The sequence below is a fragment of the Lynx rufus genome, unplaced genomic scaffold (genome assembly GCF_022079265.1).
Source record: "Lynx rufus isolate CCGP_SWC_20201006 ecotype Redwood Valley unplaced genomic scaffold, mLynRuf1.p SCAF_14, whole genome shotgun sequence".
Lineage (NCBI taxonomy): Eukaryota > Metazoa > Chordata > Mammalia > Carnivora > Felidae > Lynx > Lynx rufus.
In genome coordinates this window covers 22,677,293-22,749,381 of record NW_025814828.1, presented here as the reverse complement: position 1 = coordinate 22,749,381, position 72,089 = coordinate 22,677,293, and the positions used below count along the sequence as shown (strand labels likewise).

The following is a 72,089-nucleotide window of genomic DNA, read 5'->3' as shown; positions in this document are numbered from 1 at the left end:
TTAGAGGGTTGGAACCTCCAGTGCCCACACCCCACCCCCAACCTCCAGGGAGGGAAGAGGGGCTGGAAGTTGAATCAGTCACTGTGGCCAATGAATTAACCAATCATGGCTATGTGATGAAGCTTCCATTAACACCCAAAAGGACAGGTTTCAGAGATCTTCAGGGTAGGTGAATATCTGGAGGTGCTAGGATAGTGGTGCACAGGAGAGGGTATGAAGGCTCTGCCCTCTTTCCCCATAGGTTGCCCTTTGTGTGTTTTTCCATCTCGCTGTTGCTGAGTTGTATCCTTTTGTAATAAACTAGTGATATAGCAAATAGAATGTTTCTCTGAGCTCAGTGAGCTGCTCCAACAAATTAGTCAAGCCTGAAGAGAGGGTTTTAGAAACTTCTGATTCTCTACAGGTAGATAGTATCAGAATTTAGTTGAATTGTAGGACACCCAACTGTTGTCTGGAGATTTACTTGGTATTGTGTTAGAAATATGCCCTTCCACAAATTGGAAATGGAGTCTCAGAGCTATTTAAATAATATTATCGTATTATTGTTTCATTTGCTTATTTTTCAAACATAGCTAATCCTTCCTAAGTAGTACACGGGCTTAGTATACTATTTTTCCATATTATTCTTATATAAGTAAGCATATCAAGATAAGTTCTTAGTCTCTCTTGAATTATTATTATTATCATCATCATCATCATTATCATCATCATCATCATCATCATCATCCTTGGTTGGGCTTTCTGTTTAGTGGGTTCTTCCTTACTTTGTTTACCTACATAGTTTTTTGAAAAAGAAAGCATGAGAGACAAGTATTATGGGTTACTGTATGTCTAAAATATCTTTGTTCTCTTCATCTTTGATGGATGGTTTGGCTGAAAGTAGTTTCAAATAACTGTCCCTCAGACTTCTTTCATTTTCTTTTCATTTCCTCTGTTGCTGTTGAGAAGTTCATTGCTGTTCTATAGCAAAATTTCCCTTTCTTTTCACTCAAAAGCCCTTCGAATATTTTCTATAAGCCATATTCATTTCTCTTATCCAATTATTTTGATTATTAACTCCAAAGCAATGTTAATTAATAGTACTGACAATGGACACCTTTATTCTTCTACATAATTCTTGGTGGAATGATTTTAGATGTCCTCATTAATCACATTAATTATAAAATCACCTTTGTTCTCACACAAAATCTTTCCTCTTTCAGTATTGATGCATTAGAATTGGTGGTCCTCTTTAAGGTGGCTAGTTTCTACATCCATGCTTTGACTTTTGTCTGCTGTCGTTTCTCTGTAAGATTGCTCTCTTGATTCACTCTGCTCAGCATTTAGGTCCTTACCCTTTTCCTCTACAAACCAGTAAGGTTTTGAAACATTTGAGTTTCTCATACTTATTTAAAAAAATAAAAGTTATTTGTTCTCATGATCAATTCTTCATATCTCTTTTGAACAATTTAGGTAAACTTCTAGTCCCTGCTTTCAAAATCCACTTATTTTCAGGGTGCCTCGGTGGCTCAGTCGGTTGGTTAGGTGTCCGACTTTGGCTCAGGTCATGATCTCATGGTTCGTGAATTTGTGCCCCACATCGGGCTCTCTGCTGTCAGCACAGAGCCCGCTTCAGATCCTCTGTCCTCCTTCCTCTCTGCCCCTTACCCACTCATGCTTGCTCACCCTCTCTCAAAAATAAACATTAAAAAAAAATCCATTTGTTTTCAATCAACTGCATTCTAGTTTCATTTACACTATTGCCTCTACTCTTATCAAGGATATCAACAGCCATAAATCCACTTGTTGATAAAACCAGTGGATTTTCCAGACTTTATTTTATTTGATAAAACACAAGTATTCATAAATGTTGATCACATACTTGTCCTTTAAAAAACACTTTCTTCAGTTTTTATCACAACGTATTTTCTTTTCTTTTTACAATTCTGGTGGTTCTTTTTTGTTTTTTGTTTTTTTGTTTTTCCCCTCTTGTTGATAAATCTTTTCTACCCATGAATGTTGGAATCTTTGGGTTTTAGTCTGAGGCTATCTCCTTTGCTGGGTGAACAACCTTTTCTCTGGACAGTTCCACTACTTCCAGGACTTGAGTGGCTATCTGGCTTATAGCTAATGTATAAACTAACATTTCCAAATGTTTACCTCCAACCTAGGGCATTTCCTTCATCTTCAGGTGCAAGAAGCCAACAGCTTTATAGACATTTCCATTTGGATTTTATATTAGGAACCCCACACCAATCATATCCAGGTGATAGGCTTATCTTTACCACCAGAACTATTCCTCCTGAAGTATCTCTACCTTAGTGAATAATGCAGTTACCCTAACAATGAAATTATTATACCTTTTCCTTAGCTATTTTTTCTACTTTATGCCCAGTCTCTAATAAATCACCTAGTCTTTTGACTATACATTTTAAATGTGTTTATAAATCTGTCCTAAGAAACTAACTTTCTTCACATTGGCTGACTTGTCATGACCAAGTTCAGACTGAGATTTTAGTCTCTTGAAAACTTTACTCACTTCTTTCTTAAGTTGGTCTCCTATTTTCTTAAGCACCATAGACATATGTACATAATTATAGTGTATTGCATTGTATGTCAAATATTGAGTTACTCTTTGTACTTTCCACTAGATTATAAACTTTGTGAATGAGTTGTTTTTGCTAGTCATTGAAAAACTAGCAACTAACAAAATGGCAGGTTTAGTGTGCTCAATAAATATAGCTCAAATTAATTAATTAAAGAAAACATTTGAGATGTTTTATTATGTGTTGTTATTGCCAGTGATTGTCTCATAGTTCAGAAGAGACAAAATATATTAATTATATTTCTGTAAGAAAAACTTTACCTGGCAAAATCCTAGACATGGAGAGGGTAAAGTTTTAATATTACTAGGAAACCTATTGGCCAATATATCTTTAAATGTTATTTTTGTGTAATCATGACTCCATTCAAAATGTTCATTATTTTACAGTTAAGACAAATTTTTTAGAATGTTTTTTTTTTATATTTATTTTTGTCTGAAAGAGAGAGCACGTGCAAGAGCAGGGGTAAGGGTAGAGTGAGAGGGAGACAGAATCCCAAGTAGGCTCCAGGCTCCAAGCTGTCAGCACAGAGCCCAATGTGAGGCTAGAGCTCATGAACTGTGAGAACACGACCTGAGCCAAAGTCGGACATTTAACTGACTGAGCCACCCATATACCCCAGTTAAAACAAATTTAATAATAGCATAGTCTTCTTGACCAGAACTTTTACTGAAAGTTAAAGAAGAGCATACTCATGCTCATTTTTGTCAAATTGAGATATTGAGTTTCATTATACACAAAATTCGATGTAAACAAATCAAAAGCATTCCAAACTTTCCATCTTTAGAAAGAGACAGTTACAGATTGCCTTTATTGAAGTTTGTGTTCTCCTTATATTTATTTGTTTAGTTATTCATGTTTTAGGACATGCAGATATGTGGTAGATTACACTGATGTCCTGATCCTTCACTTGTTCCTGTATCCATGAACTGTGCCATATTATCTGTAGCCTCCCCCTTCTTATCTTGGTTTGGCCCCTGTGGTGTTAGCATATGTGATGTAAACAGAGACTTGAAATAGGCTTGCACGTTAGGTTATGCACTCTCTTGTGCCTCTGTCCTTACCACAAAAACATTCCTGACCTAGTCTAGTGGAGAATGAAAGACATTTGGGCACAGCCAAGTCACCCAGGTCACCCCAGACAAAGCCATCCTAGATCATTTGGCCCTCAGATCACCTCAGCACATGTGAGTGAGCCCAGTTAAGATAGACAAAAATGCTGAGCTGACTTCCAACAGAGCATATGAGTAATAAATGCTTACTGCTGTATGCCACTGAAGTTTCATAGTTGTTATTCAGTAAAAGATAACTGGTATGTTGCGTTCCTTTCTGTATATGGAGTTCATTGAAGGTAGTTTCTGAAGAAACATTGAAAAGTTACTGTCATGTAGGTGGCAAACTTGAAATCATTTTCTTTAAATAATTGAACAAAGTATTAAAAATATTCTGACTTTGTCAATAATACATAAAGAAACAGAAATTCAAGGAGTATTTTATAGTACAAAACTTCTGTTTGAATGTATTGAACATCCCTCCTTCACTACTTCAGCCCTAAGGGATGAGTCACATGGCAGAGACAATGTTACTTGTAAAACATTTCCTCTTCTCGCATCCAGATGAGTTCATTCACCTGTCTCCCTTGCAATTTGGCTAGAATTGTGTACTTGAGTTTTTACTAATAATGACATGAGAGAAATGATGTATTGTTTATGCTTCAAGGCAATAGGGATGGGTATGGGTTCTTCGTGTTCATTGGCTCTCCCTCACGTAGAGCTAGAAGTGAATAAATTTTAGTAGTAAGATTTTGCCAAAAAGAAATCCAGATCCGCAGTGTACTTTTGAGGGAAAGTCTCTGAGCAGAAACACTAGAATTGAATTCGACTGTGGCATGAGCAAGAAATAAACTTTGATGTATTTGTGTACTATAGCAGCTAACAATAGTTATCCTAAATAATACAAGGTTACAGTCTCAAAATCCTTTAAATACTGTGCAGATGAATGTTCTAGGTATAATATTGTATTTGTTATCTATTGCTGCATAGCATATTTACCCCAAAACTTAGTAACTGCAAGAAACAGTATCAGTTGTTTAACAGTTTCTGTGGATCAAGAATTCAAGAGTGGCATAAGTAGGTCATTTTGGCTTAGGATCTCTTCTGAGGTTGCATTCATGAGGTTGGTTATGGCTGCAGTCATTTGAAGCTAGAAGATCTACTTCCATACTCACTCATGTGATTGTTGGCAAACTTCATTTCCTTGCCATGTGTGTGTCTCTATAGGCTTCTATGAGTATCTTCACACCAAAGCAACTACCTTCCCCTATAGCAAATGATTCAGGAGAGAGAATGCCACAGTCTTTTATAATCTAATATCTGAAGTGATAAACCATGACTTCTGCTGTATTCTGTTGATTACATGAGGCAACTATGATACAATGTGGACATGAATACCAAGAGAAGGGAGGGATCACTGGGGAACATCTGAGAATCAGGCTGCCACAAATAGAGAATGAAGAAGCCTGAAATAAACTGGAGAGTGGATTCCCTGCTAGACTGTTTCTAGGTATGCTTTTTATTGTTTTTAATTTTTAAATTTTTATTTTAAAAAATTTATTTATTTATTTTGAGAGAGAGTGTGCACGAGTGAGCATACACGAGTTGGGGGAGGGGCAGAGAAAGAGGAGACTCCTTGCTGTCAGCACAGAGCCTAATGTGGGGCTTTAACTCACGAACCATGAGATCATGACCTGAGCCAAAATCAAGAGGTACACACTCAAAAACACTCTATGCTGGTCTAATCACAACTGGAAAGAAGTAGTCATTCACAAACACTGTATGGATCAGGGGAAAAGATGGGTAACAAGATGTTTAGGTGAAAGAGAAAATGATATGCTGTTGGAATACATGTTATTTTCAGGTTGTATCTAGAGAAAAAAAGAGAAAATGTCCTTTTGTGTATCTAATTTGAAATGGTAAGGTCTTCTTTTATTTCAGTTAGTGTTTAGGGGCAGGTGGTATAATTGTCTGTTTCAAGCTAGAGTACTTAGTAGCTATCATTATATGTACATTAAGATGATGTAAAAATGTAATTTGCATAAAATGTGATCATAATAATCTTTAAGTCATTTTGCCCACTATAAAGAGGACTCCAAAGAAAGCCATCTGGCTAAAATTTTAATTCTCAGTACTTGTTGTTCCAAAAAAAAAAAAAACTCATAAAAATTGTGGTCATACTTTGATTCTCATGAATAGATGTCTCCTTTTTTAATGTGCTTTTTTCCCGATACATTCAATATTTGCAAAAAAAATGCAGGAGTTGGAGGAACATAACTATAAAAATAATTCCCATGTAGGTGGCTTATAAATTGAGGGAAAAAAGAAGTGTGTTGAATACTAAGGAATATAAAAGGAAAACTCTGTATGGAATACAGTTTCTGGAACTTGGGAAAAATAGAGGTATACTTCTAACATAGATTAAGCTAACGGTATCAAGTAATGGCATATGTAATTGATAGGGGCAGAAGGAAGAATTCAGAATCTAAGAAGGGCAAGAAAATTGGATAATAGATTTTGTTCCATTTGAAATGTCACAATTTTTTCAGTTTACAGATAGATTCCCCCATCCTTGTTACTATAGATGTATGTGTGTTTATGTTTATGATGTGTAATCACACATTTAACACAAAAGCATATATTTGCTTATCTTTCTGTTGTGACAGGTAATTGTCATGTTTTATAGAGCAATTACCAAACCTCTGTATTGGAAAAATTTAGATGGCAGATGAAGAAAATGAATTATAGCATATGTGTGTGTGTATACATATTATATATATATATATATATATAATTTATCTATTATATATATTGTGTATTTAATATATATATTATTTTTTGAGAGAGAGAGTGTGCACGTGTGCATGAAGAACAGAGAGAGAGGGAGAGAGAGGATCCCAAGCAGGCTCTGTGCTTCCAGTGCAGAGGCTGATGTGGGACTCAAACTCACCAACTGCAAGATCACTACCTGAACTGAAATCAAGAGTCAGACACTTAAATGACTGAACCACCCAGGTTCCCCTATAGCCTGTATTGATATTTCCCTAAGGGAGTTCTGTTAAAATGGAAATACTGTTGGAGAGGTCCATATTAAGAAAAAAATCTAAATCACAAGTGTGGCAGAATCATGGTGTTCATTTGTTATTATGAATAACTACTTGAAATTTCTGTAATGGTACCTTGTCTATCAATAATGACAGAAGAGCTATTCAGTAAAAGAGAAATATTAAGATATTTGATATATTCCTGTTTATGTGCAAATCTAAGTAGTTCATTTTAGAAATCAGTATGTGGTATTGATTTCATGCTCTATAACCATAGAATATTGATTCCACTTTCAGTTTTTCATAGCAACTTGTGGGTCATCAGTAGGATGGTAATCGGGCACAGCACTGATCTTGGATTTGACCTAGACCTGCTGCTCCTATTCTTATTTGTGCAATATCTGGTGATCTGATGTTTAAATCATAAATTGTGAAATGATGATAATAATGCCAGCTTCAAAGGACATTTATGAGAATTAAATCAACAACTAATTTGCAAGTAATTCGGAATCTGAAAGACACTACACAAATATTGGTTAACTCTCATCTCCATCCTATACTAGAATTCAGTTTCTCCTTTTTTTATACATTATTCTCCTTTTCTACCATATCATACCATTGTCACTGCTCCTGCTCTCATAGTGCTGGTTTTTAAACACTTCCTGCACTTGCAGCCTACTTAGAGCCTGCTATTTTTGATATGCTGGGCACTAAAAATCAAAATAGAACAACAACAACAAAACTACCTGAGCACGTTATTGAAATTTTTGCATTAAGTAAATAAAACTGTAATTTCAAGGCTCTGGTGTAAAATAGCAGGCAGTAATTATGCAGTAAAGGGGTAGCCTTCTTTGGAATGATCTGGAACATCTGCTGGTTATTTACTTCCTGGTTCCTAGCTGAGTTCCAGAAAGATGAAATCTAAGAAGTGTGAAACTAGAATAAATGAAATGTAATAGTGTTGTGGGTATTTGTACATAATGTATGAATATGTAAATATATTTATAGATGTATAAAGTAACACAGCTCTTCCCTAGATAATAATATGTCCGTGTGGAGTTTGCTTACTATTTCTCGAATCTATTCCCTTATCTTGAGTCATTCTCCTATCTGAATGATTTTGAGAAAAATAAAACACAATTTTATTTCTAAAATACTTTCCATGCACTGCCACACTGAAGTCACAGCGTAGTGTTAGTGTCATTAATCATAAGCCAAAATACATGTTTAATATTCAACCAGGTAAATAGTGTAATATAGGTGTTTTTAAAAATTTCTTCCATTGTTTCCTTTAACTATTGTGCATACCAGTATTGGACAATGTAATACACAGTTTTCATCAATGAAACTGATTTTCATCAGTGTTTCCCGCACTAGTCTATACATGCCTCTAGAGCACAGATCATATCCTTGTTCTCCTTGTATTACAAATAAACAGCATAAGACTGATATTTAGTAGTTCTCAATAAATCTTCTTTGAATGGATGGATAAAATATGAGAGCAAAGAGGAGGGATGACTAATACAGCCAAAGGTAGTTGGAGAAAATTCATTCGCATAACGATATTTAATCTTCTCTCTCTCTCTCTCTCTCTCTCTCTCTCTCTCTCTCTCTCTCTCCTTCTCCCACCCTCCCCCCTTTCCTCCCTCTCTCTCTCTCTCTCTCTCTCTCTCCTTCTCCCACCCTCCCCCCTTTCCTCCCTGTCTCTCTCTCTTTTTTTCTCTCTCTCTCTCTCCCACCCTACCCCTCTTTCTCATTTTGATTCTCTGTTTTTTGGATTTGCTTTTATTTTTCTTCAAATTCATTTAGGTATAATTCACACATCAGTGATGCCACCTATTGTAAGTGTTCAATGAGTTTCAGTAATTCTGTGCACTTGTTAATCTCTTGCTGCAATCCAGAACACATCACCAAAAGCTTTCCATATTTCCATTTGGAGTCAGTCCCCACTCTCACTCCCAGCTCCAGGCGACTGCTCATCCACTTTCTGTATCTGTAGTTGGGTTTTTCTAAAACTTTCATACAAATTGAAAATACAAAATACGGTCCTTAGGTACTGGCTTCTGTCACTTAGCATACTGTCTCAAGCTTCATCCATGCTGTAGCATGTATTGGGACTTTGTTCTTTTTTTGCTCAAATGTATTCCATTTCATGCGTATACTATGTTTTGTTCATCCACTCATATTGGTTTTGCAGACCTACTTTTTGGGAGAGTTTAATCTTTCTTTGCACTGTGCCAGCTTTCGCCTAATTGCTGGACCTGGCTGCCCTCCAGCCACAGGGGACAGAACCTTTTTATAAGCTTCCCAGGAGGCTCTCTAGTTTTTACTCTTGGCTGTTAATTGTCAGTTAATCACTTTAAGCCTTTAACAAGACAAAGAAATTAAAAAAAAAAAAAAAACTTTTCTCCAAGTGTCAATTATATTTAGCAGTATCTTTTTCCACTGTCTTTATTGAAACTTTATTTCATTTTTCTCAAATGCCTAGTATATGGTATATCATCACACTTACTAGTTCATTTCCTTTTACTAGAATACCACCCCAGTTAACCACAGTAAAATTTTTACTATTGGGTTACCTGGGTGGCTCAGTTGAGCATCTGACTTCAGCTGAGGTCATGATCTCCCGGTTTGTGAGTTCGAGCCCTGTGTGGGGCTCTGTGGTGACAGCTCAGAGCCTGGAGCCTGCTTTGGATTCTGTGTCTCCTTCTTTCTCTGCCCCTCCCCACTCGAACTCTGTCTCACTCTGTCTCTCAAAAATAAATAAATGTATGGGGCGCCTGGGTGGCGCAGTCGGTTAAGCGTCCGACTTCAGCCAGGTCACGATCTCGCGGTCCGTGAGTTCGAGCCCCGCGTCGGGCTCTGGGCTGATGGCTCAGAGCCTGGAGCCTGCTTCCGATTCTGTGTCTCCCTCTCTCTCTGCCCCTGCCCCGTTCATGCTCTGTCTCTCTCTGTCCCAAAAATAAATAAACGTTGAAAAAAAAAAATTAAAAAAAAAAATAATAAATAAATAAATAAATGTAAAAAAAATTTTTTTTTAAATTTTTACTGTTACCTGTGCCAGGGAATATGTGTGCTCTAACTACCATTAGTGATGGCATCCTCATTGCTCACCGAACAGTTGAAAATCCTTAATAGCTGCTTCTCTGACCACTTCTGGCCCAACTATCAAAAGTGGGGTTCCCTAAGAAGATAAAGATGAGTGTGCACAGATTTTATTAGGAAGAGCTCTTGGTATCAACATCAGAAGGAAAGGGAGGAGGCAAGATTTGGCAGAAAGGGGAGCTCAGGCTGTGTCAGTGTCAGTGAAAGCTTCACACAACTGAATGGAGAGCTCTGAGGCCGAGATGTCCCTACACAGTTGTCCAGCGTTGGGGCGAGGGAGGCATGCCTGTATACCTTAGCACCACCGCATGGATAAGTAACAGTGGCTTTGAGCAAGCTAACTCCTTCAGCGGAGCCACTTTTTGAGGAGAGCTGATAGATTACAGCTGTCTTTCAGCACCAGTCAGCACCTGGGGGGGAGTAAACCCTACTGTCATGAAGGGGAGTCCAAGTGGCATAATACAGCATCCACTATATAGAGCCAAAAGGAGGTTGTAACTAATGATAGGAGGGCTGTGAGGTAAACTGAGGCACCAAGGATGAATCCAGGGTTTTGGGCCTGAGCAACTAGAAGGATGGAGTTGTTGTTAACTGAGATGGCAAAGGCTGTAAGTGAAGATCTTGGAGGGAGATGTCAGGAATTTCGTTTGGGCTGTGTTGTGTGTGAGACGTTGATTAAACGTCCAAGTAGATATGTGAAGTTGACAGTTGGATATATAAGTCTGTCAAAGACTCAGGTGATTTTATTAATAACTGCCAGTATTTTTCAACTGCACTTTCCAATTCTTATGTTGTTATTTTGTTTTTGTTTTCTTGTGACCTTTGAAAATATTTTCAGTCAACTTTCTTAGCTGAAGTACTTGGTTGTTTATTCTATTTACTGAAACCTTAGAGATCTAAGAGTAACTTTTTTTTTATATATATAGTTCCACTCTTGAATGGCAATGTGAGTATATTTTAATTCCTGTGGAATGCTTAACTCTTCTTACACATTACTATCTTTTTTCTTGCATACATATTTGTGGCTCTTCCTGGACTTTTTCTCTTTACTTCAGTTGTAGTTTATTCTAATAAAATCCATGCTTTAATTATTGTTCATTGACTCATCCTTGACCATAATCAACTGCAAAAAGCTATCTACACCCAGTGTTTGAAGATACTCAAGATACATTGATTGGCTCTGGCTCTTTCTCAATCACTGAGGCCAATTAATTAATATAGGGCATAAGCTGATACTTAACAAGCTTAACAGGATTCTTGGTTAATATTGTTGTCCAAATTATGCACATTTCCTTGGGATAGTTAATATCAAATCTGCTGCTAACATATTTTTATCTTAATTATCCCTGTTATTATAAGAGGTCATATAAAACACTTCCAGTTTTAGAATATATTCTCTTTTTATTATTAGTTTCAAACACTCCTTTTGTGAGGCAGTTAGGAATAAGACCAGCAAAGGTTTCAGTTACTTAGATGTCTTAATATCAGCCTAGAATTTTTGATTTGTGTATTAAAGATGAACAGAAGTTTATGACATGAATAGGGGTAAGGAATCCAAGTAACAAAGAAGAGTAAGTCCAAAATAATAATATCAACCAAGGTTATGTTCAAGGAAATGTGGTAGTCGCAGTGAGTATATGGGCAGAAACAGTAGCCGCTTTTTGTACTTAATTCCATATTTATCAAATATTGGAATATATTTGGCTTTAGATTCACAGAAGTTCTTTATTTTTATCTTGTGACACTAGCAAGGTAATAAGGATTCTTATATGCTGACCACGCTTTCACGCGTATTTCTACTGTTGAGTCTAGCAACAATAACAAAATCACACAAGTTGGTAGACACATCTAGGACTTTGAAAGATTACAGGCAATAATTACGGTGAATCTCTTCCTACAGGTTAAATCCTGTGGTCCTCTCTTAGAAATGTACATTCAGTGACCCTTCAGTAACAAGACCATGAATTAAATTAGGAAGAGAAACTAAGTCTCTAAAATGGTGTTACTTTTTCGAAGTCAACCATAGTGACTAAATTGGATTAGAATCCTAGTGCCTTGAGCACCAGTCCAGAGCTATTCCCAATCTACCTCATGATCACAAAATTCAAGGTTTCAATTTGACATTTATTTTCTATTGTGGATATTGATTTCCTAGGGAAAAAAATGAAATGTGCTGTTGTGGTCCTGTGTGCTTTATTGACCATGTAAACTCTAATTGACTAAGAAGGCTTATGTACTATCCTTTAGTTTGTATATTACTGCAGATTTATTTCAATAAGCTTCTTCAGTGATGGCTGATTGCAACTACATATATTAATAAACAATACTACTAATATACTAACAGTTATTACAGATTTACTGTTTTATATGCCTGCCTTAGCTCAAATAAAACCGTCAGTGTATTTTATAGTACTTCGTGAGGAGTTTTATAATTAAGCTCATGTGTAAATGGAGAGAGGCATGACAATGGAATGTAGTCCTGAAATCCTTCAACTTTTCCAGACTGCAGTGATAAGCACAGAAGCCAAAGAATGCTACTAGAAATATTTATGACCAAGTTACAAATGATACCTTTTGTTTAATATTTTTCTAAAAATGTAATATTTTGGTTAAGTTAATGCTGGAAGCCGAGCTCTCCCAGCCTGAGTGGCAGGGCCCGGGCTGTGGACGGATTGGTGACTGCAGGGCGGCCCACGGACAGCGAAGCTTCTTGTACTCCCGCTTATAGGTAATTCGGCCTTAAAAGTACCTGGGGTAGTGTCTGCTGGGGAATGGCCCTCGGGAGGCCCCCTGGGAAGAGAAGCATTAGGGAAGAAAATAAGGTTCCACCAGAAATTGTGCGGCCTTACCATCCCCTTGCCATCCCCCATGGAGACTCCTTGCCATCCCCCATGGAGACTCCTCTACTTACAGGAAGGATAGCCTCATGCCTTTGCCAGCAAAGAGGGCCTGTAAAGGAGAGACATACGGATTTGAAAGCCCCACTCTGGCTACTAAGGAGTGTATCTCTGGGCACGGGTGACTTCAACCCCTAGGCCCACCTGGCCCCCCGGAGGCATTCCAGATGATGACTGAACCTAGTCGGTTAAGCTGCAGAATGGTTCATTGGTTCCTAGGTGCATGGTCTCTCTGAGAATGTATTAGGCATGGATTTCTAAGGCCCTCTTTCTTGGCCCCCTTCCTGGCACCTTGGACCCAGGTGAACACTTTTGTTCTTCAAAACCACGAATGGTTCAGGGAAACAACTAAGAGGTCATGTTAGAGAAAACAATCATGTTATTCCTTATTGGGTGATTATACAAAGGAACAATTTTTAGAATTGGGTAATGCCAGAAAACATAGACGACGTATGCTACCAGGAAATCACTAGCAAATATAATGCCACGTTTGCTACAATAAATCGGCCAGTTCAACACACTGCTGTTGACTGTGTCCATTTTTATTTTAGTTTTTTTATTTTAGTTTTGTTTTAGTTTCACTTTTTCGCTGACGCCGTTCATCCTTTGGGAACCTCTGGACCTGCTGGAGCTGGACTCTGGCAAGTTATAAAATTTTTTCATCCTACCCAAGTTACTAAAGACTCAAAAGGTATTACGTATCTCTTCAATATTTCTTATCTTCATATTCATTTAATACTAGCTTAGTTAATTTTTCCTGTGTACTGATTATTCTGAGCAACATGGGTATGATTTAGTTTGCTGTGATATGCTAAATTAACCATTCCTGGCTACAAACAAAATTAATTTCGTGTAAACACATTTTTGAGAGGGAGCTAATACTAGCCACTAAATGGAGACAAAGATGAATCCCCTTATGATTTTCCTAGTCTCTGCTGACAATATCCCCTGCAGTAATACACAAACCTCATGGAAAAATGATTTTGTTACTCTGTGGAATCTTCATTGTTGCCCCTTGCTTTATGTCCCCCAAAGCTGTATTAAATGCATAAGTAGGAATAGGATATAAAAGCAATGAAATAATGCATATATTGGTTTTAGATATTTTAAGCTACAACCTGAATATGACAATCATGATAAATTCCCTTCCTGTTATAAACTATGTATCAGACTTTGAATTATAAAACAAAATAGGGCATACAAAAGAAACCTTTTTTTTTTAAGTTTTTTTTTTTTTTTTTTTTTTTTTTTTTTTTTTAAATAAACCTTAACTCAATCAGTCTACATTGCCGGGATTCCTACTGAATTGTATGCTTCAGGTCTGTCTATTTCATTGAATATCATTAAATGACACAGTATAATTGACATTTTTAGGGCACTCCAGTCAACAGCAGAATACACATTTTTCCCCCTAATTCCGCAAGGAGCATATATCCAGATAGGCCATATCCTGGGCCATAAAACTAACCTCAAAAAATGTAAATGGATTAAAACCATATAATGTACGCTCCTTATTTGAAAAAAAATAAATAAATAAAAGTATGCTCTTTGACCATAATGGAGAGAAACTCAAAATGAATGATAGAAACAGAAAAATCTCAAACACTTACAAATAAGATGACATACTTTAAAAAAATTTTTTTAATGTTTTTTATTTTTGAGAGAGAGAGAGAGACAGATCACGATCAGGGAAAAGGCAGAGAGAGAGGGAGACATAGAATCAGAAGCAGGCTCCAGACTCTGAGCTGTTGGAACAGAGCCCGACACGGGGCTCAAACCCACAGACGGTGAGATCGTGACCTGAGCCGAAGTCGGACGCTTAATTGACTGAACCATGCAGGCACCCTAAGATGACATACTTCTAAATATTTTATGGGTCAAGGAAGAAGTCTCCAGAGAAGTTAAAAAAGTACATCAAACTAAATGAAAATGAAAATGCAAGATATCAAAATTTCTGGTATATAGCTAAAGTAATGCTGAGCATAAAACCCATAGCACTAAATATTTGCGTTACAAAAGAGGAAAAGTCTTAAACCACTAATCCACACACCCACTTCAAGTAACTAGAAAAGAACAAAATAAATCCAAAACAAGCAGAAGGAAAGTGATAAGAGTAGAAATCAATTAAATGGAAAAAAAAAAAAAAAACCAAAACAGTAGAGAAAAGCAATGAAACCAATTGCTGGTTTAATGAGAAAATCAATAAATTTTTTAACCATAAAATGGAGAGGACAAGATTTATGAACATTAGGAATGAGACAGTAGATACATCATTACAGATGGGTAGGGGGATACTGTGTACAACTAACAAACTCTGGGCAGGATCAGTATGCAGGAAACTTCTAAACTCTGATTAAATATATTACAGAAGATCTAAGGAAATGAAAAGATATGCCATGTTCATAGATTGGAAGACTGACCGTTATTAAGATGTCAGTTTTCCCTAAATTGGTATATAGATTTAACACAATTAAATTAGAGTTACTTAAACACATACACCCGTAAGTACTAACAGACACTAAGTTATCAGTGTTTTCCTTCCTGCCATTTCTAATGGATCTTTTCTCACTTTCTTTTTTTTTAATTAACTTCTCCATGATGATTATTAAATTATCTTCTATAGCCATGGCAAGCAAAGGTGGTTTCTCAAATGCACTGTTTTGTTTTCTCAGAGTTTTTAAATTTTCATGCACCAAAATTTAGCTCATGCTAATATCCCTCTGGCAGGATTTCGTACAGTGAGGAAATGGGCAGAAGACGTGAATAGACACTTCAGTTCTCATTTAAACACTTCTCATAGGTGCTCCCCTAGCATGTTTGACTTAACTGCTGTTAGATTTATCACATTATATTGACTTACTCGACTGTTGTGGTACAAAACTCTTTGGCTATTTTTTGTGATTCTTGATTCAGGTTTCATTCATTCCTTCATCCAATAACTGTCTTCTCTTTGCCCACATATGTGCTGTGCAATACCAAGATTTACAATACCCTTCTTAAGTTACTCATTCTGCTGTGATTTACATGTTGGTTTGATCATGATAGGAAGTTCATTTGTATTTTGGTCTTATTTGCTTAAAAATACAGCAAATTCTTCTACTAATTTTTTCATATAATTAAGGCCAATGGAATATGAACGTAATTGGCAAATATATATAACTTAATCCTTTGTTCAACAAATATGCATTGAATAAGCCACTATGTACCATATTTTTTGAAACGCATTGAAGAACATTTATCTGGTTTGTGTTTTCATGGAGCTTAATAAATGATATTGACCAGATTTATAGAATTTTTTTCTGTCTTTGATATACACAATCAACATTATAAGAAAAATGCTTTAATGATATTCATACATTGGACAAACACAGTTTTAATAGTACAGCTGCCCTTAAAAGATATGTTGTGCCTCAAATGACCATTTGAGCAAGAAATTTTAATGAAAAATATGCTTAACTTATTTTGTACAGTTTTCACCCTTGTGAATATTGAAAAATAGGGATTCATGTTTATCAATGAATATAATTTTGAGCCTCATATCTTTTGCAGTTCTAGAATGTGTTAATTGCTAAAGTTTTGATATTTTAAGGTTCATGATAGCATTTTAAACAAGTGATAGCAGAAAAGATTGACAAAATCATAAAATGGTTTTATCTGTAGCTAAAATTATTCTGATTGGAAGACTTATCAAAATATACTGATCTCTTAGTATTACCATTTCAACTACACAAGGCTATTTGCATTGAACATGGGGGAGCAGAATCAGCTTCAAGTCAACCTCTTAAATTTACTGAATAGAAATACTTTTAGGAGTATTACCCTAATACTATCTAACAAGTATTTTTTTGTTTGTTTGTTTTTAGGATATTAGAAATGTGTTTCTTTTTTTTTTTCTCCTGGTTTATTCCATAGTATACATCTTTGCTATAATTATGTTGATTTTGTTTTACATTTTATGTATCTGTTATTTACTGAGAACTGTATGTTCTAGGGGATAGCCAGAACCACTATTTATATACCAGCTGGGATGTACTTTTAAATTCCCCTTGAAGGTCTTACTCAGTTCTGCATCTCTATAGCTTTATTCACGAGTGGCCAATATCTCTTTTGGGTGTTTGGTCCAAGAATAGATTCTCAAGTTATTGCTTTTAGCTGTAGTTAGATAAAACTACTCAGCAATATTTTAAAGGAAGACAGTGACAGTGTAATATATAAGTGAATTAAATTATATACATTTTTGTTAAATAAGCAAGGTGTGATTTATTTATTATATTGTGCATTCTTTCTAATATTTGGATTTCTAATGCCTTAATAAGAATAGAGAATGAAAATATAAATCCAAAACCTCAGTTAGGTCTAAAGTTTCCCTACTGTATTTCTGCAAATGCACAACCAAATCTCTGAATCTTTTGTACTAACATTAGGGGCTCATTTCTATCTATCACTGAGGGTTTTTATTTCTCAAAATTAATCTGGATAATTTTCTCCAAAAAGCGCTATGATACATTTATGATGGGTTTGCTAAAAAAAAAAAAAAAAAAAGGTAGCCTGCATATTTGTCTACTTTGCCAAAACATCTGAAAAGGCCACACTGGGGTACATAGGTTTAGAAGACTTTGCTACACACTTTAGCAACCTCTGAACTGTCAGATTATGAAGTTTCCAATAACTGAGTGTTTAATATAACTAACTGGGTATTATATGGAGGTGTTGAATCACTATATTGTACATCTGAAGCTAATATTACACTGTATGTCAACAAACTTGAATTAAAATAAAATCCTTTAAAAAATCAAATAAGTGACTCTTGTTACAGATAACTGATTTTCTATCATTATCAAAACACATACATAGTTTCCACCCCCTTCGAAAAGTTACCAAATAAAATTGTGATTTTCTAGACTTGAATAATCTGAGATTGCTTGTGTTGTAGCAACATGATTACATGTATATGGTAGACCCTGAGGATGGTGTGTTATATTTATTTTATTTCCAATACCAAGGAATATAAATATTTTAAGTGGAATGTGCAGTTAATCTTTTTATAATAATCTGTCATAGGAAACTCTTTTCCAATCTCTAAATAAGTACACTTATGTAGATGGATATAACACACATACTAACAGAAACATATGTTATATGCATAGGATAAAAAGCATATGAAATTATAAACATTAAGGTTTTCCACTGTGCTTCACTATAAGGATCCTTATCTCCTTTCCTAAAAGGTATTACCATTTTCTGTAGATACCTGTAACGGAGGACACTCTATAGCAGCATGTGGAATTCTCCCTAAATCTTTTTTTTTTTTTTTTAGGTTTTATTCTGTTTCATTAAATGGATGCACATAAGCTTTTAATCATTCTTCAGGTGTTGGACATGCAGGTTGATTTTCGCTGTTGAAATCGATATAAAAATTTAAACGATATTATAATTCTTGTCATCATTTTTCAGTAAGAGGATGGGGTAATTCCCCTGCAAAAACTTGCAGGGTCAAGGAGGTTCTGGAGTTTAAATTTTCTTGAACATTAAAAATTGGCCTCCAAAAAGGTTAAAGTTATTAAGGTACTCAACAAGTAGTTTTAAAATGGTTGGTTTTTCCACACCATGTGCCAAATCATTTTACTTTTTATAATCTTATAGTTGAAAAAAATGTTGCTTGCATTTCTTTAAGTTAAATGTCTTTTATATTTTTAGTCATTTGTATTTTTCTTTTCTTAACTGCCTGATTGTAAATTTTCCACTTTTTTCTTACTTGATATATTGTGTTTTTTTTATACATACATGCACATATTCACAAACATGGTGCTTACATTTGAAAGTACTTGGAATTTTATGACAAGTTTAAATATTCCGGGCTCTTTAGTTTCTCTAAATTTTCATGAAATTATTCTAGTGTTTTTTCTCATTAGGCATGATGCTTTCCTTGATTTTCAATATAGATACAATTATTTTTGAAAATGAAGACTTGGACATATTTATCTACCTGTTCCAAGTTTTATCCTTAAACAGCATAACTAAGTCCTGGAGATCTAATGCCCAGCATAGTGATTATAGACAACAATACTGTATTACAAACTTCAAAGTTGTTAAGAGACTAGATCCTAATTGTTCCCACTACAAAAGAGAAATGGTAATTATGTGACATGATAGAGGTATTAGCTAACTCTACAGTGTTAATCACATTGCAATACATAAATGTATCAAATCAACACATTGTATATCTTAAAGTTATACAATGTTATATGCCAATCATATTTTAATAAAAAAAAGTCAGGACTGAATATTATTCTGTGTATATTTTTAATGCAACATGCTAATCATACATTTTTTTCCCTCTGATCTAATTAAATTATATATATATATATATATATATATATATAAAATATAGGATGTGATATATTGTAATGTATATTACTTTATATATATATATATATATATATATATATATATATATATTTACTAGACTTGCCTATTTTGAACCACCCTTGTATTTCTGTCATTATTCATTCATACCATCAATATTTATTATGTGCCTAAAGTGTGGCAGGTATTTTCTGGGATGCTAGAGACTCAAAAATAAACAAAACATGTAAAATCTTTGCCCTAAAGTTATATAGTTATTTTAAAATACCAGTGTGTTCTCTTTTTTAACACCGGATTTCTTACCTGAGTATTGATTTTAATAAATCATATTCATTTGAATTTTGTTATCAGTATTATTCTGACATCAAAAAATATTTTTAAGCTTCACCTGAATTACTGCTCTGGAAAATTTTAAATTGCATTGGAATTCGATTCTTGGTTTGAAATTACTTACTATGAGACCATCTGGGCCTCTCAGTTTTTAGTGAGGTTTTTTTCTCAAATAGTTTAGAATTAATCTGCTTGAAATTACTGGCTTGTTTAGATTTTCCATTTCTTCTGGGACTAATTTTGGTAATTTATGTTATTTCTGTAATACAATACATTTAATCCTGGTTTTCAGAGAGTTTTACACAAATTATTCTAAAGAATTTTGATACATATGTTTTAAGTTCCTTTCTGGTTTTTTTCTTTCCTCATTTTTAATTTTGCTAGCATAGCAAAATTTTTCATGTATTAATCTAGTATCATTTTATCACTTAAAATGTATAAACTAACTAGTTTTGAAGTTTTAATAATACTACTGATTTAAGCCTTTAAATTTTTACTTTGTTATTTCCGTCTCCATATGTGGGGATGTTTTTCCCAAAATTTTTAACATTGAAAATGCAACAATTAAAAAAAATTTCTTATTTGGGAATATATGAGTTTAAGACTCTGGAATTTTTTTTTTTTTTTTTTTTTTTTTACTAAGGTTAGGTTTAGCATTATCTGTTTTTAAAACATATGTCCTCTTGGGCGCCTGGGTGGCTTGGTCGGTTAAGCATCTGACTTCGGCTCAGGTCACGATGTCACGGTCTGTGAGTTCCAGCCCCGCGTCGGGCTCTGTGCTGACAGCTCAGAGTCTGGAGCCTGTTTCAGATTCTGTGTCTCCTTCTCTCTCTGCTCCTCCCCTGTTCATGCTCTGTCTCTCTCTGTCTCAAAAAGAAATAAACGTTAAAAAATTTTTTAAAAAAAATATAAAACATATGTCCTTTATCATTATTATGTCTATATTGTGTAGTTTTGCTTTGTAGTTCACCTTTAAGAGTTGTACAATAGTGTTTTACCTGTAATTTTTAAGTATTTTGAGATAATTTTAGATTTTCTTTCCTCAATTTTAAATATTACTCCATTGTAGGGGCACCTGGGTGACTGAGTAGGTTAAGTGTCCGACTTTGGCTCAGGTCATGATCTCACAGTCCGTAAGTTCGAGCCCCATGTCGGGCTCTGTGCTGACAGCTCAGAGCCCGGAGCCTGCTTCCGATTCTGTGTCTCCCTCTCTGCTCTTCCCTCACTCGCGTTTTCTGTCTCTCTCTCTCTCTCTCTCTCTCTCTCTCTCTCTTTCTCTCTCCTCTCTCAAAGAATAAATAAACCTTAAGAAAAATTTAAATATTACACCACTGTGGTTGGAAAATATGGCCTTTTTTACTTCCTTAAATATATTGTAATTTCCTTTGTGATCTAACATATGCTCCATTTTAGCAGTTGCCTTATCCTGTGGTGCCCGGTTCGTATCCCTCAGACTCTACTGTTTTCATTGTGCACCTTTGATCTTCCAGCTGCAAGTGTCCATATCTCTCTGACACAGAGTTTTTCTGAAATCGTAGAAGCCTATCCTGTTCCCGTGAGTAGTCCAGAAGCTCTGAATTTACACATGCCCCACAACTATCAACCGAGGACTGCTGGGGTATGGCATATAAATAAATACCCTAGCTGCCTCCTTCCCTGGGGTGGATAAATTTGGTCATATTTTATACCATTTCTCAGAGTTTTTCCTGTATGATTAATCTGTGACAGGTAGTTTAATTATGCACCCTTTATGGGATGCTTTCCTTTCACTGTATAACTTTTCCTTACTTGTGTTTCTTATTTCCTCTAATAAACACATTTTACTGGAATTCTTGTCTTAAGACTTACATCTGGGAGAATTCAAAATAAGACAGAACTAATTGTATTACTACATTTTTTTTCCTGTTAGATTATATGGTAAACTACTCAAGAAGATTATGTGACTTATTCATTACCTATTCATGGTAGTTTAAAATCTGTTTCTCCTTCATGGTTTCCCTTAATTTTGTTCTTGCACTCTGCATTTCATATTTTAAACATTTTGTTATTGAGTAACTAAATATTAATCCCAAAATTTTATCAGTGTCAGCAGTGCTCTTTATAACATGCCCTTTCTTTTCTTCTTTAAGAATTCTAGCATTAATACCATGACACAGGTTGGTTCATACTTTTGCCCTTGAATCATTTCATTTATTTTTTATCTATTAAAAATTTTTTTAACGTTTTTATTTATTTTTGAGAGACAGAGAGAGACAGAACGTGAGCGGGGAGAGGTAGAGAGAGAGGGAGACACAGAATCCGAAGCAGGCTCCGGGCTCCGAGCCATCAGCACGGAGCCCGATGCAGGGCTCAAACTCACGAACTGTAAGATCATGACCTGAGCCAAAGTCGGACGCTTAACCAACTGAGCCACCCAGGCACCCCCTACCTTTAGATCATTTTAGATATACCCATTAGATACAGCATATATTTGCTAGTGTTGTTTTTATCCATTCAACCTGTTCCTTTCAGTATGTGAACTTTTACTGCATTTCTGCTTACAGATATACAAATATTTGACCTTAGTTCTCTTATTTTTTTTTATTAAACACTTCCTTTGTTTTCTCTCTTCTGCTGTGTGAATTGTGTGTGGGTTTCTTTCTTCTAGTGTTTAGCTTTATAACCTTACATGACATATGATGAATTTTGAAGGATGGAAAAACCTTTCCTCTACACATTGACAAGGGGTGAAAGTCCTTCCATAAAGAGAGATTAATGTGTGCACTTGCACAGGAGGCGAAAGTTGTTCTAGGGAGAATGAGAGTATGTACCACCTTAATGAAACACTAGTCCTTTCTCTGCTACTGTCTTTTAGGGGAGAGAAGAATTACTTGAAGGAAAACACTGTAATGGGGCGCTTGTATTTTTGGCATTTAAATTCTTCATGCTTGAAATACCTTAAAATATCAAATTCTCCACTTTTCAACCCTTTAAAATAGTGCATTAAATTTGTTCAAATTCAAGTGCTTCTAGTTTTGAAAAATTGGTTTTTTGATGATTCTTGTTTTCACTTTGGGTTGAGAGGCTGTGGGTATTAATAATCATTGGCATGATGTCTGTCAAGTTACTTGTCAGTGCTTTTCCAGATAAGTATAATTTTAAAAAAATGATACTAGTGATATCTAATACATACTATTTACTATTAAACACTGGTCCCTGTTATTTATATGTAGTAACTCACTTAACCCTTAAGAGTTAAATGAGGATAATACTACATGCAACTATGAGTTGCATATTAATACCACTGTAAATTTATATCTGAAAAAATTGAGTAGCAGAGGCTGTGTATCCTGCCCAGAGTTTCACATCCCTTAAATAGCAGACCCAGGAGTTGATTTCATAATTCATTGTACTTGGCTACTGAACTTTTAACCACTTTTTAAGCATGACACTACATACACTCAGATAAGAGTCATCTTTTAAGACTACATATCTGGGAGTATAAAATATTTTATTGTACTCTTTCTGTTTCTTATATCCAAAACCTGGATAAGATAAATGAAACAAATGGCAGAAGACTATGAAAGGTGGAGAAGAGACTGTCTCAGCTAGGGCTCTTGGTATTCTAGAAGAGAGTCAGAGCTGAGTCCTCTGGAGATTTTTTAACCTTCTGTGTATGCCACCTTGAGTGTCAGAGAAGTTCTCAACTCAGAAATGCCAGCAGGTACTGAGAAAAAAGCAAAGAACAATGAAAAAGTGGAGTAAGTCTGTTTTTTCTGGGGAGAAGACTGGAGCGCAGTGGTTCTCAACTGGGAGTGATTTGGTTCCCAACGGAACGTTTGGCAACATCTCTAGACATTTGGGGTGATGACTTTTGGGGTGGGAGAGCTCTACCGGCATCTCGTGTGTAGAGGCCAGGAATGTTGTTCAGGATTCTACAATGCACAGGGCAGCTCCCCAAGGCAAAGAATTACCCAGCCCAAGTATCAAAAGTGTCAAGGTAGAGAAATCCTGCTCTGAGCGGTCCAAGCAGGCACCAGCAAACTATGGCCCTGTTCACCAAACCCAGCTCACCACCTGTTTTTGTAAATAATGATTCACTGGAACTTTGCTTGTGTATAATACATATGATGTGTGTATATGTGTGTGTTTGTGAGAGTGACAGAGGGAGAGAGGGACTTATTATGGACAGTTTTAATAGGGATCGTTTTTGTTCAAAATAACAAGTAAAAGGATTAGCATTTAAGCAGAATCTTCTTGCAATGTACAGAAGACTGAAAAGGGGGCCAAGCCTTTACTCTGTTTTTTTGCTGAACTGATTTCACTGAGATCTGGTGGCAATGTTGTTTTCCTGATCAGCATACTCTGGGGGAAAGAGACTCTGCTGTAGGCCTTGTGCTATTCCGTTACACTTCTCTGCTCAGCTGTTTCTCTTTGCTTTTGCAGATGTACTAATAAAGTATGTAAGAAATAGCAATAGACAATCTCTGTAAATGAATATTACTAAGGAAAATATTTGGCAGGAAAAATGAAATTATATTTTGAAGTTAGTATTTTCAGTAGAATTTATTACTTCATTATGCTTTCACTGTAATTTCTACAGAGTACTACTTTAGTGATACTTAACATATGTATGAACTGATGACACATTGCAAATTCCTCATGAAGATTTTCTCATAGCATTATAATTATTCTGTCTTCAAGATATATATTAATTACACAGGTGAAAATAGTAACTTGATGGTAGAGAAACCTGACAGATACCTCTTTAACCAAGTGATCAAGGTTAATATCATCAGTAATAAGATATATCAACATCATGAACCCCTTGATATGATGTAATGAGAAGAACTCACTTTTGCTTCTGTAGCATTCTGGCAAAAAAAAATGTCTTAAGTGGAATTCATCCTGAAGAAACATCACACAAATCCAAAGTGAGGGACATTCAACAAAGTAATTGGCCAGTTCTCTTCAAAAGTGTCAAGGCCATGACACTTCTCAGTTTGGAAGACATGACAACTAAATGCAAAGTGCCATTCTAGATTGGATCCTGGAGTCGTGAAAGGACATTAATGTGACAATTGGTGATACTTGATGAAATTTTGTAGATTACTTAGTAGTATTTTACCAGTGATAATTCCCAGGTTCCGGCAATAGCATTATGGTTTTATAAGATGATAATATTTGGAGAAGCTGTAAAAAGATAAAGGAGCTCTGTGTATTATATTTACAACTTCTTTTGGTGATGTATGTTTTGTGTTTTATTCCATCAAGTCTAACACAAATTAGTGGCTCCATAAAATCTTGAATTAATAAATATACATCCATTAGTTTCATCTTAAATTTTATTTATCTGTACTTTCTTTTAACCATTTGTTTCCTGATACTGGATCATGCTTTCACCTACATGGAAGCCAATTATTGTTTTCTTACACAGAAACCTGCAAAATCCCACTACCCAATTGTGTCTACATGTTTTTTCAAAGACTCTATTGATACTCCACATTTTTCGCTAGAAGACATGGCACAGATAACACCAGAACTATCAGGGCCTGATTTGAAATGCTAGCCTATAATTTTTAGTTATTCATTGAACTCATGAACCTGCACTAGTAATTGGAATATACATTTATATACTTTTAAAATATTAAAACCTTAGCTCTTTAATTTGTTTTATCTTTGTTTTCTTTCATTTGTATTGAAGCGTTTTGACTACAGCACTCAGATAAGTCATGAATTTATTTTTAAAGGTGTCATAGTGTTTGAACTTTCCATATTTCCCCTCATTTAAAAGGTACTTACAGTAGATACATACGATACAAGTAATTTCACATGCCTCATGTGAAAATCTCTGCTTCTGTGCATTCCAAATTTGCATAGTTAAGAGAAATAAAAATTATTTTCCTTTTATAATCTGGATAAATATCATGGCTATTCCAAAAATATTTGGTGATATCATTGTTTGAAGCCTCTGGGTGAAGCAAATTAATTGTAAGGTGGTTATCCTTTGCATTAAAAATATCCCGACCTAAAAATCTTGTTATTTGGAAGCAGCCAAATCTATTGTTATGTGGGTGTTGATATCAGTAGCTCCATATTTAAATAGAAATTAACTTGAAATTAAATTAAAGCATTTTGCTCGCAAGATCAGAACAAAACTCAGCACTACCTCCCTGGAATCAATAATTTTCACATAGCTACATTTATCATATTAAAAAAGATGTTAATAAAGCTAATATTATAAATGAACGAGCTCCCCTTCTAGAATTTTCCTAAAATGAAAGGTGCCTTAGTAAAATTAATTATATTAGAGTTGTAGTGAAGAGTAAGCTTGAACATGTTATTATTATGGTGAAAATGATGGATCTAGTATGCTGACATAAAAAATTCTTAAATGAAATAAGTTAACTTTCACCAAGAGAAATCGCCTCATAGCCCAGTAGGATGACCGGCAGTTAGGTATGCATACATGAGCCAACCCACTTTAAAGATTGTCATCCAGGAGGTGATTTCTGTTGTGGAAACTGATTTCAATTATATGCTCTTAAAGTATCCATCTATGAGAATTTCATTTTATGTTTTTTAAGTTTATTTAATTTGAGAGAGAGCACGTGTGAGTGGGAGAGGGGCAGAGGGAGAACCCCGAGCAGGCTCCACACTGCTGGCACAGACCCCAGTGCAGGGCTCGATCCCATGAACCGTGAGATCATGATCTGAGCCAAGACCAAGAGTGGGACACTTAACCGACTGAACCAGCCAGTCACTTCTATGAGAATTTTATCTTATTTGTTAAGAAAATTTTCATCATTTTGTTGTATCATGAAGCATTGAAACATCCAAACAAATCAATATGTGGGTGGTGAGGCAGCTGCTTTCTCCTTCACTTCTTTGGGTTCCTAGAACAACTTGTCAGTAGATTCTTTTTTTAAAAAAGATGACCTTTTGTGTTATTCAAGTCTTTAGGCATGTGCTGGTACCACACAAACTTCTGTCAGATGCAGCGAGCTAGCATCCAGGTATCATGCACAACAGCTCAATAATAGCACACTGCATCTGCTCCCACTGCAGTGGGGCTCATTTGTTAACATTTGGAGCATCTGGAGGAGTAAGTATGGTATGGGAAAGAGAACGAAGGGGGAAACAGCATGAGTATGTGGCTGGGAGGAGAGAAGGTCGGCAGAAGTTGTGCAGCCTGAATATGTCATTGGTGCAAACTCAAGCATCCTTGACGTTCTTTAATAGGAACATCTGGTGGAATCCCATCATGAGGTCTTTATCAGCCTTGAGCTGGCCCGCAACCATGGTGATGATGCAGGTATGTGGCACAGGCCGATGATGCTGTGTCGTGATGTTGCGTCGTGATGCTGTGCTAGGTTTTCTGAAACAGAAGGGTAGACGATTTCTCCACAATGGTAGCTTTCTCTTGGGATTTCTGTCCTTCCCACCTAAGGCATGGTGCGTCAATATAAATTGCACCTAGTTACATTCTGTCATTATCAAGTAACTGGTAGTAATGTTGAATGAAGCTGGATCCAGTCTGTTCCCAGATTGGCTTATTTCCCATTCTGGAGCATCAGCTGGCCTCATTGAGATCCCAGGAGATGGCGTGATGTCTGCAGTGACAGTGGCAACCCAGCATGATCTGCAAGGGGAATCTTAAATACTGATGTCGGTGTAATTAAAATAACTTCTAACATAAAATTGAAAAGAAATTTATTTAGATCAAGCAAGCTTATAAATAATTAGATGGATTTATATAAATCCCGGTTGCTATTAAACTGTGACACAGTTTTTGATTAAGACATTTGTCTGATGGGCCTTAAAATGACTTCCCAAATTCAAGGCTTTTCCTTACTTTTTATTATGGTATACCAAAGTTTACAAGTTTAATGTTACAGTTCTGTCAAGTTTTTCTCCCTAGGATTATATAGTGCACATGTGTTTTGTTCTTGTTCTCGTTTCCATTTTACTGTTGTATCCCAAAGAACAAACAGAAAAAATGATAACATGGAAGATTCAAATCCATATATACCATATATTAAATATAAACAGACTAAATACTCCATTTTAAAAGTCAAAGGTCGTCAGAAAACATCAAAATAATCTTAAAAGTGAACTGCATGGCCTATGGAAAAGAATGGGGAAAAATGTACAATGTGACAGTTAAGCAGAGAAAAGTTGATTTGTTATTCTTATATTGGACACGGTAGATTTAGGTGAAAAAATAGGCTTATTTCGATATAATAAGAGGCTAAATCCAAGAGAAAGATAGAAACACCCTAACCTTATATTTAGATAACAATATAGCCTCATTTTACAAAGCAGAAAGTGACAGAACTAAAAGGAGATACAGACAAATAATCACAGTGTGAGAAGTTAATTCACCTATCTCTGAAACTAAGAGAAAAACAAGGGGAAAAAAAACCAAAAATAGCCCGTCTTATCATCTGGGCAATTCTTTCTGAGATCTTGTCCCTTCAAATTCTGTGTTCAAACAAATGTCTGATAATTTTTCCAGTTTTTCTAGATTTCCTCAGCAGGATGGTTATGCTGTAAAAGGCCATTCTGTCACTGCTGGAAGCAGACATCTTCATAAACACAGTGTATTTTTTTTGTGGCATGCTATAGTTTGTAGCTTTTTATCCATAAAGCCAATTAATTAAAAATTAGGAAAATAAACCATTTATTTTAGAGTACATGATCTTTACTAGCAGCAGATTTTTTTTCATAGTTTACTTAGATTCTTCCAATTAATTTTATTTGATTGAGCTAATAAGTGTTTCTTCATTCAGTATTCATGTAGTAGGTATAGTCCATTTGCTGGAGTTTCATTCTAGATCGATTACCTACTGGAAAAAGCATCAAGTAAATAAGGTCTGTTTACAGATATTTGTATGTATAGGTTCCTGTATTCACACATATTAATGAAACAAAATCATATGCTAGGGTTTAACAAAAATCTGAAAGAATTCAAGGAAATTGTATGAAAGGAATCATAATCTCTGATGAAGCTGTCAGCAGCATATGCAGATCTAAAGTTTGAACATGCATTCAATTCTATGTTGGAGCTCATCTGATCAAGGTAGACTGGATAAATCAGATCATCTCTCTCCTGAGAAACTAGAAAGAGAAGAAAGATTGGAAAACTAAGGAAGGCAAATAAATATTACACAGTAAAAATCCACAGAAGTGAATATAGCATTTTAAGTGGCTTTCATCTTGAGGGTCTGCAGATGCAGAGAGCTTACTTAGAGACTGGAAATTAAACAACACTAACTTCCAATAAGTTCACCAAGATACAGGGAGAACCAAGTTCAGGCATCACTGATCATTGTCTTTGTGTGGTGGGAGATGAGATAGATACAAATTCTGTGGGGTTTGGGTGGGACTCTGAAGGTTATGGTTTGGAAGCTGTAGTGAACCTGAAATCAACCAATTCTAACCAGGGACAAAATCCTGACTTTGAATCATTGGAATCTCTGATTAGATTAAGAATGTCTGAAAATGATAATGCCGTGCTGCTAGTTGCTCAGCCAGAGTAAAATTAAATTTGGATTATCTCTGTAATTTTCATATATTATTTCTGGCACACAAGTAAAAATGACTAGGAGAAGTATGAGAAAAAATGTGACTAAAACTCAACTGAGGGGTACTTAGCTGGCTTAGTGGAGTGTGCCACTCTTGATCTCACGTTTGTGAGTTGAGCCTCACGCTGGGAGTAGGGATTACTTTTAAAGCCTTAAAAAAAATAAGGGGAGGTGGGTGGGAGATGGGCTAGATGGGTGATGCGTATTAAGGAGGACTCTTAGTGTGATGAGGATCAGGTTTTGTATTTAAGTGATGAATCACTGAATTCTACTCCTGAAACCAATATTGCACTGTATGTTAAACTAAAAGTGAAATTAAAAAAAATTTTTTTACATAAATAAAAAATAAAATAAGAAACATTTTAAATACTTAACTTGTTTCAAAAGACTAATAAGCCCATTAAATGTAAACATAAATAGCATTTCTATTAAAATAACTGTATTTACCCAAACAAAACAAAATAAATAAAATTAAAAAATTAAAAAATTAAATAGAAATTATATAACAGACAGAAATAGATACACCAGATAAATAGAAAATAGAGCCATCAGATGTGCAATTTAAAAGGCCTCATATATCCAAAACATAAGAAGCATAATTAAGAACTGGAAATAAAAACAGTAGGTTTTGTTTTATGTATTTGAATTTTGTTTATAGGGTACCCAAATATTTAGGTTTGTAATATGCCTGTTAAATGAATCCTTTAATCACAATAAAACATCCCTTATTTCCAGTTATATTCCTTTATTAAAGTTTATTTTGTCTAGCATCAGCGTACCCAATCCAGCTTTCTTATGCTTGTGTCAATGTTTGTTATATCTTTTTTTATACTATTATTTCATACCGAACCATATCTTTAAATACAAGTTGTGTGTCATATAAACAGCATATAATGGACTTAGTTTTTGTTATTTTTTTCTTATCTAGTCTGACAGTCTGCACTTTTAATTCGAATGTTTAGGTCTTTTTACATTTAGTTACTATTAATATTGTTTGCTTTAAATTTGACCATCCTGCCCTTCATTTTTCATGTCCTCTTTTTGTTTCTGTTCTTACTTTTGTATGTACTTCTATGTTTATTGAACATGTTTTACTACTTATATTAAGTTCCTCTGTTGGGTTTTTATCTGAGGTAGTTTAAAACATGTCCACACATGCTTTGACATGTTTTTGTTTCAATAGATGAATTTTATGGCTCTTCCCAGAATTCTGGGTCAACCTCATGACTATTTATTTTTTTCTTTAGAAAAATAAAAGTGGTACATTTTATTTATTTATTTGTTTATTTATTCACTTATTTATTCTTAACCTCATGACTCTATAATCAATAGAGTGCAACAGTTGTGTTGCTATATAAAGTTCCAGGCTAAAATTCCAATCAGCTGCAGTTACCAACTGCCACAAATGGAGGGCGCCATCTTGGCCGTCCTCTCAGTGTTCTTTCCACGTATTTCATTGGTTCTCAGTCGCCATCACACATGTCACTTCCCTTTAGCCAGAAGAACTTCCTGTAGCAACGTGAATTGGCTTCTCAAGAGACGAATTGACTCAGGCTTGTTTATGTGCATGTATCTTATTTCATTATCAATTTGGAAGGATAATCTTGCTTAATATAAAATTCGACATTGATGGTTATATTTTTTCTTTGGCTCTGGTTGTAATTCTACGTTGATGCTATTGAGAAGGCAGCTATCTTCTCAAAGCCCACAATGACATCTCGCAGATCGCCGCTTGGCTTCCAGAGGGAGGTTAGTTTCCTTTTAAATCATTGTTTACATGTTTGTAATATGTCCTTCTTTCTTTGGCACGGTTGGTGTATATGTCAAATATATAGTATGCTAATACTTTTCAAAAATTTATAGCTGTTTTACAATCAAAAGTACTTAATTTGTATAAAGTGATTAATTTATATAAATGCAATAATCTAACAATGGTAATACATAAAGAAAAAGGGGGGAAAAGCTAGCATAAAAGTAACAAATGCAAAAAAAAGCAAATTTTCTTGATTTCTTATTAAAATGTATGTTTGAATAAATTATGTATAAATTAAAATAATTTAAGCATATTTGCATGCAAAATCTCAAAATATTAAAAGTTTTTTCCTTTTAATTATTGATCTGCTTCTAATGTTGACTTGGATGAGAAATTTTATGAATAGCCAAAACTTCCACTAAGGAAAATGAAGTGACACTTGTATTATCGGTAGCCAAAATTTTTATTTCTGTAATAATTATATAACATTTAGTATGCACAAAACATTTTATATACAGTAATTTGTATAAAATAACTCAAATAAGAATCAATGTAGTAACACAATTTATAAAACACAATTGAAAGTAAAATGGAAATATTCATATATGCATGTACTTAATATGTAATAATTTTGGTACTTCAAATAATAATTAAATGACAGCCTACTTAAAAAATAATATTTGTAGAAAACATGAAAGCATAAATACAAAAAATTATAAAATAACAAAAGAATATTAAGTATGCTTAATCTTTAATGTAAATTAAGTAATAAGATAGTTTTTATATTTTTATCTTAGTATCAGATTATGAAGGAACTTAAAATGTTATAGTGTTTTGGAAAGAAATTGGACACTGTTCTACAAATTTTATATTTCCATGCCCTTTCCATAGTTATTCCATTTCTAGATCTGGGTCTGACACAGCTACTTAAATTCATGTACTGGGAGGGGGGCTCTTGATGATAGAAGTTCTGGGGTCCCAGCTCCCTGTCTACCCAAACTGGCTTTCCCAGGCTCCCCTTCTGCTTTAGGAACTGACTACAGAAAGGCAGTAGGAGCGGGGAGGCTCCCAGATCCCAGAAGTGGGGGTGACCTGTCCCAAAAAGAAAGCCTAGTCAGCTGAGGCACCAGGATCCCCCTCAGGTCCAGACTGGACCAGGAGGGCTTTAAGCTGTTTCTGATTATACTGTGTTCCTTTATTCAACTGCAAAGAGAAAAAAAACTTAAAAAGATAAATTGTAGACCTTCAAATAAGCACACAAATATATAAATATATTATTTATGTAACTGTATACATATATTTGCATTTGCTCCTACATACCTTTGATTGCTCATCATGGTTTCTTTCTACAAAGGGAAATATATTTGCAATTTTTGCTAGTTTTGTGGTCAGTACATGTGGTATTAGTAACTAATGTGTAGGTCAAAGAAGTAGTCACATGATGGCATAATACTAAAGGTTATTTTGAAATATCTACAATCCTGCTTTTTGTCTCTTCAGAATTGCTTTTTGGGGTAATTTTATGTTAATTGATTGATACAATATGTGGTATAATTTGTCTTGCTTCCTTCATTTGGCATAGGCTTTTAGAGGTTCACCCATGTTCTGGCATGTATCAGAAATCAGTTCCTTCTCATTGCTGTTTTAGAATTCCATTGTATGGTTAATAACCATTTATTGTTTGCCTATTTATGAGTGATGGAGATTACAGTTCTTCCCAGATTTTGGATATTACGAATAAAGTGGCTATGAACACTTTTTTTTTTTTAGAAGTTTTTGTTGTATAGACATAAGCTTTCATTTCTCTTGGGTAAATACCTAGAAGTAGAGGGGTTGGGATCATACCATGGAATATGTTGAACTTTTTAAGAAGTTGCCTACATGTTTTCCAAGTTGTACCATTTTGCATTCCCGACATCATTCTGTGAAGTTCCAGTTAGTTGTCTCACATCCATGTCAACTTTTGCTTTTGTGACACTTTTAAAATTTAACTATTAGAGAAGGTTAGAATTGGTATTTGTGCATCTTATTTTTATTTCTCTGAAGACTTAAAGGCATTGGAAATTTGTTTATGTGCATATTGAATATTCTCTAGTGAAGTATTTACTAAAAATAATTGCCTGTGCATTTAAAGTTGTTTTTGGGGGCGCCTGGGTGGCTCAGTCATTTAATCATCTGACCCTTGATTTCAGCTCAGGTAATGATCTCGGGTTGGTGTTTCAAGCCCCACATTGGGCTCTGTGCTGACAAAGTGGAACCTGCTTGGAATTGTCTGTCTCCCTCTATCTCTGCCCCTCACCTGCTCATGCTCTCTCTCTCCCACTCTTTCAAAAATAAACAAACATTTAAGAAAATAAAGTTTTCTAATTATTGATTGGAATAATTCTTTATGTATTCTGGATTCAAGTCCCTTTTTCAGATATGTCTATTGTAAATATTTTCTTCAGGTCTGTGTGACTTGTATTCATTTCTTAACTTTAAGAAAGAGGAGAAATTTCTATATTTGATGAACTACATTTTATTTTTTTTATCCTAACAAATATTTTCCTATAGCAAGGATTGAAAGATTTTTTCCTATGTGTTTTATAGTTTGTGCTTTTGTATTGAGGTCTAAGAGCTATTTCAGGTTCATTTGTGTAGTATGAAATTCACATCCAAATGCATTTTTATATGAATATTCAATTTGTTCAATAAATATTGTAATAAATATTGCTACAATATTTATTGCAACAACTCTTCTTTCTTTCATTAGTGTCGCACCCTTGTCAAAAATTAATTGGCCATATTTGTAGACTTTTTATTCTGTTCCATCGTCTCCTTATGCTAGTACTACATACAATCTTGAATATTGGAGCTTTATAGAAAGTTCTGAAATCAGGTAGTAAAGATCCTTCAACTTGTTTTAATATTTTGGGTTATGAAAGATCTATTACACTTACATGTTACTCTAAGAATAGTTTTGTAAATTTTTGCATAAAAAGCTTGTCGACATTTTTATTGAGGGTGAGTCTGTGGATAAATTTGTAAAGGATTGATGTGTTAACACTGTAGAGTTTTCCTTTCCAAGAAAATGGTGTATCACAACATTTCTTTAAATTTCTTGGTTTTTTTTCAGCAATATTTGTAGTTTTCATTTGCAAGTTTTACATATTATTTTGCTAATGTTTCTCTGAGTAGTTCATGTCTCTTGATACTATTGTGCATGATAAAGTTTCATTTTCACTTTTAATAGTTATTTGCTGGCATTTAGAAGAGCAATTGATTTTTTGTGTAGTGATCTTATATCCTACAAACTTGATAAATTCACTTATTCTGTTTACTTTTTTGTATATTCCTTCAGATTTTGTATATATATGATAATAGCATCTCTGAAAAAAGAGATAGTTATAAGTCATCCTTTCCAATCTGTGTATATTTTCTTTTCTTGTCTTATTAAACTCACTAGGACCTCCATTTAATTTTGACTGGAAATGATAAGAACCGATACCCTTGCCTTGTTCCCAAACTTGTGGGAAGTCATTCAGTGTTTTTCTTGAAAATATTATGCTAACTTTGGGGCACCTGGGTAGCTCAGTCGGTTAAACGTCTGGCTTTTCTTTTTTTTTTTTTAAACTTTTTTTAATGTTTATTTTTGAGACAGTGAGAGAGAGAGCACGTGCAAGTGGGGAGGGTCAGAGATAGAGGGAGACACAGAATCCAAAGCAGGTTCCAGGCTCCTCACTGCCAGCGCAGAGCCCAACACGGGGCTCTAACTCATAAACTGTAAGATCATGACCTGAGCCGAAGTCAGATGTTTCAACAACTGAGCCAGCCAGGCACCCTAAGCATTGACTCTTGATCTTGGCTCAAGTCATGATCTCATGGTTGGTGACATGGAGCTTGGCATCAGGTTCTGCGCTGACAGCACAGAGCGTGCTTGGAATTCTCTCCCCGTCTCTCTCTGCCTCTCTGCCTCTTGCACGCACTCTCTCTCTCTCTGAAAATAAATATTTAAAAAATAAATAAAATAAAATAAAATAAAATAAAATAAAATAAAATAAAATATTATGCTAACTGTAGATTTTTCATTGATTCACTTAAGATGAAGAATTTCTTTTCTATTGCTGGTTTGTCAAATTTCATCAACTCGTACACTTACAATGGATGAGTTTAGGTATATGTAATCCTTCCTCAACAGCAGATTTAAAACAGAGAGATCACCTTAAATATTTATTGGAACTATTTCCTTTTCAAGTAGTTAAATACCACAGAATATTGACCATTTTCTCCTACTCATTTATGCCCATTGTTATTTGTACACATGAAAAATATCATTTTAATCTTATGCCCATTGTTATTTGTACACATATGTAAAATAGGAAAACACAAGTCTGAATTCTAGGTTATTTTTACAATTAAATGGTATGTGTAGGAAAGTATTTTATAAACTATGAGTAATTATAGAATCATCAAATTATTCTTTTTATTCAGGAAATATATATATATATATATACACATTATATTTCTGAGTTTATTTAAGGTTTTAATTTCATTGTATTTCTCCATATTTATGCAAGATGATAGCAATTTGGGAATAAGCAAAACTTCCTTTAGTTGTCAAAAAAAATGAGTTGTACACTGTTACTGAAACATTATCAGTAGAAATAAACAGGGCTTGGAATAGGAACAGATCAAGAAAAAAAAATGCCTCTGTATAGTATCCAGCAGCGATAGCTAAGCTCAGAAAAAAGGCATTATTACTTTCAGAAGCTTCAACGATGATGTATTTTATCCTCTCTGAATTTTACCTGTCTCTAATAGTTAGCAATTATTTCCCTGGTATTCATCCTAGATTGTTGCTAAGCAATGACTATAAGCTTGTACCTTCTCAGTTTACCATTTGCTACACAGAATTTCTTGCATAATTCTTTGCCAAAATATTTCTTTTTTTTATTCTAAAAATTAATAAAATATGCCTATCTGATGTAGAATTTAATAAACATTTTTTTCCTCTGTGATACAGTCTTTAGGGAGGCAAAATTAAATTTGTTGGGTCATTGACTCTTACCGAATTTGGTTAATTTGTAATTACTTTTTTTAGTACACACACACACACAGACACACAACTTAACAGGATCTACATAAAATAAAAGCAAACCATATCATCACTATGACATATGGTTCATCTGATTTGACTCAGCTCATTTCCCTGGAAGAGATGCCTGCTGGGAACTCAGTCTTTTCTACTGGTTTTGAATGCACTAAAAGACCAATTAGAAACACTGGTACCGCATTTTATAATTTTATTTATATTTTTATATTCTGTTTTAGAAACTTGTTTTACTTTATTTTTCTTTGGATCAACTAAACCATCCAGACTTGTTAGGGTAGTGGTAATGATACTTACCTGCAGTCACGGTACAAGTGTCCAAACCTTGGAATGAGGCTTAATAAGTTCTTAAGCAAATAATTACATTTCTACAAACCTCAACTAACTTTACTGGCAAAATGAAGATAATTATTTTCTCATAAACCTGACAAACTGTACAAATATATTCAATCCTCCAAAATAAAATTTGTTGTCATATCACTGACCAACATATTATGATCAAGGTCTCTCAGAACAGGGAAACATCTTTTCACTTTTTTTCTCCTCTTTGAAGTTTCTAATAATATTTTTTCTATGCTTATACTGATTTACATAGTTCTATGATTGGAAAATATTTCACTTCTGTCTATTTATTTAGATTCCTTTATCAAGTCGAACCTAAAAGGTTGTCCCTCTTTAGATGTTACCATGTTTTCTGTGCATCACAGATCAAATCAGTCTGTTTGTCTTTCTCTTTGTAATTTGCACAGTGAAATTCTCTGAAACCCAAAGTAAATTTGGAATTTTTGAGGTACAAGATTAATTTTGATATCAGACATATTTATGTTTTAATTAGATTTACAACTTTAAGTCACTCAAAAATATATATATTGGTATCTTATGTTTACAATGGATAGAATTTTTTGTCTAATAGTTAACTATTTGTCCTAACACTGTTTAATAAATAATATGTTTTGGGACACGTGGGTGGCTCAGTCGGTTGGGCATCCAGCTTCAGCTCAGGTCATCATCTCACTGTTTGTGGGTTTGAACCCCGCATTGGGCTCTAGCTGCCAGCTCAGAGCCTGGAGCCTGCTTCGGATTCTGTGTCTCCCTCTCTCTCTGCCCCTCTCCTACTCATGCTCTGTCTCTCTCTCTCTCTCTGAAAAATAATTACACATTAAAAAAATTAAAAAATATATATTTTTAACCCACTAAACTAGGGGTTTTGTTTGTATATCTTAAAATTTTATATATACTAGAGTTTATTTCTGGACTAACTCATTTAACCTATTTATGTACCATTACGATAGTTTTATTTGGTATTAGATAATAATTTTAATATCTGTTAGCCAAAGTTTCTTGCAATCTCAATTTCCAAAATTCTCTTACAGTTTCTTTGCTCTTTATTCCTCCTTATTCATTCGAATTCATTTTGGTTAATAAGAAGAATCTTAATGGGACCAAATATCTCAAAAGAGATACTTGTATTGCAAACTGAGCCAGTAAGAGTAGAAAAGGAGACTGAATTATCACTTTTTGGAAAAGTATTCTGTTCCTTGTTTGTGTACTGGGCCTTCTTCAATTGGAAAAAAAGTGTACAACTTAAACAATAGAGGTTTTCTCGTGACTGAAATATTGCACTTGCCAGGTTGTATAATAATCTAAGTATAATACTACCATTACTTAGATCATTATAATTGTATCCTTTTAAATGTTTAAGAGTAAGGACAAAGAATTAAACTATGGTATTGTTTTGGTGATTAAATTGTAACTTATAATGGTTTAACTATTCTGAGAGTGATGCATAAAGATTTCTGGAGGTAAGAGTTACATAGTTATATTCAGCAAAGAAATGCTGACACTTATTAAAATGAAGAGAAATCAGGGAGTGATATTTCCCTTGGAGTGTTCACAGAAGTGTTACCTTTTGCTTTTTAGTAAGACAATTATTCAGTTAATAGTAAGGCACTATTAAAGGAAAAAAAGAACAATGATAAATCAAGAGAGGGCTCTGGTTATAGAACACTTTACTCCAAATTCTAAGTTAGCATAAATACTTCTACTGTATACTAGAATGTGGTGAATGCCAAAAGGAAAGTCATTGGGGATGATGGAACTTTAGAGGAGGGAGACATTACTATCATAACAGCTCTTTGGTATGACTTCTTGGTTGACTTGGCATCTGAGCTACACCTTGACAGATGGTTTGGATCTGGGGTTGATGAGATGGAACCCCTGAAAAGTTGAGACAAAGCCACTGAGGTGCAGAGACTTAGTATATATTCAGGAGAAACTAGGTAATTTATTTTGGCTAGAATATGAGAGTGTGTGAGGAAAAAAACAGTGGGAGATAATTTTGGAAAGACACTTAGTGGCCAGATGGCAAAATGTCTTGAATACTAGCTATTAAATTTTGGATTTTATTTTGTTGGTAATTTGGGGCCTTTTTTTTTTTTTTTAAGGCATGGGTGTGAATGGTGCTATGCTTTAGAAAGATTACAAAACAGATTATCTTCCTAAATAAGCAGTTAGGCTGGGCATTCACAGTACTAGTGAGATTCTGAGATTCTAAAATCTTAAATCATCAGGTTCAGAAAGGTTTAAATAATGTTATCTTGCCAGTAGTCAGAAAAATTCATCCACTAAGCCGTTTCTACTTCTGTACTATAATGTTTGATGTCAAATTAATATTTTTTCTTGTCTTTCCCTTTATTTAAAGAAAGATGTTAATATTCTTTTAAAGAAGTTAACTGAAGTATATAATCGTTGCCTTTGAAGTTATTAGAATAACAAATGTGATATGAAATATTAAAGATTTCTAGTGCATTACAATAATTTTAAAAGATCATGTCATTTGAACATAAATTTGCATCAAATTTGCTTCATATATTACATTTTTTTCTCAATATAGTTATAAATCAGTGCACCTTCAAGATATCTCTGTTATTCCCAGATTATAAAATTGGGATCTTACTACAGGTTAATTTAGTGTTTTGTGTGAGATTATTAGTTTTATTTAATTTTTAAATAAAACCCATACTCACCAAAAACCCTTATTTTATATATCATGTGCATTATTTATTGAATTATGGATACATGCAGTTGGTATTCATTTTGATAAACACTAAAAATGTAAATGAAGTCAACTCAGTAATTAACTTTGAGTGTTCATGTATTAAAAGAAATGACTAAAGAAGTCGCAAAATCTAGCTGTAACTGCTGGTAGTCCATTAGTGGAAACCAAATTAGTTCTTAGTGATATATAATCTCATTTATTGCAATATCTAATGGATCATTTTTATAAAAAGTCAAATGTCTATAACATCGTTATTATGCATTTTGTTCAGGAACAAACATTAATGCCATATAAACGACTGTAGTGTAGGCATTTTAACAACTCATAGTGATCAGGCTTCGTAATTGTTAGGAAGTGAGGAGATTTTCAAATTTAACATTAATTAGTTTTGCATGTGTGAAGTTGCAATTGCTATGGTATACTTGATCGCTGCTGTCTTTTCAGTTGAGGTGCTAGCAGTCGAGATGGAAATAGGTGGAAGTTACACGGGCTTACAGTGGATTGGATATAATAGAACAAGAAATGTTACGATTGGCCCCTGGGTTTTGGCTTGCATAATGTGCCATACACGAGGCTGCTTATATAAAACAGAAACTTATTTCTCACAGTTCTGGAGCCTGAATGTCTGAGATCAGAGTGCAAGCACGAACAGGTTGTGATGAGGGCCCTCATCCAGTTGGTAGTCAGCTATCTTCTTGCATCCTCCCATGGCAAAAAGAGGGCTAGAGAGCTCTCTTGGTTTCCCCCTTATTAGGGCACTAATCCCATTTGTGAGAGCTACATCCTCATGATCCAATTACCTCCCAAAGGCCCCACCTCCTAATACTGCGGTTGAGGTAGGATTTCAATTTGAGAGTTTTAGGAGGACACAGGCATTCAGACCAGAACAGCTAACACTCACAGATAGTGGTGAGTATAAGAAAAACAGAACTGGGAGATAAAAATCTCAATTTAGCCTTTTACATATGATTGTAAAATTCCTCTTATCGAATTGGGTAGAGATGGCAAGAATGCCATTGAATGTTGAGATATGGAATTCAGCAATGATATCTGTGACAGGGAGATGTTTTTTGGGAGCTATTAGGGTATAAATTGGTAAATGAAAGTATAAAAGTAAACTAGACTGCTCAAAAGTACTGAAAAAAAGAAATTCGTGTCCTGCGATTGAGGCCTGGTGTGTTTAATCATTGACTGTGTTAGTAAAGGAGATTGATCTTGAAAACAAGCCCAAGGAAAGGCAACCAAAAAGTATAAAGCCATACACAAGAGGGAATTCCACAGCAACTAAGGGAGCAAAATAATTAAAAGTGCTACTGAGACTAGGATGATGAATAATTAATGATAATAATAATCTTTAACAGTTATTGAACGCTTACTGTTTACTTAGTACTAAGTGCTTTATCTGAATTGTTTCACTAGTCTTCAGTAACATCATAAGGTGAATACTATTATCTTTGTTTATGAGGGTCAAAGATAGGTTTAGAGAAAGTAAGAAACATATACAAATTAAAACAGGTATTAATTGGTGCATGTGGGATTGGAACCCAGGCAATAGGAGTCCAGAGATTATACACTTAGCCTGTATGCTCCATTCCATCCACATAGTCTGAAAAACTGCTCTTTGAATTTTTCCCTATATATGAAGGATAAACAGGAATTCATCAATGGAGAAAGGACTGAAGGTTGTCAAAGTTGTGCCTTCTTCACACATGTGTTCTCTTGAATCATAGAGTGAAGTGATATTTTCTCTTGAGCCTCCAAACTTGAGGAGTCATGTAAGGATCACAGAGTGACAAGAGAGTGATATTACACGTGGGATTTTGGTTAGTTCTGACATTGTCTTGAAGAATTACATTCCAGTTTTTCTTTAAGGAATTATCCATCCTGAGACCTCAATTTAGGGGGTTGAAATAAAGATAACCCCATCCCTAATTCCACTAGGGTTGCATAAACCAAGCCTATCAAGAGTATCATGTTCAGCTGCCCAAAGGATTATTTGATACTGGCTTCCTTGATCGATGCAACTTTGTTTTTGGCGTGCCTGGCTGGCTCAGTTGGTAGAGCATGTGACTCTGAATTTTAGGGTTCTGAGTTCAAGCCTCACGTTGGGTGTAGACCCTACTAGAAAACCAAAACAAAAAGCTCTGTTTTTAAAATGTTGGAATTCTAACTTTATTAAAATAGTATAAAAATCTCTTCTAAATTTTCTGCCTTAATTTCTTCTAGGTTAATCCCTTGCTACTTTCCTAACCTGTGGAAATTACAATGCTAATCTAGAATGCTATGACATGTTGAAGTAGGAGTGTGGGCTTACAAATACAACAGATTTAGTTGTGGATTCAGGGGGACTTTCTGGAGAGTTTAAGTGAGGACTACTCCACACACAATTAGTAATTAATGTGTTCACATTTTATTCCTTTATTTATTTATTCCTTTGTGTACTGGAGATCTCTAACACCACCCTCTGTCATGTATCATCTATCTTGATGATTTCTTAAAAGGATTCACAGAAACCAGGAAAGCTATTAAACTCACAAGTATAGTGTATTATAAAATCAGCAAAGGGAAAAGACACATAAGGAGGGATCCAGGAGACACCAGGCACAAGCCTCCAGTTATTGTTTTCTTATGGAGTTCTACAGACAGTGCTAATTTTTTCCAGCACTAATGTGCTACAGTACATGCAAAATGTTGACACCCTTGTAAGCATGGAGCATCTCTGTCACTAACCTTAGTTCCTCAGTTGCCAGCCCTCACGCAGGTCTAATTGAGACAGGATGCCTCAATGCCTCAAAGCCCCAGGCATATACAAATAGAAATCTACCATAAATCACACTGCTAGCATAAACTATACAAACACATTCTTATCAGGCAGGTATTCTAAGGGCTCGTATCAAAAGCTGGACAAGGACTAGCCCTGAAGAACTTAGGCAAATATAGGCTTTGGGCAATCCAGGCCTCAGAGTTAACCTTTGAGTGCACAGTATATACATTTTTGGAACTTCTGTGTATTTTGTCCTATACAATGTCTTAGTGATATTTTGTTATATATGAAAATGATTTATACCTTTATGTTTTTATTTTCCATTTTATAAAATACTTTTAATTCTAATTCTTTTACTTCTAATTCTAATGACTATTAGTTGTCCAGCATTGCCTACAAATATATGCAATCATAACTATTTACACACCTGCAAGATAGTTATCTTTGAGTACTTTCTGACATTGCTAGGCCTTTAGTTTTTGTCTAATTAAATAGACTTGAACTTCTGGGAGAATGTTTAGATGATTGAGGTGATAATTTTCTCATTGCCAAATTAAATGAGAGAATAGACAGCCTTTCAGCGTGTGCAATAAGTTTGACATGAGAGAAAACAGAGTAAACATTTTTAGGAATTAAAGAGTTATTGTGACCAGATATACACACAAGAGTTATTAAAGAGTTATTGTATATCCAGATATACACACACATACATACATATATATGTATCTGTATGTATATACATATGTATGTATAAGAGATTGAAAAATGAGACAGGTGCTTATGCAGTTGTATTTTAGAAATGCAGAAAACCCAAAACAGTAATATTTTTTCCAGGAAAAAATTTAAAAAGTGTTTTATGATTGAGAAGAAACATGAATGTGACCATGATAAGCCCTGAAATAATAAACTAGCAAACAAAAACAGACCTGCAAGGAAACACTAAGAAAGACTTGGCAATAAAAGTTAAATCATTAAGTGGACATCTGTTTCTTGCTCTTTCCACTCTCCAGTTCCCAATTTTCTGGTATGTCTTCAAGAAACAATCCCAAATTTCATTCCAAGTGTGAGTAGAGCTGACACTTCCTTACACTTCAGGGGAAAAAATAGGACTCCATGAATCAACCCTCCATCCCCCTGGCCAAAGTGCTTGGTCTAGGGGTGAGTCCATAATCCTTGTTAGGTCAATGTGAGGTCTTTTCCTGACATTGATGGAAACACAAGGCTTTTTCCTGCTGTATTTGGTAAATTTGGACACAAGAGCAGTGGCTATCAAACTAACTGCACAATAAATCCCGAGTAGATTTGTTAAAACCTGTCACCCAGCTCACAACCTACCTCAACTAAATCAAAATTTCTGGTTTATAAAATCTGTGCTTCAGTTGAGTTTACAGAGAATAGTGATTCTCAAACTTTGGGATGCATTTGAAGTGCTGGAAGCCGAGCTACCCAGCCTGAGTGGCAGGGCCCGGGCTGTGGACAGATTGGTGACTGCAAGGTGGCCCACCAACAGCGAAGCTTCTTGTCCTCCCGCTTATAGGTAATTCGGCCTTAAAACTACCTGGGGTATTGTCTGCTGGGGAATGGCCCTCGGCAGGCCTCCTGGGAAAAGAACCAGTAGGAAGAAAGGTTCTGCAAGAAATTGTGCGGCCTTACGTTTAGCCTTTGCCATCCCCTATGGAGACTCCTCTACTTACAGGAAGGATAGCCTCATGCCTTTGCCATCAAAGAGGGCCTGTAAAGGAGAGACATATGGATTTGAAAGCCCCACTCTGGCAACTAAGGGGTATATCTCTGGGCACAGGTGACTTCAACCCCTAGGCCCACCTGGCCCCCAGGAGGCATTCCAGATGATGACTGAACCTAGTCGGTTAAGCTACAGAATGGTCCATTGGTTCCTAGGTGCATGGTCTCTCTGAGAATGCATGGGGCATGGGTTTCTAAGGCTTTTTCGGCCCCTTCCTGACACCTCAGACCGAGGCGAACACATTGTTCTTCTGGCCTCATGTGGTCAGGAGGTCACGTCCCTGTAACTGTTCCACTTGGGGTGTTGAGAAATGGAGGGCCTTTCACGAGAACGGCAAAGCAAATACTTTGTAGATTATAGATAAACGCAGATGCATAATGGAATAATGTAAGAAATTAATCAATAATCAAAGGGTATGTGGGAAAATTAGGGGAAAACCGCCGTGTTATTTCTTAAGGGTCTATTACACATAGGAACATTTTCAAAATTAGGTAATGTTAGAAAAACATAGATGACGTATGCTACAAGGAAATCACTAGCATATATAATGCCACGTTTGCTGCAATAAATCGGCCAGTTCAACACACTGCGGTTGTCTGCGTCCATTTTTATTTTTTTTATTCTAGTTTTGTTTTATTTTCACTTTTTTGCCGACGCCGTTCGTCCTTCGGGAATGGCTCCAGCAGGTTCCGGGACCTGCTGGAGCTGGACTCCGGCACTGAAGCAAGGGTGGGCTCAAAAAATCTACATTGGTTAGCCCAACTACAGCATTTGTTTTTCACTCTGTGAAGGTGTGTATATTGAGAGTAGAAAGGATGCTTTGCTTTTGAAGACAGGAAAACATTAAAAGTTAAAAAACAAAAAATACAAATTTCAAGTAACCGTAGTGTTATAGGTAGACCTCAGTAACTGGTCTAATGAGAGCTTGCATTTAGAAGACTCCAGTTTATGTCACTGATGCTGTTCAGTGATCACATTTTGAGGTTCTGGCAGTTGGTCAGTTTGACTAGTGAGGATTTCTCCTGTGTTGTGTGCTTATGCTAAAGCTACAGTAGATCTTAATATTTTCATCTCATTTCCCCGTCACTACCCAGGTAAGGTATTCAAATGTGTCTAATCTAGCAGTCAGGAAACTAAGGATGAGAATTAAATATTTTGCCTGAGGCCACAGAACAAATAAGCGGCAGAACTCAGACTGGAAACCAGAGAAACCTATTCCCACACGTGTGCTACTGAACAGGGTGAGGAGGTGAAGCAGGTCTTGTGCCAGATGGAGGTAACTGCCCCATATGCTTCTGAGTGGGGAAACCTCTGGTATAAGGTCAATCTGAGCACACAACAGTATGTAGCCACTGCCAAAATGTAGCTTGAGGTCTGTCTCCGCACCTCTTCAGGAGGATTTAAAAATGTACCGGGAGGTGCCTGGCTGGCTCAGTCGGTTGAGCATCTGACTTTGGCTCAGGTCGTTATCTCACTGTTCGTGAGTTTGAGCCCTGCATCCAGCTCACTGCTGTTAGTGCGGAGCCCACTGTGGATCCTTTGTCTCCCCTCTCTCTGCCCCTCCCCTGCTCATGCTCTTTCTCTCTCTCCAAAATAAACATTTTATAAAAAGGTACCAAGTGTGCCAATAATTAAAGTGCTCTGAGTGAAGGTACTGTGGGTCAGACATATTTCTGAACATCTGTATTCTTTTGGATATTAAAAGCAATAGTTCCTGTTAAATGAGAGGGTGGCCCAAGACTTCAAAGACCAAAACACTAAATGCCAAATAACCTATTCCACAATGACGTGATTTGTGATCTTGCAAAGGACCTCACCGGAACTGCTTCTGTAGCTGTGAGCCTAACACTCAATCAAGATGTGCAAGAGAGTTAGTGGTAGAAGAGAGAATTTTTTTTCATTCTTCTGTTTATTTATCTACATTTTCTAAATTGAAGCGTAATTCACACATGATGTTACATTAGTTTCAGGTGTACAACATAGTGATTCGACAAGTCTATACGTTATGCTGTGCTCACAAGTGTAGCTGCCATCTGTCCCCATACAACGCTATTACAATACTATTGACTATATTCCCTGTGCTGTGCCTTTTATTCCAATGACTTACTCATCCCATAATTGGAAGCCTGTATCTCCCACTTTCCTTCACCCATTTTGCCCATCCCCACCCTTGCAACCATCAGTTTGTTTTCTGTATTTTGGCATCTATTTCTGCTTTTGGTTTATTTATTCATTTGCTTTGTTGTTTAGATTCCACATGTAAGTGAAATCATGTGGTATTTGCCTTTCTCTGACTTATTTCACTTAGCACAATACTCTCTAGGTCCATCCATGTTGCTGGAAATGGCAAGATCTCATTCTTTTCATGGCTGAGTAATAATAATCCATTTTGTTTATGTACCACATCTTCCTTATCCATTCATCTGTCAGTGTGTACTTGAGTAGCTTCCATATCTTAGCCATTGTAAATAACATTGCAATGAACATAGGGGTTCAAATATCTTTTCAAGTTAATGTTTTTGTTTTCTTTGGAATTACTACATCATATGATATTTCTATTTTTAATTTTTCGAAAAACCTATATACTGATTTTCACAGTGGCTGCACCAATTTACGTTCTCACCAACAATGCGCAAAGGTTCCTTTTTTCTCCACATCCTCACCAGCACTTATTTTTTGTCTTTTTCATTCTAGCCATTCTGAAAAGTCTCTGAGGTAATATATGGTGGTTTTGATTTGCATTTCCCTAATGATTAATGATGTTGAGCATCTTTTCATGTGTCTGTTGCCATCTGTTGGTCTTTGAAAAAATTTTTATTCAGGTCCTCTGCCCATTTTTAATTGGATTATTTGTTTTGTTTTGTTTTTTTCTTTTTGTTTTTTTTTTTTTTGATGTTGAGTTCTACAAGTTATATATTTTAGCTGCTGACCCTTAGATATGTCATTTGTGAACATTTTCTCTCATTCAGTAGGTTGCCTTTTCATTCTGTTGATGGTCATCTTCACTGTATAAAAGCTTTTTATTTTAATACAGTCCCAATAGTTGATTTTTGCTTTTGTTTTCCTTGCTGCAGGAGACATCAAGAAAAATGTTGCTATGGCCAGTGTCAAAGTAATCACTGCCTGTGTTTTCTTCTGGGGGTTTTATGGTTTCAGATATTACATTAGGTATTTAATCCATGTTCAGTTTATTTCTATGTGTGGTGTAAAAAAGTGAACCAATTGCATTGTTTTGCATGTAGCTGTCCAGTTGTCCCAGTACCATTTATTGAAGAGACTGTTTTTCCCCCCATTGTGTATTCTTAGCTCCTTTGTCATATTTTAATTAACCATGGAAGTGTGGGATTATTGCTGGGCTCTCTGTTCTGTTCATCTGTGTGTCATTTTTGTGCCAGTACCATAGTGTTTTGCCCTCTACTGCTTTATAGTATATCTTGAAATCTGGGATTGTGATACCTCCAGCATTGTTCTTCTTAACATTACTTTCGCTATTTTGGGTCTTTTTTGGTTCCATACAAATTTTAGGATTATTTGTTCTAGTTCTGTGAAAAATGCCGTCGATATTTTAATAGGGATTGCATGAAATGTGTAGATTGCTTTGGATAGTGTGGACATTTTAACAATATTAATTCTTTCAGTCAATAAATTTGGAATATTTTTCCATTTGTTTTTGATGTCTTTAATTTCTTTCATCAATATTTTACTGTTTTCAGAGTATAGATCTTTCACCTCCTTGGTTAAATTTATTCCTAGATATTTTATTCTTTTTAGTGCAATTGTAAATGGAATTGTTTCCTTATTGACTCTTTCTGCAACTTCATTATTAGTGTATAGAAACACATCTGATTTATGTGTATTAATTTTGTATCCTGCAACTTTGTGGAATTCATTTATTCTAATAATTTTTGGTGGAGTCTTTAGGGTTTTCTATGTATAGTATCATGTCATCTGCAAATAGTGCCTCTTTAACTTTTTCTTTACCAATTTGGATGCCTTTTATTTCTTTTGCTCTTCTGATTGGTGTGGCTAGGACTTTGAGTACTATGTTGAATAAAAAGGGTGAGAGTGGACATCCTTGTCTTGTTTCTAACCTTAAAGGAAGAGCTCTCAGCTTTTCACCACTGGGTATTATGTTAACTGTGGATTTGTCATATATGGTCTTTATTATGTGGAGGTATGTTTCCCCTAAAACCACCTTGAAAGTTTTTAATCATAAATGGATGTTGAATTTTGTCAACTGCTCTTTCTGCATCTGTTGTGATGATTATATAATTTTTAATCCTTTGTTTTGTTGATGTGTATCACGTTATTTAATTTGCAAATATTGAACCATCCTTGTATACCCAGAATAAATTCCACTTGATTATGATAAATAATTCTTTTAATGTATTCTTGAATGTGGTTTGCTCATATTTTCTTGAGGATATTTTCATTTATGTTCATCAGGGATATTATTGGCCTATCGTTTTCATCTTTTTTAGTGTCTTTGTCTGGTTTCATTATCAGGGTAATGCTGGCTTTGTAGCATGTATTTGGTAGCTTTCCTTCCTGTTCTCTTTTTTGGAATTGTTTGAGAGAATAGGTATTAACTCTGTTAAATGTTTGATAGAATTCAGCTATGAATCCATCTGGTCCTAGACTTTTGTTCATTGGCAATTTATTGATTACTGATTCATTTTTGTTATTATTCATTGATCTGTTTAGATTTTTTTGTTTCTTCCTGACTTAGTATTGGAAGTTTGTATGTTCCTAGGAGTTTATCCATTTCTTCTGGGATGTCCAATTTTTTGGCATATAATTTTTCATAGTCTTCTGATAATAATTTTTATTTCTGTTGTATTGGTTGTTATTTATCCTTTTTTCTGATTTTATTTACATTGCCTCTTTTTTCTTGATGAGACTGGCTAAAGGTTTAGCAGTTTTGTTTATCTTTTTAAAGATCCAACTCTTGGTTTCACTGATGTTTTCTGTTATCTTTTTAGTCTCTATTTCATTCACTTCAGCTCTGATCTTTACTATTCCCTTCCTTCTATTAACCATGGGCTTTGTTTCTTCTTTTTCTAGTTCCTTTAGGTATAAGTTTAGATTGTTTATTTGAGATTTTTCTTGTTTCTTGAAGCATGCTTTTATCACTATAAATTTATCCCTTAGAACTCTTTTGGCTGCATCCCAAAGATTTTGGACCCTTGTATTTTCATTTTTGTTTGTCTCTGTGTATTTTTTTATTTCCTCTTTGATTTCTTCATTGACTCATTGGCTGTTGAATAACATGTTGTTTAGCCTCCATGTGTTTGTGTTTTTTCCAGGTTTGTGGTATGTGATTGATTTCTAGTTTTATACTGTTCTTTCTGAAAAAAGATGCATGATACAATTTCCATCTTCTTAAATGTATTGAGACTTTTATGTATCCGTTTTGTCTGTTAATATTTGCTTTATGTATTTGGGTGTTCCAATGTTGGATGTGTACATATATATAGTTGTAGTATCCTCTTGTTGGATTAACTTCTTTATCATTAGGCAATAAACTTCTTTGTCTCTTGTTATAGTCTTTGTTTTAAAGACCACTTTGTCTGATATTAAGTATTGCTACCCCAGCTTCTTTTTTGCTTCCATTTGCATGAAATATCTTTTTCCATCTTTTTCCTTTCAGTCCTTATGAGTCTTTAGATCTAAAGGGGGTCTCTTGTTGGCAACATAAAGATGGATCTTGTTTTATTATCCATTCTGCCACTGTATGTCATTTGATTGGAGTGTGTATGCCATTTGCTTTTAAGGTAATTATTGATAGATATGTATTTATTGCCATTTTGTTGTTTTCTGGTTGTTTTTGTAGTTCTCTATTCCTTTCTTCTTTTATCCCTCTATTCCTTCCTTGTGGTGGATGACTTTCTATAATGTCATGTTTAGCTTTCTCTTTTTGTGTGTGTGTGTACCTATTACAAGTTTTGGATTTGTGGTTGCCATGAGGTTCATATATCACATCCTAAGTATACAGCAATATATATTAAGTTGATGGTCACTTTAGATTGAGCACATTGTAAAAGAACTTTTTACTTTTTACTTTCCCTGTCCACGTTTTATGTATATCTTGTCTTATTTTACAACTTTGTATTCATAATTTTCTTACTTCTGTCTTTGGTTTTCCACTTAAAGAAGTCCCTTTACCATTTCTTGTAAGGATGGTTTAGTGGTTATGAACTCCTTTCAGCACTTTAAATATATCATGCCACTCCTTTCTGGCCTGCAAAATTTCTGCTGGAAAATCAGCTGATAGCCTTATAGGGTTTCTCTTGTATGTAACTGTTTTGTTTCCTCTGCCTACTTTAAAAATTCTCTCTTTGTCACTACTTTTTGCCATTTTAATTACTTTGTGTCTTGGTATGGACCTCCTTGGGTTGATTTTATTGGAGATTCTCTGTGCCTCCTGGATCTCCAGGTCTGTTTTCTTCCCCATATTAGGGAAGTTTTCAGATATTATTTCTTCAAATAGATTTCCTGCCCTGTTTCTCTTAATTCTCCTTCTGGGATCCCTATAAAGCAAATGTTACTACGCTTGACAATGTTGCTAAGTGCCTTCAACCTATTCTCATTTCTTACTACTCTTTTTTCTTTTTGCTCTTCAGCTTGGTCGCTTTCCATAACTGGGTCTTATAGTTCACCAATCTGTTCCTCTGTTTCCTCTAGTCTACTATTGATTCCCTCTAGTGTATTTTTAATTTCAATTATCAAGTTCTTCATCTCTGATTGATGCTCTTTTAAATCTTTATATCTTTTTCGAAAGTCTCACTGAGAACCTCCAATCTTTTCTCAGGTCCAGTGAGTATCTTTATGACCATCACTTTGAATTCTTTATCAGGCATATTGCTTATCTCTCTTTCATTTAGCTCTTTTGCTGTGAAATTTTCCTTAAAACAGCTATTTATTGATAAATTGTGCTATGTGTATGCTATGAATTCTATGTAGTTTTACAACCAATTAGATGTAGATGTTACATATTAGGTTGATGTTACAAAAGACATCTTCAAGGTATATTGCTAATAATGAAGAAATCAGATGGTAAATTACATGCAAATATGTGTACAGTTATGTGAATATATTCATGTTAATATGTGTATATGTTTACATCTGTTTACACACTTCTCAGCTAATTACAGTTACTTCTGAAAAGAGTTACGTATCATCATTTTTTGAAAATCTTACACTGTACATATACCATACATACTGACTGAGTGTTTGTGTCCCCCCAGTATTCATTTGATGAAACCTAACCCCCTCCCACCCGTGGTGATGGTATTAGAAGGTGGGGCCTTTGGGAGGTGATTAAGTCATGAGGGTGGAGCCCTCATGAATTGGACTTGTGCAGAGGCCCCAGGGAGCTCCCTCACCTTCTCAACCATGTGATGCTACAGGGAAAAATGACCATCTATGAATCAGGAAAGTGGGCTCTCACCAGACACTGAACCTGATGGCATCTTGATCTTGGAATTCCCAGCCTTCAGAACTTTGAGAAATAAATTTCTATTGTTTATAAGCTACCTGGTCTATGGTTAGTTATGGCAGCCTGAAAGGACTGAGGCAATGTACATAATTAAAGATATAAGTAAAAAAACCCCACTTTATGATGACATATTAGTAATAATTTTTAAAGGATCTACACTTCACTTTTTTATGTTTATGTAGTATGGAATGAGATATAAGATATTAGGAATAAGTTAGATTTAAAAATGAAAAAGGGAAAATCATAAAAATAGAAATAAGATATGAGGGAAGGTAATTTGTGAAGTTGAACTCTTCGTAACATCATTAAATAGGGATCGTTAGGAAATTGGTCACAAAGAATTATCTTTTTATTGTTCTATAGAATTAAATGTCAAGTGTATAGTAAAGTTTATTTTACATTTTCCGGTCTCTATTACCATAATAAAAGAAAAAAATGACAACAATAAGGGTTAAAACCTTCTCAAGTTTTATGTGATCAGTATATGCAAAAAAGCCATAAAAGTATATCCCTGTAGTATAGGGTTTTGTGCCATTTCTTATGATGTATATAAAAAGGTTAGTAACATTTTTTGTTCTCAGAATATGTGTTAATACTTAACTGTATGGAATACAACAATCTTGCTAATTTACTGTTTAATTTCAATGCATGGTCTCAGAGGGAGATTTTCAGTATTTTATGACTACATATGGTATTTGCTGAAGTTTTTGAGCTTTTTTTTAAAATCATGACTTAATGGTAAATATGGTCATATTGTTTCACTCTATTGTGTAATATGATTTTGCCCTTTCTTGGTGATAGTTGATACTGATATCTTTCTGTCACTAGAATTGATTCTTGGTTTAAACCCAGTATGTGCATGGGGTATTATAGTTGAAGTACCTTTGTGTTTTGTTTGTCAAATTATGAGCACTGCTTGAGGGGGAAGAAGGGAATTCACCGATTTGATAAAGGATATATAACTTGATTTTCCTAACTTTTATTTTTTTCATCATTTTGGTGTAAAGCTTATTGGGATCTCACAAAGCATTTGGTAAACATTATTATATTTCTATTATTTGGACAGGCTTGTGCAAGATTGCTGTTACTTCTTTTTCCATTATATGGGAAAGTTTGTGCCTTCAGGCACCAGTATGTGGAAGTCATTTATAAGAAGGTATTTCACTATAGACACAGTTGATTTACACAATGTAGATATAAGCAGTTGAGATTGGTACATAGATATAGATATTGACGAGATTTTATAAGTTTTATTGTTCATTAGGGCATATTTTCCCTGGTGTTTTCTCTTTTCACATATCAAACTTTTTAGGGTAAAGTTGTTTATATAATTATGTATGTGTCACTGGGATATGGCATGAAAATTTCTTTTCTGCATTGCTGATATTGAATGTATGCTTATGCTTCCTCATCTTTTTTTTTCCTTAATCGTTCTAGCCAGATGTTTATGGAGCTTTTTGAAAAGTCTAACATGTATCTTAGCCTTCTCTCTGAATGTCTTTTATTATCACCCACAACCCCCAAATTTATTGTTTCATTTCTATTACTGGCTTGGTATTGAATTACAAATTTTTCCTCAGTATTTTGAGATTTTTGCATTTATTGCTATAAATATTCCTTTAGCCACACATATTGTTGTATCACACGGCTTGTAACAGCTTCATAGAAATACAATTTAGTTTAAATAAACTTTGCAAATTTAAATTAAACAATATAAGTTTTACATTTGTATATACATTTGCTAAAGTATCACCAGGATCAAAATGCTATACATATTCATCCCTTCACTCAAGTTTCCTTGTACAACTTTGCATTTTCCCTTCCTGTTTCTGCTTCTACCTCCCTTCTTTCCCATGGTGTGTACATTATCGTACAAGTCTTTGTGTACATGTGTGTTTTCATTTTTCTTGGTTGAATGGGAAGACATGGTATGGCTAGATCACATGATAGGTATATTTTAAGGTATTTGGAATATGTTAGAGTTTGCAGTCTGATAGTCTATTGTCCATCCTGCCAGCAGTGTATGAGCGTCTCCTTTGCACTGCATCCTTACCAGCATTTCTTAGGGTCATGTTTTTGTGTTGTATCCCTTCTAGTAAAGGTGTGGTGGTATCTCAGTGTCTAGCTAAATTGCATGGCTGTAACCAAGTCCTACTTCTTTCTTTCTCAGCCATGCCCATGCCTACTAAATGGAAAAATTAGGTCACCATGGGGATGGACAGATTGGAGTGAGTCTTTATAGCCTGGTAATTAATGGTGAATATCTAAGTTCTCCACAGGGCCTCAGTTGTGGTGGGAGTTTGGAGTTTGGCACAGAAATTTTATTGTGTACAAAATTCCTGTCTTATTTGTCTGCTTCTTTCCCAGTCCTTTGTCCGAAGAGAGCAAGCTTTTTTCATTTTTTTTTTTTTTTTGTCTGCACCCTTTGGCATTTTCAGATTGCCTGGTTTTTCTAGTTCAGGTCTGGGATATATGAGGTAAAAAGAAAATACAACATACAAAAGAAAACATGGAAACCACCACAGTGCTGTTCCTTGGCTTCTGAGGTTCCTGTCAAATCAGCTGATAGCCTAGTGGTATTTCCTATGTATGTATGTAATTTCTTACATCTCTCTTGCTACTTTTAATTTTTTCTCTTTATTTTTAATCTTTGACATTTTAATGATTATGGGTCTTGGTGTGAGCCTCCTTGAGTTCATCTTATTTGGAACTCTCTGTGCTTCCTGAACCTGTATGTCTCTTTCCTTCCTGACATTAGGGAAGTCATCTTCTGTTATTTCTTCAAATAAGTCTTCTTTCCTTTTCTCTCTCTCTTCTCCTTCTGGGATTTTTGTAATGTCAATGTCTTTTGTCTTGTTGTTTATCAGGAGGTCCCTTAAATCCATCTTCATTTTCTAAAATTATTTCTTCTTGCTTTTCTGCTTGGGTGCTTTCCATTACCTTGTCTTCCCGATCACCGATGTTTTCTTCTGCATCCGCTAATGTACTGTTGATTCCCGCTAGTGTATTTTTAATTTCAATTATTGTATTCAACTGTGATTGGTTCTTTTTAATATTTTCTGTCTCTTTGTTGAAACTCTCACCAAGTTCTTCCACCCTGGTCTCCTGTCCGGTGAGCATCTTCATGATCATTACTTTAAACTCTTCATCCATCATATGGCTTATCTATGTTTCATTTAGTCTTTTTTCTGAGGTTTTTCTTGTTCTTTCATCTGGAGCATATTCTCTCTACCTGTTTTGCTTGATTTTCTCTGTTTTTATGAACTAGGTGAAACAGTTATTTCTCCTAACCTTAAAGGAATGTTCTCACATACAGTCTTCCCCTATGTAGACTCTGTGTGCCTGGTTAACTTTGCCTGCCTGACCGGAGCTTTGGCTGGCATGGGCTAGGGTTTCCGGGGTTCTTCCCACAAAGGATGTTCCGGCAAGACAAGTGAAGGTGAAGTGTGTGCAAGCTAGAGTGTCCTGGGGCTGTCCATGCAGAAGATGCCTTGGTGGAGTGGCTCAAGCTGAGGTGGGTGTGAGCTGTGGGATGGCTCAGCAGGGTAGCCTGTGCCAAGGTGAGGTGCACGCTGGGGAGTCCTGGGCCCATTGAGCAGGTGGTGCCCTGGTAGGACAGCTGTAGCTAAAGTGGGTGAGGGCAGGGGCGGTCCTGTGATTCTCTGTGTTGACGGTGCCCTGGGAGGACCTGAAACTGAAGTGGGTGCAAACCAGGGCGTCCCAGGGCTCTCTGTGCAGACAGTGTCCTGGCAGGACAGCTGAAGCCAAGTGAGTGCAAGCCCTGGTATCCTGGGGTCCTCAGCACAGGTGGGACTTAGCAAGGCAAATGCTGCCAAGGCCGGCGTGGACTGGGATATCCTGGGGCACTCTGTGCAGGGGATGCGTTGGCACAGTGTCTGGAGCCAAGGCGGTGTGTGGACCACAGGTCTTGAGGTGACTAAGCACGGAAGGGACTCTAGCAGGGGTGGTGGAACTAAAACAGATGTGAGCCAGGATGTTCCAGAGCACCCTGTGTCAGGGGCACCCTAGTGAGCAGCTTCAAACCCAACAGCTATAGACGTGGAATGCTCCACAGTGTTTTGTGCCTCTTTTACCTTGGCATGATGACAGGATCACTACAGTGACTCCTGATCAGCAGTGTCCCAGTGTGGCATTGAGGTGACCCACAGTTTCTCTATATCCTAGTTGCTGCTTTAAGACTCGGCTCTTTTCCTGTTCCCCAAGGTGTTTGGGCTAGTGTAGGCTAGGAGCCCAGGGCTCACTGAGGCGCAGGCCAGCTTGGCACCCAGGCCCTGCTCCCATCTGTGCTATGAAAGAGGAGGGGTAGGGTAACAGTGGTGCTCACCATATCACCTGATAAAGACTGATTTTAAACGCCTCCTTCACCATAGGACACAATTCTAGGGGTGCTTCTTTAATATTTTAGTTGCCCTGTTAAACCATAGTTGTTATTACATGCCCGAGGGCAGGTAAGTCTGCTTAAGGTCAGTACTATCCCTCCACACTGCAGTTCAAAGTATTTGGGGGTGGGAGTTCCCTTGGTGACAATGCTCCCTCTCTCTTAAGTATATGGTTTCTGTATATGGTCGCTCTTTTATGCGCAGAAGCTGTACAATCAGCCCTCATACCTTCTTGAGGAGGAATTGTTCCATAAATAGGTGTAAATTTGGTGTGTCCGTACAGCAGGTGAATTCAAGGTCTTTCCACATTGTCGTCCTGGACCAGAACTCCTTCACAAAATATTTTTTGAAAGAGTTGTAAAGGGGAGGTGTTTTCTCCAAACTCATGAGACAGAGAAAGTTGGTTTCCTAATTGTTCCAAGCCCAGTGCAAGGGGCTTTAGAATATTTGCCACTTATCAAGTTCAGTCCAGCAGTAAAGTCATTGCAGACACAGTAAGTGTTCAAAACTCTGGGAGGAAAGAAGCTCTCTGAGAAAGTCTACAGTCCAAAAATGGCTTTTTGGGGTACTGGAGTGGCTCAGTTGGTTAAACCTCTGACTTTTGATTTCGGCTTAGGTCATGATCCCTGGGTTGTGGGAACGAGCCCCACATTGGGGTCCACACTGAGCATGGAGCCTGCTTAAGATTCTTGCCCTCTCTCCTTCCCTTTCTCTCTCCTTCCGCCCCTCCCCAGCTTGTGTTCATTCTCTCTCTCTATCTCACTCAAAACAAAAATTAAAAATTAAAAAAAAAAATGGCTGTTTGCCTGACTGGCCCAAGGGAGCACTGGAGATAATCCATTATTAACACATTCTCTAAGAATGATGAGGAGCTCACAACACCTGAGAGATCTGCACAGACTCACGTCTGTGATGGTTTTTTCCGATATGTCGTGGGCTGCCGTGATGATGTGGTGAAGTGATGTTATTGGCTACTCTGAAAGCTCAGAAACTTCAGTGGCCAATAGAGGATCCTCCTCATTGGTCCAGCGGCCCAGTAAGTGCTTCCTCCTGCACCATCAGGTGGATCTGAAATGGCAGCATTCTCTAAAATTATCTAGGAAGCTTGTTGAAAATCACATCGCTGGGCCCCTTCTTGATGCGCAAAGGCTCTGATCCCATACATGTGGCATAGGGTATGAAGGTTTTACATTTCTAATGAGTGCCAAGGTGATGTTGATGCTGCTGCATCGGGCCACCCTGCTTTGACAGGGCTAGTGTTGGAAGGGAGATTATTTAAGAATTAAAACAACACAGGTAAATCGGGAATCTGGACATACTAAAAGACATACTGTCCCAATGCGCTGAGTGGAAGGAAAGCTCGAAATAGCAGGCATCTCACCCATTCTTTCCCTCTAATTTAAATAGAATGAAACCATTCCATTTCAAGAGGAAGCTTCCAAAGGGAAAAGAGATTTTAAGTGGTAACTAGTCCACAGGTATATGTTCTCTAAGCTCAATTAAATGTGTCATGTAGTTCATAAATTACTCATTTGACCCACAAACCAGCCCCACGATAAGTAATGTGTTGCAACTATGTGATCACATTTGGCATGCTGAAATTTCGTTTTTTGAAAAATGTGTTGGCGATGCATTAATTTTACAGCAGTGTGCAATGAGTTTCAGAGGTTTGTAGAAGACAAGTGAATCCGCCCATTCCAAATGATTCTTGCTGAAATCATAAAATTAGTTACTCAAAGCCAATATTTATTAGCGACGCATACACAAATTTGCAAGACATTTCTTGCTATTTGTTGCTTTCCTTTCTTCCAGAAGGTGGATTGCTTCCTGCTGGCCTGATCTGTGGACATTGCTGTGCTTCCCGTGGAGTCACATGGAGTCACGCAGCGCTTAGTTCTCCCACCAGTGATGTGTGAAAAACATGTGCATGTTTCTTGCAGAAGATCCCATCCCCATCTCCACTGTGGCCAATTACGCCAAACAGTTCAGAGAGAGTGCCTGCTCTCCTTGCCTTCGGTGACCCGAAATCCTTTGTTTTACCTTTTTGGAATCCTAATTCCATTAATGTAGTTGAAATATTTTTCCTGACCTGCTGTTTGCTGTTTTTCAGCAGGCTGATTACCTCCTCCAGCGTAAACTGTCAACTTCCCAGGTTTCCCCATCAGTGATATGTGAATACTTGTGCACTTTTCAATACAGGTCCTCTACTCCCAGCATCATGGGCCACTTAAACCAAAAATGTTCACAAAGCATGCCTCTTCTCCTTGGCTTTGCTAATCCATATTCTTTGCTTTACTTATATGGAATCGTAATTCCATTAATGTAGTGGAAATATCTCTCCTGAATCTGCTTTTGTTCTCCTTAGTAGTCGAATTCATTGCTCCTGGCCTGATTGGTGTTCTTTCCAGGGCTTCCAGGGGAACCCCATATATTATGCTTAATAGTTTCCCCACCAGTGATATGAGAATACTTGTGCACTTTTCTGTGCAAGTCGTCTAATCCCCAGCTTCACTGTGGCCACCACAACCAGAGTTTTCAGAAAGAGCACTCATGAATGTTAGCTTTGCTGACCCACACATTTTCTGTTTAAATATTTGGAATCCCGTAGTTGAAGTATCTCATGTGAAACTCCTGATTTGTCTTCTTCCAGCAGGCTGATACATGCTCCAATCAGATCTGTGGACTTAAAAGTGCATCCAGGGGAGTCGCATAGATGGTGCTTAATAGATTTCCAACCAGTTATGTGTGATTATGTGTGTACATTTTGGTTAGTGTCATTTCATCCCGAGCGATGCTGAGGTTGCTTACACGAAAGTATTCAGAAAGCATGTCTTCTTTCATTAGTTTTGGTGATCGATGATCTCTTGTTTCATTTTTTAAAAACTAACTCAATGAATATTGTTGAAATATCTCTCCTGAAAATGCTGTATTGTCCTCATCAGCAGGATGATGGTTTGCTGCTAGCCTGATCTGTGAAGATTCCAGGGCTTCTAGGGGAGTCCTGTGCTCTGCATATTGTTTTTAAAGTGATGAATTGTGAATACTCGTGTACTCTTTGGTACATGTCACCTCCTGGAAATTTGGCTGTTGCTGCATAAAGCAATGTCTTTAGACAAGGTGTCTGCTACAGTTGGTATAGGCGATCGGTGGTCCATTGTTTCATGTCTTTGAATCCTAATTCCATTGTTATTGTTGATATATCTCCACGGAAACTGCCGGCTTGGCCTTTTCTGCAGGTTGACTACTTGCTACTGGCTTGATATGTGGACTTTCCAGTGCTTCTCAGGGAGGCCCATGTGTCTACCTGTTGTTTTAGCACTGGTAAAATGTGAGTACTCATAAACTCTCGGGGCAGCTCGCCCCATGGTAATTCATGCTATTGCTGCATAAACCAATGTCTCCAGACAAGATGTCTGTTGCCATTGACATAGGCCATGTATGGTCCTGAGTTTCATATCTTTGAAATCCTCATTCCGTTGATATTGTTGATATATCTCTCCTGAACCTGCTGTCCCTGCCTCTTCTGCAGGCTAATTGCTTGCTACTGGATTGATATGTGGACTCTCCAGTGCTTCTGAGGCAGGCCTGTGTGTCTACCTATGGTTTGAGCGCTGGTGAAATGTGAGTACTTGCGTATTCTCAGCACATGTCGCCCCGTGTCAGTCTACGCTGTTGCTGCATTAACCAGTGTCTTCAGACAAGGTGTCTGCTACGCTTGGTATGTGCAATCTATGCTCTGTTGTTTCATGTCTTTGGAATCCTAATTCCATTGATATTGTTGATATATCTCCACTAAACCTGCTGTCTTGGCCAATCCTTCAGGCTGTTTGCTTGCTGCTGGCCTTGTCTGTGGACTTCCCACTGCTTGTGATGGAGGCCCATAGGCCCCTTATAGTTTTTGCACAATGAATTGTGAATACTAGTGTACTCCTCTTCACATGTTCCCCAATGGAAATTTTGCTGTTGCTGCAAAAGGCAATGTGATTAGACAAGATGTCTGCAACGATTCATATAGGCAATATATGGTTCGTTGTTTCATGTCTTTGGAATCCTCATTCCATTGGTATTGTTAATATCTCTCCACTGAAACTGCTGACATGGCCTCTTCAACAGGCTGATTGCTTGCTGCTGGCTTGATCTGTGGACTCTCCAGTGCTTCTGAGTGAGGCCCATGTGTATACCTATTGTTTTAGCACTGGTGAAATGTGAGTACTCGTGTATTCTCCATGCATGTCACCCCATGGTAATCTATGCTAGTGCAGCGTAAACTGATTTCTTCACACAAGATGTTTGCTACCATTGGCGATATATGGTCCATTGTTTCATGTCTTTAGAATCCTCATTCCATTCATATTATTGCTATATCTCCACTGAACCTGATGTCATGGCCTATATTCAGGCCGATTGCTCGCTGCTGGCCTTATCTGTGGACTTTGCACTGCTTTTGGTGGGGGCCTGTGGGACTCCTCATTGTTTTCATAGAATGAATTGTGAATACTCATGTACTCCTCGGTACATGTCACCCCATGGAAATTTGGCCGTTGCTGTGAAAAGCAATGTCATTGGACAAGATATCTGCTATGATTGGTAAAGGCAATCTGTGGTTCACTGTTTCATGTCTTGGAATCCGAATTCCATTGGTATTGTTGATACATCTCCACTGAATATGATGACTTGGTTTCTTCTGCAGGTTGATTGCTTGCTCCTGGCTTAATATGTGGACTTTCCAATGCTTCTCAGGGAGGCCTGTGTGTCTACCTATTGTTTTAGCACTGGTAAATTGTGAGTACTCGTGTACTCTTGGGGCAGGTCACCCCATGGTAATCCATGCTGTTGCTGTGTAAACCAATGTCTCCAGACAAGATGTCTGCTATCATTGGTATAGGAGATCTGTGGTCCTTAGTTTCATATCTTTGGATCCTTGTTCCATTGATATTATTGATATATCTCTCCTGTACCTGATGTCCCTGCCTCTTCTGCAGGCTGATTGCTGGCTTCAGCCTTTGTCTTTGGAATCTCCAGTGCTTCTGAGGCAGGCCTGTGTTTTCCCTATTGTTTTAGCACTGGTGAAATATGAGTACCTGTGTCTTCTCAGTGCATGTTGCTCCGTGGAAATCTACGCTGTGGCTGTGTAAACCGATGTTTTCAGACAAGGTGTCTGCTACCATTGGTATAGGTGATCTATGCTCCGATGTTTCATGCCTTTAGCATCCTCATTCCATTGATATTGTTGATATATCTCCACTGAACCTGATGTCTTGGCCTGTCCTTCAGGCTGATTGCTTGCTGGTGACCTTATGTGTGGACTTTCCACTACTTTTGGCAGAAGCCCGTCGGACTCCTTATTGTTTTCGCAGAATGATTGTGAAGACTCGTGTACTCCTTGGTATGTGTCGCCCCATGGAAATTTTGCTCTTGTTGCATAAAGCAATGTCATTGGACAGGATGTCTGCTACCATTGGTATGGGCAATCTATGGTTCATTGTTTCATGTTTGGAATCCTAATTCTATTGATATTGTTGGTATATCTCTCCTGAACCTGCTGACTTGGCCTCTTCTGCAGGCTGAATGCTTGCTACTGGCTTGATAGGTGGACTTTCCAGTGCTTCTGAGGGAGGCCTGTGCATCTACCTACTGTTTTAGCACTGGTGAAATGTGAGTACCTGTGTATTCTCACTGCATGTTACCCCATGGCATTCTAGGCTCTTGCTACATAAACCAATGTCTTCAGACAAGATGTCTGATACCATTGGTATAGGCTATCTATGGTTTGTTGTTTCATGTCTTTGGAATTCTAATTCCATTGATATTGCTGATATATCTCCACTGAACCTGCTGACCTGGCCTCTTCAGGAGGTTGATTGCTTGCTGTGATTGCACGCTGTTGCTGCATAAACCAACGTCTCTAGATAAGATGTCTGCTACCATTGGTATAAGTGATCTATGGTCCCTAGTTTCATTTCTTTGGAATCCTCATTCCATTGATATTGTTGATATAACTCTCCTATATAGCTCTCCTTGGGACCTGCTGTCCCAGCCTCTTCTGCAGGCTGATTGCTTGCTCCTGGCTTGATCTCCAGTGCTTCTGAGGGAGGCCTGTGTGTTTACCTACTGTTTTAGCACTGGTGAAATGTGAGTACCTGTGTATTCTCGATGCATGTCACCCCATGGCATTCTATGCTGTTGCTGCATAAACCAATGTCTTCACACAAGATGTCTGATACCATTGGTATAGGCGATCTATGGTTTGTTATTTCATTTATTTTGAATCCTCATTCCATTGATTTTGTTGATATATCTTCACTGAACCTACTGTCTAGGCCTGTCCTTCAGGCTGATTGCTTGCTGCTGGCCTGAAGTGTGGACTTTCCAGGTCTTTTGTCGGAGATCCGAGGGACTCTTTATTGTTTTCACAGAATGAATTGTGAATACCCGTGTACTCCTCGATATACATCACCCCATGGATTTTGCTATTGTTGCAGAAAGCAGTGTCATTAAGTTGTGTGCTACCATTGGTATAAGCCATCTGTGTTTTGTTGTTTCATGTCTTTGGAATCCTAATTCCATTGATATTGTTGCTATATCTCCACTGAACTTGCTGTGTTGGCCTGTCCTTCAGGCTGATTGCTTGCTGCTGGCCTTATCTGTGGACTTTCCACAGCTTTTGGCAGAGGCCCATGGGACTCCTTATTGTTTCTGCAGAATGAATTGTGAAGACTCGTGTATTCCTCCGTACATGTCACCCCTTGGATTTTGCTCTTGCTGTGGAAAGCAATGTCAATAGAAAAGATGTCTGCTAACATTGGTATAGGCAATCTTTGGTTCGTTGTTTCATGTCTTAGGAATCCTCATTCCATTGGTAGTGTTGTTATGTCTCCTCTGAAACTGCTGATATTGCCTCTCATATAGGTTGATTTCTTGCTACTGGCTTGATCTGTGGACTCTCCAGTGCTTGTGAGGGAAGCCTGTGCATCTACGTATTGTTTTAGCACTGGTGAAATGTCAGTACTTGTGTATGCTTGGGGCAGGTCGCCCCATGATAATCCATGCTGTTACTTCAGTAACCAATGTCTTCAGACAAGATGCCTATGTTACTTTCATGCATGTGTCTATATCTCTTGGGGCACATAGAAACATGTTCCCTGCATATCATTTATTAAAACCTACTTGTTGTGAGGTTACAGTGGGTTAGTCAGGCTCTCAAAGTTTGAGTTGCTCTGGATGTGGAAAGCAACAGCACCTCCTACGTGACAGTTTGGCCCCACATTCTAAGAGCCACAAGCATAAGTGGAGGGGGCCTGCATCTTTGAAAGGGAGGTTTTGGGTTATCTTGCGATGGACACAACGCAAATGGGTTCTGCAGGCAATAGCTTACCTCTCCACCCAGGGATAGAGGAGCGTTGATGTGGACGAACTTGAAAGAAGAATTGGAGAGGGTCCTTTCTGTGCAGCGGTTCTCTTCTCCAACCTCATGAGAAAGGGAAGGCATCCATCTGCTTGCCTGTCATTTCAGGGCAGGAGCAGGAGGCTTCAGGAAGTCTGACCCAGTGAGGCCAGCTCCATGTTATACTCATTGCAGACACAGTGAGTGAGCGACTGGGTGAGTGGCTTTCAGTCTTCTAAAAAAAAAAAAAAAAAAAAAAAGAAGCTACCCCAGGAAATCCCGTAGACCTGAAATCCCTGGTCAAATGTGGGATCCCACTTCACATGGGAGGTCATCCTTCATTAAAATTTCCTCTGAGAACAACCCAGAGGTTCCAAAACGCAGAGGGAACCAAAGGAAGTTCCATAGGTGGCCATTCACGCGTGCTCCCCACAGTCCCATAGAATGAGCGGAAGACACGCGTTGAATGCTCTGGTGCCTCAGACTACAGAATCAGTGGAGACCCTCTGGATTCAAAATGGCACAGTAAGTGTTCTCCCAAGTGGTGAATGGTCATTTTCTCAAACATGCGCATTGTGGAAGGCGGATTGCTGGACCCCTTCCTGTACTCTCCATGTTTAAGACTCAGTAGGTCTGAGTGGGCCTTGGATTTTGCACGTTTAACACGTGAACAGCTGATATTATGTAAGCCAGTGTGACTGTTGCCCTCGGTTGACTGCCAGGGGGGCACACGAGGCTCCTGTGGAAATGGAAGATAGGAGAGAAGCAGACCAGGGTGGGTATGTCAGGGACTGAGAGATTCCCGAGCCAGGATCTGAGGGTGTAGTGTCAGGCAGAACACCAGAGTAGCACACAATCTCACCATGGTCTTGAGAAATTCAAGAATTCCTGTATGTCCAAGCCTATAATGGGAGGTAGAAGGTTCAATTCAATTCAGTTCAATTCAGTTAAAATATGTATATCCTTGATGTTTTCTGTTATGTATGTATTGATTACACGTAATTGAATGGAGGGCTGACACTTTCCCCCATACCCTGGCAGGGCGGGGCGTGGGGGAGGAGGGCAGGAATCTGTTTCTCCATCCTCCATGCCCCAGGCCAAGAAGCAGGCCAGTGTGAGGTGGACTCCTCAGATTTCTGGAAACTAGGTCTTTTCCCTACTGGGTAAATTTATACTTAGCCAGGATAGGCAGAGAGCAGAGGCTCTCAAACCAGAGATCAGATTGCCAGCACGAGCAGCCCGTACACCTGTTGCCCTGGGACACCACCCCTCAAGGTAACCCAAATTTCAGTGTGGGGGAGATAAACAAAATCAATTAATCAAACAAACAAACAAACATACTTCGTGTGTGTGTGTGTGTGTGTGTGTGTGTGTGTGTGTGTGTGTGTTTTAAATGACTTCCCAGAGGACTTCTATTAGCAGAAAATATGGATTGAAATGAGTGAAAGGGGAAGGAACTACTGCAAGCTTGGCCCTCATTAAACTCCCTGGTGTGCTTTTCAAGTCCACATTGTTTGTGCCCCTCTCCTCCCTCAGAGTGTCCCACTGGGTAGGTCTGGGTGGATAGAGTGAGCATTTCTTTATCTAAGAGGTGCCCAGATGTCGCTGACCCGAGGACCACACTTTGAGAATCACAGCTCTGCTCCACGAGTTAAGGTCTGAACAAGGCAGCGAAAAAAGTTGCTCTGCTTCCGAAGAGAGAGTAGTTGAAAGAGTTTAAAAACAAGGAGAGACACACAGACAGGCAGACAAACACACACCCACCCCCACCCACCCCCCCTAAACCCATAGAATTCTCCCATTCCCGAGGTCTTCCAGGGAAGTCTGTCTTCCACGGGGGTGTCTACATATTCACAGATGAGAGCATTTCCCGTTCACGTGACGTTAATGCTTTGGGGCGTTGCCTTTTGAGAAAAACTGCTGTAGCTCACTCACTGTCCTCTGAAAAGTTTAGACGGAGTGTGAAGTGTGGGTGGATGACTAGCAATGAGAGCTACCTACCATATTGTGGACCACAAGTTGTACTGAGGCTTTTATTTTTCATGTCGTTTCAGTTTCTCTTCCAGGGCCAGGTCTTGAAATATGACCCGTGTGCCAGTATTAGGAACTGAGGGTCTGAAAGAAGCTTCCTGGGGTCACAGGGTAAACAAGTGTCAGAGCTCTGACAGACACTTAGAGGGCGAGGACCCAGAACCTGTGCTCTTGAGCTCCTGTGCTCTTGAGGAGGAGGTTGCCCACCAGGTGGACGTGCCTGGCCGATGTCCTTCCGGGCAGGGAATCGTCTTGTCCACGGTCTGTCTGAGGCCATGGCAGTATGCAGCCACTACTGCTTTGTGGTCACTTCGGGCCCTGCCTCCTCTCCTCTCAGAAAGGACATGACACCCACCCAGATTGCCCACGGCTAGAGGCGTTGTGCATAAAGGTCTGGTGGGTCAAATACAGCCCCGAAAGCCTGCATCAAACTGGATGTTGAAAGCACTAGTTCCTCTGCGCGAGTGTCTCGCCAGAGACCTGCCAATGCTAAAAGCAGAAGTTGGGGAGTGTTCCGTTCCCACATTCCGAAGTGAGGTGTGGGGCAATCTTGCCAAAACCTGGCCAGAAGGTGTCCTGCGGACATTCACTCTTCGCTCAAGGAGGGGATGTCAAAGAGCCGATGTGCAGCAAGGCGGGGGAAAGACTCTTTTCAGACTGTGGCCACCCTATCAGGCATTTTACCCCAGCTCAGGAGGGAAGGAGAAACACGGACTTCCCTTGGTTTCAAGCCAAATGCAGGGGGCTTCAGAGAATTGCCCCCATGAGGGCCAGCCCAGCAGTCCACTCACTGCAGACACAGTGAGTGGTCTTCAAACCCATGAAGGAAAAGATGCTCTCTGAGAAAGGCTGTGGTCCAAAGAGGGCTGTTTGGATGTCTGCTCCAAGGTAGCACTGGAGAAGACCCCTTATGGACGCCTGTGAGAATGACCAGGTGCTCCCACTTGTGGTGGTTTCACCTGGAAACTTTGGGCTTCTAGAACAAGGTGGCGATGTGATATCAGCTGCTTCAGAGGCTCAGAAACCTCTGTGGCCACAGGAGGATCCTCTTCATTGGTCACAGTGGCCTAGTAAGTGGTTGCTCCCGTGCCGTTAGGTGGTGCACGTCTAGTGGTAGCATGCATCCTGATCACCTGGGAGGCTTGTTAGAACTCACACTGCTGGTCCCCTGCCCCACCCACACATTGTCCCACCCGGTACATGAGGGGTGGGTGTGTATGTGTGTGTGTGCGTGGGGGGGGGGTTCTGTATTTCTCCTGAGTGCCTAGAGGACGTTGACGCTGCTGCATTGGGCCACTCTTACTTTATCTTCTGGGGCTCGTGTTGGAAGAGAGGTTATGCTAGAACTTCATCAACATAGGTGAATTAGGAAGCTGGACATTCCTGAGGGCACATGGTCTGAGTGCCCTTAGTGTCAGGAATGCCCGGATAGCAGGTATCTCAGCATTTGTTTTCCTCTAATATAAATGGGATGAAAGGATTTCATTTCAAGAGGAAGAAACGGGAATTCCAAAAAGAAATGGGATTTTAAATTGTAACTAGTTGACATGTATATATTCTCTAAGCTCAATTAAATGTGTCAAGTAGTTAAGAAATTGCTCATCTAACCCACAAACCAGCCCCCCAGATCTGTATTGGTTGCAACTGGCTGGTCCCATGGGCCATGCGGAAATTTTGTTTAGTGAGAAACGTGGTGGCAATGCATTAATTTTGCAGCCGTGTGCAGCAAGTTTCAGAGTTCGTAGAAGAGAAGCGAATCTGCCTATTCGGGATGATTCTCATCGACTCATTGAATTAGTTACTCCAAGCCGGTATTTACTAGTGACACATATGCCCGTAGGCAAGACATCTCTTGCTATCTGTTGCTTTCCTTTCTTCCAGAAGGTGGATTGCTTCCTGCTGGCCTGATCTGTGGACATTGCTATGCCTCCCGTGGAGTCCCAGGGGTCACACAGCACTTAGTTCTCCATGAGTGATGTGTGAAAACATGTGCATGTTTTGTGCAGAATGGCTTATCCCCATCTCCACTGTGGCTGCTTGAACCAGAGTGTTCAGGAAGTGGCCTCCTCTTCCTGGCTTTGTTGATCTGCATTCTTTGTTTTACGTATTTAGAATCCTCTTTCCACACACATCGTTGAAGTATGTCTCCTGAACCTTGTGTCTCCCCCTTTTCAGCCGGCTCTTTGGTTGCTCCTGGTCTGATGTGTGAACTTTCCAGGGATTCCAGGGGTTCCCCGTGGGTGGTTCCCACTTACTTGTTTTCCCACCAGTGTTGTGTGAGAATGAGTGTATGTTTTAGAGCATGCGCTCTCATTGTTAGCTCCATGATGGCCACTCAAACCAAAGTGTTCAAAGGAGCACCTGTTCTGATTGCCTTGCTGATCCATGATCTTTTGGTTTTAAGTATTTGGAATCCTGATTCTATTAATGTATTTGAAACATCTCCATTTCTTGACTCTATTTGGTGAAATAGCTTAAGGTGTTAATTAAGGTGAAGTGAGATCATTAGGGTGGGGCCTTAATATGTAAGGAACACTGTCCTTAAAAGGAGAGGAAAGGGACACCTGGGTGGCTCAATCCATAGATCATGTGGCTCTTGATCTTGAGATCATCACTTCGAGCCCCATGTTGAGCACAGGGCTTACTTAATCAAAAAAATAACTAGGTAAATACATAAATATTTTAAAAAGAAGAGCAAGTGACACCATAGATGTTTTTCCATGTGTACACAGAGGAAAGGCCATGTGTAAATGCAGGGAGAAGGCAGCCTTGTGCAAGCCAGGGAGAGAGGCTTGTCTAGAAACTTACCCTGCTAGCACTTTGATTTTGAACTTCCAGTCTGCAGAAGTGTAAAAAAATACATTTCTAACGTTTACACCATGTCTTGTGTGGTATTTTTTATTGCAGACTGTGCGAATAGTACGTGGGATTATATACTTGACATCAGCTGACTACGTCAGTTATAAAAAGTCATCAGTGATAGTTCACCCGAAGGTATACAAACCGGTAATGAATTTTTAAAATGCTAGTGAATTTATCTCATAAACAGTCTCTTTCTGCATTTTCTCAATTATGGTGATATTTCTATAGTAAAGACCACCTTGCCTGTCCTCTGCATAGCCAAAACATATTCATACCTACTTTCCTACACTGATCTTATCCACTACTTTAAAAGCAAAATAAGCCTAACACATTTCTCACACTGTAGTTTAAATAATCATTTTAAAATGGAAATCTGATTGTGTCAATACTCTGCGTCCATGTCTTTATTGTTCTCCATCCAGTATATTATTATATTTATTATCTGCCTTTTCTTAACTCCCTCACTATATCTGCACTATCTCCCTGTGGGACTCAGCTATATTAAATGAAACAAATACGGAATTGAAACGAACAGTTGTTAAAGGGTGATGCTAAGATACGCAGAATACAATCCAGAAAGAACAGCTGTAGAATTTCAAAGTTAAATAGTTTGAATAAAACAGGCTCAGGATCCTCCTAACCCAGTATGTGAAGTGAAAAGAAAAGTGTCTAGGTTTTCTTGCTGTAACCTTAAGGCAGGATATGTTTCTTAGTCATCTCCACATCACTGCCTTCCAAGACAGTGTCTGTCTCAATAAATGCTCTTAAAAAAGATTAAGGAGCTGTCATTCCACTAGGGAAACACATAGAAAATTTGGGATGATAGCTAAGAGAGAGGTGGAAAGTCTGCTTCCCTTTGTCACAAAAGAGTCTGGGCTTGTTCTGTCTACACGTACGACTTCAGCAGAGCTGATCTTCATTAATAAATACTTTTCCAATTCCTATATTCTAATTTCAGTGTTCTGACATTTCTTTCACTTAATTCTGCCTTTAATTACAATTATGGCTCTTTCTCCTCAACTAATAACCCCTGGGTGAGTGGGACTAAGAATCTCTTCCCTGGAGTTCAGCACTTCATAGATGATTATCATATGTTTACTGAATAAAAAGCAGAGAAAGCAAATTTTTTTTATAATTTGTATTACATTGGAAGCAAAGATTTCTGTTCCCTGACAACCACCATGGACACAGTTTTTGAGGAGTGTTTGAGCATGTAGTATTTACAATGTCTAAAATAGACAAGTAATTAGTACAGAATTGTTCAAGAACCTAATACAAATTAAGAAAACGCACATAATCTCTGATAGAAAAATAATCAACTTATAGAATTAGAAATCCAAAAAGTGCAAAAAGCATTGGCAAAGCTGTTCAGAGGACAGAGCTAATCACAAAAATTGTTACTGAAATAACAAATTAATAGTAATTTGTAATAAGAATGGGTTGGCAACATTGAAGAAGCCGGATATTGCCACATTTTGGAGCAGTTGTAGTGGTACCACATGCTACAGGTGCAGCTATTCTGGAGAGTAATCAAGTGCTACATTGTCAAATGAAATAAATATGACCTGGACTTCAGCCATTCTACCATGGATATTTCCCGGGAAGAATCTTAGGTAGGTCCATGAGCAGACTTAAAGGATCACGCACATTGCTTCGTTATTGGTACAGCATCGGAAACTACTGGTGTGTACCTCACTGGAAGAGTATATGGCAAAGAACTTTTGGATATAATCGACCCATTATTCAGTAGTTAGAAACAACTGATTAGAAATGCATGTAGCAATGCAGATGAATCTTAAAAATGAGGCTCAGTGAAAAATTCCATTTACATAAGTTAAAAATACATGCTCATAAAATAATAATACATATTTTCCAATAATATGCTTAAGCCAAAAGTTAAGCATAAAATACATTACAATTGATGAGGAGACGAAGGATGGGATCCAGGCTTGGAGATGTAAGGGGAATTTCTTTTCAAGTTTACTGAATATGATTCTCAAATGGGTGTGTTTAACATCAGAATATCAAATTTTTGTAACCTTTTGTCTATATATATCCAAAGCGAGTCAGGGCTTCAATGGAAATTGTGTTTGCATATATGTAGGCATACATATCAGTAGCTTTGTGATTACTGCTACCCAGGGAACGGTTTTCTGTGTTCTCGACATGCCTTTTAGACTCTGGGTTTTATAGAGTTCTACCCCCTAAAGTTTGAAAAATCATCTCTGTGAATGGTGCTGGTGCTTTAAGTATTCAGTTTGTCAGTCCAGATTTCGCTTCTGAACTTTGCAAGGTGCTGAGGGTGACAAGGTTACATGGTGGAGTGAAGGCTTCTGGCTGTGATCAGAATCTTTTCCTGTCCCTGCTTCCACTCTCTACAGAAGCTCCTGTCGTTGAATGAATATGCATTAGAGAGACCCAGCCTAATGCTCTGTAATGGCCATGGTTGAACTCTGAAGACTTGCCACAGCCAGAGAAAGCATACACAGCAGGACATGGGTGGAATGGGTGGAAAAGCAAGTATCATCTCAGGACTAGAAAAACCATCTGTCATGAAATTCTTCCCGCTGAGTTCACACTGAGTATGTAGTGAGGCCAAAAAATCTAAACGAATTTATTCTTCATTTTATAGGCCTAGCAGATGATTGCTGTGCAGTTAAAGAAAAATATACTTGGCCATCACTATTTGTGTTCTCCTAGTCACTGGTTCTGAACGGGCACAGGTTTGCTCCCCAAGAGACATTTGCCAGTGTTTGAAGACATTTTTGGTCGTCTCAAGTAGCTGGCTTCTAGCAGGTAGAACCCAGGATGGTGGTAAACATCCTGTAACACACAGGACAGTCTCCACAAAAATAGTATTATTTGGCCCAGTATATCAGTAGTGATAGAGTTGAAAACCTCTGCCCTGAGCTAAAAGGTTAAGTATATCAAATGAGCCCAGAGTGCCCACACTCTCTGAACGGCAACTTTTACCTCATTTGACCTTGCTTGGACTACTCTTCGAAAGATACCCACCTGGTTTCCTTTCTCTTCTTTCAGGTTCTATGTCAAATGAGGCCTTCTCAGTGAGACTTTCTTTGACCAACTTATTAATATTGGAATTCTTATTTCACTCCTTAAAAAGCCCTATCCATCTCCTTTGCCTTATTTTTACTCCATATACTTACTGTCTCGTGGAATAGGCTTTACTTATTTATTTAATTTCGACATAGCTCTACTAAAATTCAAACATTTTTAAAATTTATTTTATTTATTATTTATTTATTTATTATTAATTAATTTAATTTATTTATTTATTTTGAGAGAGAAAGCGAGCAGGGGAGGGGGAGAGAGAGAGGGGAAAGAACCCCAAGCAGGTTCGGCACTGCCAGCGCGGAGCCTGACGGGGGCTTCGATCTCATGAACCATGAGATCATGACCTGAGCCGAAATCAAGAGTCAGACGGTTGAACGAATGAGCCACCCAGGTGCCCCTAAACAATGTTTATTATTACTGGATCCCCAGTGGTGTGAGGAGCGCCTGACACAGAGTAGGTGCTCAATAATTTCTTATTGAACAAATGAATAAACTCAGTCCCAAGAATCTTAATTCAAATACAGATGTGGCATCTTTTTTAAGTGTATGCAGTTTCACTAAGTCTTGAGATAATACTGTTGATGGCCTGAGCTTACCCTGCTTTTTTAAAAAATATTTTTAGAGAGAGACTTCGAGAAACAGAGAGGGAGAGAAAGAGTCCCAAGCACAGACAGCATGGAGCCTGACACAGGGCTCGATTTCCCAAACTGTGAGATCATGACCAGAGCCGAGATCCAGAGTCAGACACTTAACGGTTGTCTGAGCCACCCAGACTCCCCAAACTTACCCTACGTCCTTATTCCCTTTTCTTTACAGCAAAGACTCAGGAAAATGGGAAGCTCCTCAAGCTTGGCTTCTGAAGATTCAGAAAAACATAAAGTCATTGTTCGCATTTAAGTGTCATATTCCACTAAATTTCTTACAATTATTAACGTCTTAATGGAGCACCTAAACTGAAAAAGATTTTTTTAAAAACAGATTTTAGTTTTCAGTCCTGGTTTTGTGCCAGAGAAAGCCAACATCTGGCAAACAGGTCTGCCGTTATCTAACTACTGTAGTTATTTTCCTATCCCTACTAGTCCATACTCATGCGTCACTGTCTCATATACACTCACAGAAAGAAGTAGACAAGAAAAACTCCCCTGATGGGTATAAGGGTGTTATATACTAAGAATACTTATAGTTCCACTTAACAACTGTTAACCATCCTTGTCCATAAAGAAATGGTATATGCTTGGAACCAGTAACCAATACATGCTAATTCCATGTTATTGTTTTTATATAATGTTTGTTTATTTTTGAGAGAGAGGGAGGGAGGGGCAGAGAGAGAGGGAGACAGAGAATCCCAAGCAGGCTCCACACTGTCAGTGCAGAACCCATTGTGGGGCTTGACCTCCAGAAACAGTGAGATCGTGACCCGAGCCGAAATCAAGAGTCGGAAGCTTGACTGACTGAGCCACCCAGGTGCCCCCACTTTATTGTATCTCTA

General features: G+C 37.3%; 1 non-coding gene and 1 pseudogene across 1 annotated transcript; one reads left to right on the top strand and one right to left on the bottom strand.

Moving 5' to 3' along the window:
* Positions 1-26,429: 26,429 nt before the first annotated feature.
* Positions 26,430-26,919, bottom strand: LOC124509213 (nuclear transport factor 2-like; annotated as a pseudogene).
* A 13,962-nt stretch (positions 26,920-40,881) lies between these two features.
* TRNAQ-CUG (transfer RNA glutamine (anticodon CUG)) lies at positions 40,882-40,954 on the top strand. Its single transcript has one exon. It is a non-coding gene; the product is annotated as a tRNA-Gln (tRNA).
* Positions 40,955-72,089: the final 31,135 nt, after the last annotated feature.